The 72,089-nt window shown below is 36.2% G+C and overlaps 3 protein-coding genes, 2 non-coding genes and 2 pseudogenes across 14 annotated transcripts; 1 reads left to right on the top strand and 6 right to left on the bottom strand.

The window, feature by feature from the left end:
* Positions 1-27,170: 27,170 nt before the first annotated feature.
* LOC112770388 (sugar carrier protein C-like) lies at positions 27,171-28,349 on the bottom strand (annotated as a pseudogene).
* Positions 28,350-29,225: 876 nt separating this feature from the next.
* Positions 29,226-30,050, bottom strand: LOC140181448 (sugar carrier protein C-like; annotated as a pseudogene).
* A 1,585-nt stretch (positions 30,051-31,635) lies between these two features.
* LOC140181447 (sugar carrier protein C-like) lies at positions 31,636-32,820 on the bottom strand. Its single transcript, XM_072225025.1, is given in 3 exon segments — positions 31,636-32,100; positions 32,102-32,213; positions 32,813-32,820. Coding segments are annotated over 3 exon segments (585 nt in total).
* LOC112772992 (E3 ubiquitin-protein ligase DIS1) lies at positions 32,554-36,620 on the top strand. 2 transcript variants are annotated; one of them, XM_025818028.3, is made up of 4 exons: positions 32,554-33,154; positions 34,509-34,741; positions 35,196-35,582; positions 36,067-36,620. In XM_025818028.3, the coding sequence occupies exons 2-4, from the start codon at positions 34,535-34,537 to the stop codon at positions 36,385-36,387; spliced, it is 915 nt and encodes a 304-aa protein (XP_025673813.1). In that variant the 5' UTR covers positions 32,554-33,154; positions 34,509-34,534; the 3' UTR covers positions 36,388-36,620. The 2 variants fall into 2 exon arrangements, with proteins under 2 accessions (XP_025673813.1, XP_025673812.1); XM_025818027.3 differs by having other exon boundaries at positions 32,554-33,709.
* A 793-nt stretch (positions 36,621-37,413) lies between these two features.
* LOC112772991 (uridine 5'-monophosphate synthase) lies at positions 37,414-41,466 on the bottom strand. Of its 9 annotated transcripts, none has more exons than XM_072224122.1 (9): positions 41,271-41,466; positions 40,888-40,994; positions 39,554-40,409; positions 39,185-39,268; positions 38,950-39,032; positions 38,766-38,853; positions 38,631-38,682; positions 38,428-38,546; positions 37,414-37,691 (listed from the first exon to the last, which is right to left on the bottom strand). In XM_072224122.1, exons 3-9 carry the CDS (start codon positions 40,319-40,321, stop codon positions 37,563-37,565), a joined length of 1,323 nt encoding a protein of 440 aa, XP_072080223.1. In that variant the 5' UTR covers positions 40,322-40,409; positions 40,888-40,994; positions 41,271-41,466; the 3' UTR covers positions 37,414-37,562. The 9 variants fall into 9 exon arrangements, with proteins under 9 accessions (XP_072080223.1, XP_072080224.1, XP_025673808.1 ...); XM_072224123.1 differs by having other exon boundaries at positions 38,428-38,682; positions 39,554-40,089; positions 40,365-40,409; positions 41,271-41,427; XM_025818023.3 differs by having other exon boundaries at positions 38,428-38,682.
* An 8,345-nt stretch (positions 41,467-49,811) lies between these two features.
* On the bottom strand, positions 49,812-49,915 carry LOC112774140 (small nucleolar RNA R71). The gene has a single exon (XR_003188642.1). It is a non-coding gene; the product is annotated as a small nucleolar RNA R71 (small nucleolar RNA).
* A 9,798-nt stretch (positions 49,916-59,713) lies between these two features.
* On the bottom strand, positions 59,714-59,821 carry LOC112773502 (small nucleolar RNA R71). Its single transcript, XR_003188049.1, has one exon. It is a non-coding gene; the product is annotated as a small nucleolar RNA R71 (small nucleolar RNA).
* Between the last annotated feature and the right edge of the window lie 12,268 nt (positions 59,822-72,089).

The following is a 72,089-nucleotide window of genomic DNA, read 5'->3' as shown; positions in this document are numbered from 1 at the left end:
AAGAGTGGGACTCACTCAACCTCACTTGTCTACACCATGGTTTCATCATGAAACCAAAAAAATACTTTGACACCTCTAATCACTCACTTCTTCGACTACAATAACTAAGGAGGTATTTATAACCTCTTATTAGATTAAACAAAGAAAATCCTAAAGTCCACAAACATAAAGCACAATCTAGTAACTAAATAAATAACAATCAAAATACATTAAAATAAAGTAATAACTTTTAAATAATATTTGATCTTTTTATATCACGAATATTTGAAACACATATCATATTGTCTACTCGAAATAGAGTTGATTGTTTGTTTAGGTTGGCCTTATTATGAACAGACATAATTGAACAGAAATTATGAAGAAGATAAAAATAATTTATTAACGATAACAGTAACATTTCATTTCATTTAAAAACATGTGTGATCTATAACAAGATTTTCTACAAGAAAATATAACAAGTGTTTTGGTAATGGCACTCTAAAACAACAATACAATGCTTTTCTATCACAACTCCAATTACAAATAACAGAATTACAAAACAAACTCTTATGAATCTATTATTGCTCACTCCCTTCCCATGTCCAGGAATTTTTAAATTTAGCTCTAGCCCAAATAGTCGTTCTTCAAGCTTCATCAATTTCTCTACCGTCACATAATTTTGGTTCTGATAGATCTCCCATGAACTCCATTTGGAGTAGTAACACTAGAATCTTGATAAATAAAGGAGACATATTCATCAAGCTGTGTGTAAAAACTGCAATGGGATAATGCAATCTGCAATAACAATAACCACACATCAGTAACACTGAAATAGAAATCGTTTAACAATAACCACACATCAGCAATATTGAGATAGAAATCGTTTAACAAATAATGAACCTCATGCTTAAGAGTACCTTAAATGGGCATCCAAAAAATAGTCTATCTGAATATTTCTCTGTTCCAGACATATACAAAATTGCACGAACTCCATATTTACATGTAGAGGCAACAAATCTTCTTCTGGTTCGATTACCTACACTTGAAGTAGATGCTTCTTTGCCATTCTAGCTCTGCCATCACCTCTATCTCCTTTAACTCCACCCTTGTTATTTTTTAGGGTTTTGTAATTTTCAAAGCAACAAATAAAAGAAGAAGAGTTTTCATACCAACAATCAATCCACTACAGCACTATTTTCAATTTAAGAGTTAGTGACAACTATATCCTTATCCAATTTCATCTGTGTATCATGTTAGTCCCCATCCAATTTGGGGTTGCCAGCTTACGAGATAACAGACACCTCATCCCTTTAACGCTTCACGTATTCATTCTCCGTTTTCTTTTAACGTTGGACTCGGTAGAAGGATCGCATTGTCCCAAATTTGTAAAAACAGGGATCGATATGAAATTTTTAAATTTTTAGGGATTGCATTGTCCTTCGAGGTAAAGGTCAAGGACTGGGGTGTTACTCTAATAAAATATCAACATAGAATATATTCTTCATTACCAAGAACATAGACAACTTAGATCATAAAAGTTTAGAAACAAAAATGAATTGGTTCTTATTGAGACAATAAAGTTTATAAGAATGTCAAAACGAGATATTGGTCAGTATTGCAATAACCAACAAATATTATCATTTTGGGTCAGTGCTTGGTCAGCAATAATTTTCACCCATATTTACAGGAGTTTGCATACAAAAAGTATATAGTTTGTACTTATATTTTTCAGAGTTTGCATACATAGTTAATACAGTTTGCACTCACATTTTTTAGAATTTTCACACATGAATTAGTAAAATATATTTGTTGAAGACAATTTAATATTTGTACTAGTTAAATAATGGTCAAAATTACTAAAAAAATGTTGGTCTCCAAGAATTTCTCATAGACATATTAGCAAGATTAAAGATCCACATGTGCATGTCCAATAGAATTTGGAAGAAGGATAGAAACAGTGACGAATTCAAAAAATTTTTATAGTAGAAAGATAAGTATGAATCTCCTTAAAAGGACTAAAGCTAAGCTAACAGTTGCAGTTCTGTCTGACTATTCAGAAGCTGATGCAACGAGGTAATCCTCTTAGATTTTTGTATAATTGTCAAAAGTGAGTGACTGTTAATCAAAAGAAAGGTAATTTAAATCCCTTAATTTATGAATGATTCTGTCTTTGAAGCTTTATTGTTGGTTTACCTTTCCATGGCAGCGTTAGTGGGAGTGAGTTGGATACTTCTGTGAACCACCAAGCAGCATAAGCGGGGTCAGGAAGGAGTTTGACTGTTGGGATGGGGTCGTATCCTACTCGAAGCACTCCACCACAAATAAGAAAGCTCCAAAAATCTACTTTGAATACCCACAGATCCGCTGGAAGTAGACACCTGAAGATGCCAACGGGCAATGCAAGCTCAAAAGTCTCAGAGCTTGACTATGATTGCCTCGAAGGAATGCAGAGATATCTTATAGTAGCCCTTTATGAAAGCTTCCCCTGGTAGACTATCGCAATCTACCGAGGCTGGTGCTGGTAAGAGACAGATATTCGCCCAGCTACAAATTTGGAAAAGGCAACAGAAAATCTAGAAGGAGTGTATTCGTTAGGTGTTTATGGAATTATGGCAGGTTGGTCTAGTAATTAGGGGGCGACCATTCGGTCGACTATGAGACTAGGACCCATAGGTCAAAAATGGGGTAAACAGGAGCAAGAAAGGGGTTGCCATTAGTTAGCTGCAAGGGATGAGAGAGATGTCAAAGGGGTTTTTTACTTCCTAAATAGATAGGCTGTGAATGTCCTCTTTTCTTTTCAGGAAATTTCCTTGCCTTCCTGCAGATAGTTAAACCTATAACCACTTAGCAAGAGACCAAACTCAGACGAAGAAGTTCGAAAGCTAATCATAGAAGGCTAATGTTGTCGATGCTAAAAAGCCCTCGTTCAGCCGCTTTTGCCTCTAAAAGCATCCTTCCTTCTCAATGCCTGGGCATCCATCCAATGATCTTATGGTAGCGAGTTTCGGTAAGTTCAGTAAGTGAAGTGACAAGCGAACGTGTATAAAGTCTATGACTCACACGCTTACCCACCCTCGTATGCCGATCTTATAATGAAGTGGCAGAAGAACCTATTTTACAATAATTTATCTGGAACTTCACTGGACATAGAATCAAAGGATGAGAAAAGGTCGATTGAGCCAAAGATCCCCCCACTGATCGGAGTACGCCGATTACCCCCGAGCCCCTTGGACCTTAGCCTCTTAAGGGTTGGGTTCTAGTGGCGGGCTCTTAGGTCGTCCTCCTTTCTGCCTGACTGGACTTCTCAGATGCATGCATTAAAGACTTGTAAATAGGAAAAATTCTAGTAGGGTGGCTCGATGTTACCAAGCAAATGCGAAAAAAAATTGCATTTCAAGTGAGATGTCCAAGAGAAAGGGTACGAGGGGAAGAAAATGTAGTACAACTGGAAACAATGCTCAAAGGGTCATGCATGAGAATGTGTGTATGTGTATTTAAAATTAGCCATAAAGCTAGACAAAGTCTCAAATCTACTGTTTTAAAGCAAGAGTCAGGGACATCAAAACTTGTACAAAAAATTGATTATCTCCTTAGTCAAATGACTATTCCTGAGATCCCTCAAACCACAGAGTCATCCACAAGAGTCATTAGGTAATCCGTAAAAACAGTCATCAATGTCATCCAAGAAGAGTCACAAGACTCTGAGAAAAGCTTATATTCACCAAAAGTCAATCCCATCATGACAACTTCCATTACAAAATGGAAAGGTCTTACTAAACCTTTTGCATAATCCCGCACTACTGTGTCGGATCTAGCTTTCGAAGATAGAGAACTAGGCTTCAACAGTTTCAATTCCAATAATGTCTATGTTATAGACGAAAAAACAGAGTATAATATCATAGATATGTTACAACATATGACCATGGTTTGTACAACTTATCAAACTGCCCATGATAGTTCTGAAGAATTAATAGTGAATGTCATTATTTTCGATTTCTCAGGACAGCTTAAAAGATGGTGGGATAATTATCTCACAGAAGATAAAAAATCTTCAATTCTTCAGCGATCAAAACAAATGATGATGCTGAACCCATTCTTAATGGTAACAGAAAAACTATCCCTGATGCAGTTAATACCCTAATCTTTAGCATAGCAAACCATTTTATTGGTGATCTGTCTTTATGGAAGGACTGATCTGCTAAACTTTTATCCAATCTAAAATGTAAAATTTTATCCAACTTTAGATAGTATAAAGATACCTTCTTAACAAGAGTCTATACAAGAAAAAATAGCCAACAACCTTTCTGAAAAAAAAAATCTTAGCTAGACTCCCAAAATTCCTAGGAGATAAAGTAAGGGATAAAATTCGTAGCTTGACTCTGGACGGAATTATTCCATATAACTCCTTAAGCTACGGATATTTAATTTTCTATGTCCAAAAGGTGGCCTTAAAAAGTTGTCTAAGATGACAAAATTCAAAGGCAATTAGCCCGCGAGAAGGCTCAAAACAAAAAAGATCTCGGTTCTTTCTGTGAGCAATTTGGTCTACCCGCATGCCACAAACAAAGAACTAAACCAACTTGTCATAACAAACAATGGCCTGATCATAACAAAAAATGCTGGAAACTAACAAAGAATTATAAGCCCCCTCCTAGACAAAGAAAAGATAACGAAAAACAACCTCACAAAAATCAAGTAGTATGTTACAACTGCAAAAACCCTAGCCATATCAGTAGATACTGTAGGCTCAAAAGAAAAATAAACAGTCTTAATTTGGATCCTCAAATCGAGGAACAAATTAGCAACCTCCTTATTGATAGCTCTAAAGAGGAATCGGACCATGAGTTCTCTGAGGATCTAAATAATATTCAAGAAGATGATGCTTCCTCATCAGAAGAAATCCATAAGATCAACGTCTTGACCAGGGAACAAGATCTTTTGTTTGAAGCTATCAATGCTATTTCTAACCCTGAAGAAAGGAAAAACTTTCTTCACAAGCTTAAACACTCTTTAGAGGTGAAAAAACAAATCTTAAGATCTAATAATAAAAAATAAATACGATATTAAACCAATCCTCAAACGTCTTGAAAAACAAACTACTAAACCTATAACTGTCCAGGATCTCCAAAATGAGATCAATAATTTCAAAAAAGAGATCCACCAAATTAGGCAACAACAACAACATCAACAGAATATTCTATCCTGCATCCTGGATGACGATTCTAGTGAAACTGAGGAAGAACCTCAAGATAATCAAATTATTCAAACTCTAACTGATAATTAAATTGTTCAACTCTCAAAAGAGAACCAAAATAATGAGATGATCGAAATTCCTAAATTAATTAACCAATTAACTGTTCAAAAATTTTATGTTAACCTTAGAGTTGTTATTTAAGACTTTGTGCTTGAAACAGTAGCTCTGTTTGATAAAGGGGTAGATTCAAATTATATTTTGGAAGGTCTAATCCCAACAAAATATTTTGAAAAACCCTCATAACGTCTTAGCGGCTAATGGCGAATGATTAAAAATCAATTACGAGTTACCTAAGGCTGTTATCGAAAATGAATTTTTTAAAGCCACAGACCTTTTTCTTTTAGTAAAAGATTTAAAAAAATAAAATTATTTTGGGAACACCTTTTATCTGGTCTCTATTTCCTTAATTTGCTGATGGATTTTACAGGGATCACAACTTATCTAGGAGGTTTTTTAACAACTTTCAAATTCATGGAAAAATCTTTCTAAAAAACTCAATTTTTTAGAATATAAAACAAATCAAATCAATTTTTTAAAAGAAGTCTCTTTCAAAACTCTAGAAACTCAGCCACAACAACCAGAAAATCAAAAGAAAATTCAATCTTTGTTACACCAAATTAAAATAACTATATGTTCTAACTTGCCTCATGCTTTCTGGAATAGAAAATAACATATTGTGGATCTTCCCTATGAAAAAGTCATATTCCTACAAAGGTAAGACTGATGAGCGGATAATTTATACCCTTTTTAGCATTGTTTTTATATAGTTTTTAGTATGTTTTAGTTACTTTTTATTATATTTTTATTAGTTTTTATTCAAAAATCACATTTCTGGACTTTACTATGATTTGTGTGTTTTTCTGTGATTTCAGATATTTTCTGACTGAAATTGAAGAACCTGAGCAAAAATCTGATTCAGAGGCTGAAAAAGGACTGCAGATGTTGTTGGATTCTGACCCTCCTACACTCGAAGTGTATTTTCTGGAGCTAAAGAAGCCCAATTGGCGCGTTCTTAATTGTGTTGGAAAGTAGACATTCTGGGCTTTCCAGAAATATATAATAGTCCATACTTTGCCCGAGATTTGATGGCTCAAACTGGCGTCCAAAGCCAGCCTAAAACATCTTGGCGTAAAACGCCCAAACTGGCACCAAAGCTGGCGTTTAACTCCAGGAACAGCCTATGTACGTATAAAGCTCAATGCTCAGCCCAAGCACACACCAAGTGGGCCCTAAAAGTAGATTTCTGCACTATCTGTACTTAGTTACTCATTTTCTGTAACCCTAGGCTACTAGTTTAGTATAAAAACTACTTTTAGAGATTTATTTTATATCTTTTGGTTACTTTTAAGCTATCATAGACCATTGTTCACGTTTGGGGGCTGGCCTCACGGCCATTCCTAGACATTTTTCACTTATGTATTTTCTACGGTGGAGTTTCTACACCCCATAGATTAAGGTGTGGAGCTCTGCTGTTCTTCATGAATTAATGTAATTACTACTGTTTTCTGTTCAATTAACGCCTGCTTCTTCTCCAAGATATACTCTCGTACTTAATTCAGTTAAGTCAAAATGAATGGGTGACCCGTGACAATCACCCAATCTTCGTTACTCGCTTAGCCAAGATCCGCGTGCCTGACAACCACAAAGCGGTCTTCATGATGTTCAACGTAGTCATTGGACGACAGCCGGAGTATATTCTCTTGGATATCTAATACACGGACCGAGTCCGTGAGATTAGTATCTTCGTGGTATAGGCTAGAATTATTGGCAGCCATTCCTGGGATCCAGAAGGTCTAAACCTTGTCTGTGGTATTCCGAGTAGGATTCGGGAAGGGATGACTGTAACGAGCTTCAAACCTGCGAATGTTGGGCGCAAGTGACAATGTGAAAAAGGATCAATGGATTCTATTCCGACGCTAGTGGGAACCGACAGATGATTAGCCATGCGGTAACTGTACCTGGTATTTTTCATCCGAGACGAGAAATCCGACAGTTGATTAGCCGTGCAGAAACCGTAGAGGACCAATTTCACTGAGAGGATCTTACAGCTTGCCATGGAAGGAAGTAACGCATGGTTGGAGGAAGGCAATAGGAAAGCAGAGGTTCAGAAGCAACAAAGCATCTCCAGACGCTTATCTGAAATTCCCACCAGTGAATTACATAAGTAACTCTATCTTATTTTCTGTTTTATTTATATTTTAATTATCAAAATCTCATAACCATTTGAATCCGCCTGATTGAAATTTACAAGGATGACCGTAGCTTTCTTCAAGCCGACAATCTCTGTGGGATCGACCCTTACTCATGTAAGGTTTATTACTTGGACGACCCAGTGCACTTGCTGGTTAGTTGCGCGGAGTTATGAGAAAAGTGTGAGATCACGATTCCGCGTACCAAAGACCCATCCAAATGAATGAACAACTTCTTTAATATTGCCAAAAAAGATCACAGATCTCTTAAAAAAGGGCTTAATCAGACCTAGCAAGAGTTCTTGGTCGTGCTCGATATTCTATGTTAATAAACAACTTGAGCTCGAAAGAGGTACGCCAAGATTGGTAATTAACTATAAACCCTTAAATCAAGCTCTCCAATGGATTAGATATCCTATCCCAAATAAAAAGGATTTGCCAAATAGGCTAAATTCTGCTAATATCTTCTCAAAATTTGATATGAAATTTGGATACTAGCAAATCTAGATAAAAGAGTCTGACGGATATAAAACGGCATTCACTATTCCATTCAGACGATATGAATGGAATGTAATGACTTTTAAAAAATTCTCTTTCAAAATTCCAAAAAATTATGTACGACATTTTTAATCCTTACTCCAATTTTGTCATTATTTATATAGATGATGTGCTCATTTTTTCACAATCTCTACATGACCATTTCAAGCATGTCAAAACTTTTATGCATATAGTCAAACAAAATGGTTTAGCTGTGTCTAAACCAAAGATTACTCTGTTTGAAACTAAAATTTATTTCCTTGGACACATGATCCACCAAGGAACTATTACTCTCATAGAAAGAGTAATTTAGTTTAATGACAAATTTTCATATCAAATCATAAAAAAAATCAAAACTCCAAAGATTTTTTGGATGACTAAATTATGTAGCAGATTTCATTTCAAATTTAAGCACCATTATCAAACCTCTCCATAACCGACTAGGAAAAAAATCCTTCCATGGACGAATAACCATACAAACATTATTAAGCAACTCAAAATTTGTGTCAAGAAACTTTTTTGCCTTTACTTTCCGATTCCACAAGCTTTTAAAATTGTAAAAACTAATGCCTCCGATTTAGGATGTGGTGGCATATTAAAACAAACACTCAATAATCGAGAGTGCATAATTGCATTTACATCCAAATATTAGAATAATTTTCAACAGAATTATTCTACAATAAAAAAAGAGATTTTGGCAATAGTTTTATACATTACCAAATTTCAATATGATTTATTAAATAAAAATTTTTAGTTAGAGTAGACTGTAAATTAGCCAAAACTGTTTTACAAAAGGATGTAAAAAACTTAACATCCTAACATATTTTTTTCGATGGCAAGCAATTTTAAGTATTTTCGATTTGGAAATTGAATACATTCAAAGAATTTCAAATTCTCTCCCTTACTATCTTACACGTGTATTCTTGCAGGGACAAACTTCAAATGTCTGGATAGGCATCTATAGCCTTCTTGAGAGGCAGAGGCATCCGCCTAGCTCTAACAAGGTTAATTAAACGTTCGGGAACAAGTACCCCAACAGGGTCTTCTACCCACCAACCCACACCATCAACCTAACAACCAATTAGGTCATCTTTCTAACTCAAAGATATAGTTGAGTCATCAATTCAACAACAAACCACCCAAATAACAAAAAAAAATAGATTATGTTGTTTCAATCCAAACTTTATTAGCCCTACAAGATGCTAGACTGACAAAACTCCATCACAAGTCTTGGACTGATATATGTGACAGTTCAGATAAAGAAATTGATATCTCAAACTTAATAACCCAAACAGTAAACCAACAAATAATTTACCAAGACCCAAAAGGCAAAGCAGTCACGAAAACTAAACTACCCCAATCGCTCATCCAAACACAACCCCAAATATTCATCTTCAACTTCAAAAATTCAAACCACATACATTTGAAAAAATAAATTCTTATTTGTTCTCTTAATTGAACCGAAATTTTGGAAAAAAATACTCTATAAGGCAATTCGTAAAGTCTTCCCACCACAGTTTCACTTCAAACCAACAACCCTTAACAAAACAAGACAATTCTACGAATTTATACTCGTAGATTCTGATTTCATGTCAATAAAACATTACAAAGACCCCAAAAATTCCACAAATACAACCCATTCGATAACCCAATATGAAAAAAATCCAAACAACATTACAAAATTTTTTCAACCATTTGATCCAATGGGATACTCTTATTGGGATGCATGGACAAGGATTTTCAGGTTACAAAACAAACAAAATAGACACTCTTGGCTCATTTATTTCAAAAGAAATATCAATTATCACTTTTTAAACTGATTTTCTCAGTGGTGAGACTATTTTAGTCCACTACTTGAAATTTTACCCCCACCTGCTGATAAGGGGTTTAAAATTTTCAAAAACAAAAATTCAATCAGCAGGAATCTAGTGTTCCTGTTGACCTAAAATTCTTTTCTACATTTGCATTGGCATGAGTATTCTCATGGCAATACAAGTATGGTAAACAAGACCATCCCAAAGCACTACCAATGCTTTAAAAATAAATTCATACATCAAATGGTGGTCCCAATTCGATTCAACCATGGCTCATCCTGATGAGGTTAGAAAATGATTCAAAGAACACCCTAAATTTGTCAAGGCAATGGATCAAGAAACATCGATTTTTCTTAATTAGAAAGTCCAGATTGCAGCATTTCTCATAGGGTCCCAATCCAAAGAATTATTTACCAAAAATTTGCAGCAAATCCTGCAGTTGCTCCAAGTTGAAAACCAAGAAAGAATACAAGATCCAAATTCCTCAACAGCCTCTTCAAGTGACTACAATCAAAATAAAGATGATTGTATATTTCGAAATTAATCTACAAGAAGATTAAGAGTTACTCACAATGTAAATTAATTATAAATTCAAAAATTTGTACTAAATTTGTCAACGGGTACTGTAGCTATAGTCTAGACTAACATTACTTGTATTGTAGAAACAGTAGATTTTTAGGACTATAAAAGCATGCTTTAGCATCATTCTGAGGTAGAGTTTTTAGATACAACAACTTAGAGAGAAGTTAGAGAGACAGACTCTGAGATTCTCTATAAGCTTTTCTTTCTTTGTTCTTCAAAATTTTCTTCAATAAACATTTTTTCGTTTTTGCATTTCTGTACATCTTTTAAGCATCTCCATCTACATATGTGTGCAGACTACCGCCGCATCTAACTTCATATTTACTTTCTGTCTTAGCATCTACATTTATAATATCTAACATTTATTGAACATATCTTCCTTCTTTTTTCTTATCCCTCCTAGATCCACTTCGAGTACATCTAGTATCATATATATATATATATATATATATAAATTTATTTTTAATGTTTATTTTATATTCCAATATGAAATTAATTTGATAGCAGATTTTTTGTATACATGTAGTATGGTTGCCAATCTATAAACATAATATGAAAATAACTATTATAATTATGTTTTGTTATTCTAAAATCGTATTAATCTTCAAATTAGTTAATAACAAATTAAAATATTAAAATAGTAATTTAAATAATAATATATGATTTAAAATTTTATTCTCTAGTTAGATTTCATATTTTAAACAAATTGAATAATTTTTTTATTGTTAGTACAATCAAATATCTCTCTTTTTATATAAGTTACTAAATAATTATTTAAAAATTCATCTTCGATATGATTATAAAGCCAACTCTTTATGATATTTATAGCTGAAAAAGTTATTTCAACTAATACAGTTGCTACTGACAAAATTTAAACTAATTTCTGAAAAAAACACCAAGAAATAAACAATATCCTTTTGAATCTCAACTAATTTTATAATAATTTAATACAATGGGATCAAATTTAATTATTAATGGGGCAAATAAATATTATCTTTATGTAGTATTCAAGTATTTTTCAAATTGTAGTCCAACTAAAAATGGGTTATTATTAGCTGGTACCCTAGTTAGATATTGGTCAAATAGTTTACTCACTCTGTCAAAGTTATTTCAAATTGTAAAATATTTGATTCTAGCTGTGTCGCCAAGGCAAATTTGTGCTCTGTTAGGACTTTTTGTAGACTCCTAATTTGTGAACTCCTGTTCCATACTATGTCATATTGAGTATTAATGTGGTATTCATTCTGCAGTGAAAACAACAAAAAAATGTGAGAGATCAATCATTTTTCAAACACAAACAGTTTTCTACTAATTATCCAATAGTATTAGAGGAGGTTAGGGGGACACAGAATCCAGATTTACTCGAATCAGAGGAATAGGAGATCATATGCCTAGAGGAGATCATATGCCTAAAGGAGAATGATATGCAGGCTAAAATTGAGAATTGCTCAAGGAGCCTAATAGAAAGACTTATGGCAAATTGAAGTTTTAGTGGGGGTACAATGAAACTGACATTATGTGCGATTTGGAACAAATCTGATGGATTAATAGTCAAGGCTCATGGAGATAATGTGTTTCAGTTTTTCTTGCCAATGAAACAGATGTTATAAGGATAGAGAGAGGATCTCCCTGACTCTTTTAACCGTTGGAATGCGGATGTCAAAATAAAAGAGGAAGATTTCACACGTATTCTAATCTAGGTACAAATGTGGGGACATTAGAGTATTGCAAAATAAAAGAGGCAATAGAGAAAAAAGACTATGTGAGATCATTGATGCTGACACATTTTCTATGAAAGCAAAAAAAGACTGAATCATGAAGGTGAGAGTGAATTTAGATGTCTCTAAAATTTTGAGGTAGACTATCAAAATATCTGGCCCTGACAAATCCATATCCGAAATCAATCTAAAATATGAGAAGATTGGATTATACTGTTGTTATTGTGGTTTCATAGGACATGAGAGCAGAAACTGTACTCTTTTTTTAGAAAAATCAGCAACAGATCAAGGTGTAAAAAAAAGTATGAAATTCAGAATTGAGAGCTACGTACATAGAATAGAGAGTAAATGATCAAAAGAAAAATTCAAACCCAAATCCTACTAAACCTGAAATCAATCCAAACAAATCAACCATAAAAGTAACACTAGTAAACCTTCTCAAGAGCTTTTCAAAACTGTTCACCAATAAACCAAATAAATCTACATCCCAACAACCCAAAATCAATTACCCTCTCACACATGGAAATTCTTTTCAAATCAGTCCACGTCTTTTCATGCACACCATTAACCAGATCATAACGTAAAAAGATTTATAAATAAATTTTGTTGGATTAAGATTAATTTGTATGAATTTATTTGTTAAAAATATTTATTTATTTTTAAGTAGAAAGAGCTCAACACAACTAGGTGGAACGTAAAAACATAAAAACACAATACCAGCTTACAACTTAAAGTGCGTAACAACCCCTAGTCATCTTCGGCATTGCCATCAACAACCAAAGGAGTCACCTCTAGACCAGTCATCGAAAAAACTAAAAGACCTGTCCATAATATCCTCCACACTTGAGGCTTCATGTTTAAAGATTCTGTCATTTTTTTCCTGCCAAATTGTCCAAATAACATCAAAGAAACCAATGAACCACCGCTTTTTCTTAGCCTTTCTCACTTGAGCAGACGTCCAGCTTTTAAAGTGTTGCTTTAGTATTCCTGGTATAGTCCAGCTCCTCCCAAGAGCAAACAGTCAAGTGCCCCACACAGATAAACCACTAATTTATGGTTTATCTTGTGCTCATTTGAGTGGTTTTTATCAAGTCCTTACCCACTTATTCATATGATTTCCATGATTTTACAATTCCTTCCTAGTGTTATTCTATGGATGAAAACTTGCTTCCCAAGCCTTTAAATTACCACATATTAATTCTCCCTTTACACCATTCGATGCCTTGATATGTGTGTTAAGTGATTACAGGCTTTATAGGGCAGGAATGGCTTAGAAGATGGAAAGAAAGCATGCAAAAGTGGAAGGAATACAAGAAGTTGAAGAAATTGCTAAGTTGTCCAGCCTGACCTCTTCGCACTCAAATGGTCATAACTTGAGCTACAGAGGTCCAAATGATGCAATTCTAGTTGCGTTAGAAAGCTAACGTCCGGGGATTCGAAATGATATATAATTTACTATAGTGGCCGTACAGAAAAATGACGCGCACGCGTGAATCATGCGGATGCGTCGTTCTGCAGAAAAACCAGCGTGGCAGATTTTGACCGCAGCGATTTCTAGGCTGTTTCTGACCCAGTTTTTGGCCCAGAAAACACATATTAGAGGCTATAAAGTGGGGGAGTCCATTCATTCAAAAACACAACTTTCATTCATATAATTTTAGGTTTTTAGATGTAACTTTTAGAGAGAGAGGCTCTCTCCTCTCTCTAGGAATTAGGATTCCTACTTTTATGCTGTTGAGTTGGATATTACTACCTCCGTGAAGTCTTTATTATTCTAGTTTGTTTCCTATTTCATTACTCCTTTAATTTTCATTTATCTTATTTAGTTTGTTTTCTTATTCCCTTACTCTTCCATATCCTTAATCTTTGTTCAGAGTTACAATTGGATTGTTTTTAGAATTTATTAATGCAAAGAGTATTTTTCTATTTACCTCATTATTTGTTTGATTATCTTCAAGTATTTATTTAGTCATTTAGTATGTCTTCTTTCTACCCCTTGAATATGTATGTGAAATTGGCATGCAAGATTGCAGAGTAGACTCCCAACTTGACTTGGGGGTTGATTAAAAGGAGACACTTGAGTTGGAATGCTCAAGTGATTAGTTAAATTAGAAGTTGTTGGCTAATTCTGTATTTACTAACGCTAGACCTTCCCAAGGGAGAAGACTAGGATTTGCGACTAAGAGTTAGCTCAATCGCTTGGCTTTCCTTTATTTAGTAAGGGTTAACTAAGTGAAAACAATAACCTTTTGATACTACACTTGAGAAAATCCAACAAGGATAGAACTTCCAATTAATCATTCTCTCAGTTAAGGCTTTTTATTTTAATTATATAAAACCTCTTGTTAATTTTTATTACTTTAATTTATAATTATTTATTTTCTGTGCCTATCGCCCAAACTCCAAATTTTCCAGAAAACTCATAACCAATAATAAATACACCTCCCTGCAATTCTTTGAGAGACGACCCGAGGTTTGAATACTTCGGTTATAAATTTTATTGGGTTTTGTTACTTGTGACAACCAAAGTTTTTTGTACGAAAGGATTTTCTGTCAGTTTAGAAACTATACCTACAACGCAATTATTTTTATAAAATTCTTTATCGGCAGAAATTCGATCGTCAAAATGGCGCCGTTGCCGGGGAATTGCAAACGTGTGCCTTATTATTAGTTATTGTAAATATTTACTTTTTTGTTTCCTTTTTTTAGTGTTTCTAGTTTTAGGAGTTTATTTTCATTAATTTTTATTAATTTTTGTCTTTAATTGCTACTATGAATTCTCACCCCTCTGGTTTCAAGTTTGGTTCCAATGTTGTTGTAAGGAATGGAAACTATAATGAAAATAGGCATCAAGGTTGGAAGAATCAAAGATGGGAGGAGCCACAAGGATTTGATCAACCCTCTTGGCAACACCCCCCTTTGATGCGCTATAACCAACAACCATTCTGTAATGCATACCAAGACAATAGTTATGGTGGACCCTTTCGTGACAAACCACCTCCACCAAATTACTATGATCAAGAGCCATTCCAGGGAGCGTACCAAGATGATGAATATGGTGGACCCCCTTGTAGTTACCAACAAGCCCCACCATATGCTTATGAACCACCTCTCCAACATACCTTTGAACCACCAAACTCACAAGCCCCTTTACACCATTCACCTCCATATGACCCTAATCCTTATCCACCACACCAACCACCACATGAACCACACCCAGAACCACCACCTCAATATTCACCATCTCTATATCCTTATCAAAAAGAACCACCTCCGCATTATGAGCCCTTTCTCCCAACAAATGAACCCTCCCATCCACCCCAACCTCCATTGGATAACAACACACTCATCTCTAATATTATTGGTCTCGCCTCTACACTCCAAAATCTTATATCCCGCATGGACCAACCCTCTACCTCCAATATTCAACCCTCAAGCTTCAGTGTGCTTCCTTTTCAACCACATAATAATCTTCCCATCCCATCACCACCCTCCATGGAAGAGCACCCACATCCATCAATCCAAGAGCAAGATGATCACAGTTATGCTATTGATATGGAACAAAAAATAAGGAATCATCTTCGCGAATCCATACTTCATAAGAAGCTAGAGGAGGCCCTACAGATGAAGGTAGTGGAGACCCTTGAAGTCGAAGGAGTGGTTGAAGAATTAGTGAAGGAAGACATCAAGGAGGAGTCTAATTTTGTCTTAGAGCAGGAGGAGGCCCAAAATGTGGAGATAGAAGAGACCCTTGAAGATGAAGGAATAGTTGAAAGGAGTTATCATGGAAAGAAAATCATCAAGGATGAGTACGATTTTATACTAAAACAACTGGATAAAGCAGTAATTATTGAAGAGGGTGTACAACTGGATAAAATCATCATGGTTGAAGACTTAGGAGATGCTGAACCTCCATGGGAAAGTCCAGTCATAGAACCTCCTTCCAAGACGTCTGAATTTGATGTTGAAGAGGGTGTACAACCTCCAAGGCATATCATGGCTAAAGACTTTGAAGAGGTTGATCAAGAGATGGAGATTAAAGAAGAAGAAGCACAACCTCCCATGCCCTTGGTGAGTAATGAAGAAGATATTGAATTGGAAGAAAGCTACCAAGAGGAAGAGGTTGAAATTGAAGAAGCTTGCAAAGAGGTGGAAGTTATCAAGGAAGAGCACCAGGGAATGGAGCTTAAAATCACCTTGCCAAAGTTGTTGGAGACCTCTCCCCCAAAGCCATTACCATCCAATACAACATTCAAGTGGGTAAAATACTTATCCTTTACCTTTACCTTTCCGCTTGAATATGGGTTACTTGAGACAGATGGTCAACTTCGAGCTCTTTGTGGCTTTACGAGTAAGAGGGAGATGGCTAGTGGTAGGAATTGTCATACAAGATTCAATATGGTGAAAGGATCAAAGTTTAAATGCAAAGGTTGGTGTAAAGCACAACTGAATGGGTCTAGGAGGCTGTTTGGATGCCTTAGTGAGAATTCTGATTGCTTACCACCCGGATGGAATCATGATGATCAACTTGAAGACGGGTGTAGGATCAAGATTTGGGATCCGGAAATATATGAGGATCAATTTTGGGAGCTCAAAGCTTGTGAAGAACTCCATCAAATCTTGAGAAATTTACTTGGTATTGATAGAGCTTATTGGAAGTCCAAGCATTGGTGGAAGTTTCAAGACGAGTTCAAGCACAAGCCACCATGACAAGGAGCTTACCAAATGTCCAACTTAAGGACTTTAACTAAAAGTGCTAGGTGGGAGACAACCCACTATGGTATGATCGTTCTTTTTTAGTCTTAGTTTTATTTTGTTTTGTTTTATTCTTAGTTTTATCTTATTCTATTTTTTTAGTGTTCATTCCTAATGTCTGCATCAGCATCTGCATTTTTGCATTCTGCATATTGCATAAAAAAATGCATGCGACGCGTAAGCATCAAACGCGTCCGCATCATTAGTGCATTATAGACAAGGAAGAAAAGAAGTAGAGAGTCACGCGAGAGCGTGGCTGGAGGCATGCCTTAGGCACAACCATTCCCACGCGACCGCGTCAATGACGCATCCACGTCATTCTGAAAAAGAGCCTCCCACGTGACCGCGTCACCCACGCGAACGCGTGGCCCTGCAAAATCGACGTAAAGAGGTGTATGGCAGAGATTTATGATAGAGCTGGGCTGGAATGATGCTAGAAGCACAAGCCCTATCACACGAACGCGTGCCCCATGCGTCCGCGTCATTTTCAAAATATGGCCATTCACGCGATCGCGTCACCAACGCGAACGCGTCACCCAGATTTTTGGCAAAATGCATTTAAAACAGGGAGTTGTGCGTACGTGAGGCTGCACTCGCGCTAGTAGCACAAATCAGGCCACGCAATTGCGTGACCCACGCGTCCGCGTCACCTGAAAATTATCACACACCATGCTATCGCGTGACCCACGCGTCTGCGTCACATGCGACACACAGCTTATACAGATCAGCGCCAAATATCTTATCTTTTCTTCCCCAAATCAAAATCTTTTCTTTTCCTTCTTATTTCTTTCTTCTTTCTTCTTCCTTCTTTATTCTTTCTCACTTTTTACTTTCTTCCTTCCTTATTTTTCACATCCAATTATCAAGGTTCTTTTCTTTCTTTCCTTACTTTTTACTTTTCTCTTACTATTTTTATTAATGTTTTCTTCTTTTTCTTTTTATTCCTATAATTGGTGTTAGAAATTTATTTGGGTGATTATTTTCTTCTATATTTTGCTTGTGGATTATTGTGGAATTGTTTGACAATTACATATTACCTTTTAAAGGGTTGCTTGCATATTCAATTTAATATTTTTCATAACATATTTACCATGCATGCTAAGTGTTTGTGAAAAAATCTGTATGGCATCATGCATTACTTTTATGTCATTCTACTACTCTAATGCCTGTTTTTCACAAAATTCCTTTTATATTTTATTGATTAAATATAATTGTCAATACAAACAGGTTGTTAGTTTGAAAGAGTTGATAATCTAACTTGGACATTTAATGCTTGATCTATGCTACTCATGCCTTTGCCAGTATGCCAATAAATATCTTGCATTTAATTGTTATCACATGTACTTCCTATATTTCCATTGATGAATTTTTCACATGTAGTCATGACCATGTGTTAACGACATCCTTCTTTACCGTGCATTGATTATCACTTGTACCATCCCCTTCCTTGCTCTAACCCTTAGCTTTAAAAGTTATTTTTTTTCCCCTTTTCAGGATGGCCACCAAGAAGGGTAAAGAGAAAGCTACTCCCAAACCACCGGCAAGGAAAGGAACAAAAAGAGCACTAGCTGCGAAGCCACCTGTCCACTTGTACATCTCTGCATGCACCGAGGATGGTGCAATCTTTAAGTGTGGGGAGGTCGATACCGATCTCCATGGGTTAGTTATTTTTCTTCTCAACACCAATATTTTACTTTATTTGTTAGTTCATTATTGCATTTGCATGTTTGATTACATATTTGTTTGATTTTATGCATTTAGCTACTACTTGGTTAAAATAATGAGTTTCTTTTCAAGACTCTATTTTATAATATTTCACTAAATTAAATTGAAAAATTTTTGTGCTAAAACTTGTTTGAAGATTGTAAATTGGAACATGAATTATAGCTAAAGAACACACAACCTGTGAGATTTGAGCTTAATTACATGGTTACATTATTTAACCATAATATTTTAATTCTTGTGTATTTCCTTCTCTATGATTGCAATCTTTACTTTGTTCCATTCTATATGTCCACTATTTAGTGTATTTACATGCTTGCATATGATTGAGGCCATTACTTGTTTTTGCTCACTTATCCCAAACAACCTACCCTTTTATGTCACCTTTGTTAGCCACTTTGAGCCTTTTTATCCTCCTTGTTCTATATTTTACCACGACACTAGCCTTAAGTAGAAAAACAAATTAGATACCCCAATTGAATCTTTGGTTAGCTTAAGATAGTGTGTTAATTAAGTGTGGAGAACTATGGAAACTTGGGTTGATGAAAGTGTACAGTGTTTTAAATGATAAAATATTAGAAATTTGGGTACCTACTCATGGGAAACCAAAAAAATCAAATATCCATGTGCATTGATATATTATGGTTTGCTTTTATAAAAAAATAAAAAAATAAAAAAAAAGTATATATATATATATATATCCAGCATAAATAAATAAATAAGTAATTAAATAAGGGGACAAAATTACTCCAATGTTAAGGTAATGAAAAATCAATGCATATGTGATAAAATTAAAGAAACGTTGATACATGAGTATGATATGCAAAAATGGAAATTTTGGGTAGCTAGGCATGATTTTAGAAGTACATAGAGTGTGTGTATAGGTGAAGAGCTTAGGTTAATTAAAGATTCATATTATAGCTCACTTGGCCATACATATATCCTCACCCTTACCTTAGCCCCATTACAACCCTGAAAAGACCTCATGATGTTTGCATAGGTACATTAATTTTTGTTGATTGGTTAGATGAAGAACACAGTTTAGAAAGCATGATTAGAGAAGAGTAGAGTGAATTAACCCTAGACACTTGAGAGATTAGAATGCACATACACTACCAGTGAGGATTCAATGCTTGATTCTATGTTCCCTGCTTTCATGAGCTATCTTCTTACAAGTTTATTTGTCTCTTTGTGTGATTTGAATTAGTGGAATCTGATTTATGTTTGTCTTGAAAAATTTGTTTACTTTTAACCAAGTAGGAAAAAGCATTCTGCATGTAGTTGCATTCATATAGATAGGTTGCATTTCATACATTCTACCATTCCTCTTCACTCTCTTATAGCTTCTCTTGAGTTTAGCATGAGGACATGCTAATGTTTAAGTGTGGGAGGTTGATAAACCCCTATTTTATGGTTTATCTTGTGCTCATTTGAGTGGTTTTTATCAAGTCCTTACCCACTTATTCATATGATTTGCATGATTTTACAATTCCTTCCTAGTGTTATTCTGTGGATAAAAACTTGCTTCCCAAGCCTTTAAATTACCAAATATTAATTCTCCCTTTACACCATTTGATGCCTTGATACCTGTGTTAAGTGATTTCAAGCTTTATAGGACAGGAATGACTTAGAAGATGGAAAGGAAGCATGCAAAAGTGGAAGGAATATAAGAAGTTGAAGAAATTGCTAAGCTATCCAGCCTGACCTCTTCGCACTCAAACGGTCATAACTTGAGCTATAAAGGTCCAAATGATGCGGTTCTAGTTGCGTTAGAAAGATAACATCCGGGGATTCGAAATGATATATAATTTGCTATAGTGGCCGTACAGAAAAAAGACGCGCACGCGTGATTTACGCATATGCGTCGTTCTGCAGAAAAACCAGCGTGGCAGATTTCGACCCCAGCGATTTCTGGGCTGTTTCTGACCCAGTTTTCTGCCCAGAAAACACATATTAGAGGCTATAAAGTGGAGGAGTCCATTCATTCAAAAACACAACTTTCATTCACATAATTTTAGATTTTTAGATGTAGCTTTTAGAGAGAGAGGCTCTCTCCTCTCTCTAGGAATTAGAATTCCTACTTTTATGTTGTTGAGTTGGATATTACTACCTCCGTGAAGTCTTTATTATTCTAGTTTGTTTCCTATTTCCTTACTCCTTTAATTTTCTTTTATCTTATTTAGTTTGTTTTCTTATTCCCTTACTCTTCCATATCCTTAATCTTTGTTCAGAGTTACAATTGGATTGTTTTTAGAATTTATTAATGCAAAGAGTATTTTTCTATTTACCTCATTATTTGTTTGATTATCTTCAAGTATTTATTTAGTCATTTAGTATGTCTTCTTTCTATCCCTTGAATATGTATGTGAAATTGGCAAGCAAGATTGCAGAGTAGACTCCCAACTTGACTTGGGGGTTGATTAAAAGGAGACACTTGAGTTGGAATGCTCAAGTGATTAGTTAAATTGGAAGTTGTTGGCTAATTCTGTATTTACTAACGCTAGACCTTCCCAAGGGAGAGGACTAGGATTTGCGAATAAGAGTTAGCTCAATCGCTTGACTTTCCTTTATTTAGTAAGGGTTAACTAAGTGAAAACAACCTTTTGATACTACACTTGAGAAAATCCAACAAGGATAGAACTTCCAATTAATCATTCTCCCAGTCAAGGCTTTTTATTTTAATTACATAAAACCCCTTGTTAATTTTCATTACTTTAATTCATAATTATTTATTTTCTGTGCCTATCGCCCAAACTCCAAATTTCCCAGAAAACTCATAACCAATAATAAATACACCTCTCTGCAATTCCTTGAGAGACGACCCGAGGTTTGAATACTTCAGTTATAAATTTTATTGGGTTTTGTTACTTGTGACAACCAAAGTTTTTTGTACGAAAGGATTTTTTGTCAGTTTAGAAACTATACCTACAACGCAATTATTTTTATAAAATTCTTTACCGGCAGAAATCCGATCGTCACACACCTGCCAAGTTAGCTCACAGCCAATAAACAAATGAAAGGCAGACTCTACAGACTTATTACATAACACACACATGTTATCATGATGGCCGATAACACCTAACCTACACAGTCTATCCTTAGTATTCACCCTGCCCACAAACACAAACCAAGAAAACAACTCAATTCTTGGTGGAACAATGCCCCTCCAAATAGTACTAGTGAAGCTATAACTTGTGATTTTCTCTGGGAGAATTTCCGCTTGCAGCACCTACACAAAAGAGTTAGTTGAAAAAATACCTATTCTATCAAATTTTCAGACCACTCTATCCTCTCTTTCATTTGTAAGCTTAACTGATTGTAGTCTCTCATGTAGTTGGTTTACGAGCTCCAACTCCCATTGAAATAACTCTCTCCTCCATTGGAAACTCCAAATCCACTCTAACCCATCCCAGAACCCACAGTCCCCTAAGGTTTGAGACCGAGAACAGTCTTAGAAACACATCTTTCAACACCCCACTAGGTAACCAGCTATCCTCCTAGAATCGGGTTGTTCTGTCATTCCCTACCTCCATAGACAGGCCTCTAATAATCATCTCCCTCACATGTGGCTTCATGATCTGTAATTGACAAATATCCTTCCAAGGACTCACTCTTGTCGATATAGGTTATCCACTCAACATCTCAGAAGGATTCAGGTTATTATAGTAACAAACAACTTTCTTCCATAATGGACAATCCTCTTTTGAGAACTGCCACCACCACTTAAACAGTAGAGCTGTATTCTGAACCACTACATCGCCAACTCCCAAGCCACCTGCCTTTTTTGGCGCCATAACCAGTTCCCATTTCACTAACGGCACTCCGTATCTCCCATCCTCTTTACTCCACAAGAATCGTCTTTGTAGGAAAATCAGCTTCTCCGCCACTGCCTTTGGCAACTTGTATAAACTGAGATAGTAGATGGGCAGGCTATTGAGAACAGACTTAATGAGCACCAGCTTACCCGCCTTACTGAGGGTCTTTGTTTCCACAGACTCAGCTTTTCTTCCACATTGTCAATCACTGGTTTTCATGTCCTAACCAACCTCGGATTGGCTCCCAAAGAAATGCCCAGGTATCTGACTGGTAATGATGCCTCCGCACAGCCCAATAAAAGACACATCTTCCGCGTCCAGCGCCGCTCACAATTAATCAGAATAAAGCTGGACTTCTCAAAGTTAATACTCAACCCAGACATCAACTCAAAACATCACAGCAGCCGTTTGTAGTTCCTGATGGCCTTCTCCTTAGTAGGACAGAACAGGATAGTATCATCTGCAAACTGCAAGTGTGACAACTCAATGTTATCCCGACCTACCAAAAGCAGAGATATACGTCCATTCCTCACCACCTCCCCGATCATTCTGTGAAGAACATCCACAACCAACACAAACAGAAAGGGGACAGCGGGTCGCCTTGTCTAATCCCCCTTTCCATGTTGAAGGCCTTAGAGGGGGATCCATTTATGAGCACCGACATGGAAGCAGAGCAAACACACTCTTTGATCCAGTTCCTCCACCTGAAGCTAAATCCCATCTTGTGTAACACAATATCCACAAACCACCACTTCACCCTGTCATAAGCCTTTTGAAAGTCTAGCTTAATAATCGCTAAGCTCTTCCTTCTTGACTTCAACCAATGCACAATTTCACAAGCAATCAGCGCCCTATCATGTATTTTCCTATCCTTCACAAAAGCACTCTGAGTCTCTCCTACTAATCCTGGCATGACTTTCCGCATCCTTCGAACCAACACCTTAGATATGACCTTGTACACACATCCCACCATACTAATCGGTCGAAGATCTTTTATTTCTTTTGCCCCAACAAGCTTCTGCGCTAACGCCACCCAAGTGACATTAGAATCCTTAGGTAGCGTAGATGACTGGAAAAAACTCATTACAGTTGCAGTAAAATCCCTTCCCACTTCTTCCCAACACCTCTTGATGAAATTCATATTGTACCCATCGCTACCCGGTGCCTTAGTTGATTCGCAGTCCCAAACAGCGTCCTTTATTTCTTCAACTGAAGGCATTACCTCTAGCTCCGCTGCCTCTACCTCACTTAACTATTTTACCAGTCCATCTCGGAACCCTATATCAGGCGAGGTCTCCTGATGGTACAAGTCCTTATAGAAGTCTCGTATAGCAACCTTAATCCTGGCTTGATTCCTTACTAACCTTCCATTTATAAGTAAGGCATCAATCTGATTGTTCCTTCGTCGAGCTGAAGCTAAATTGTGAAAGTCTCGAGTATTTTTGTCCATCTCCTTTGCATGCCTAGACCGTGACATCTGCTTCTAGTGTAGCTCCTTTCTAATATACCATTTCTTGCAAGAACTCACAAGTGCCTTTCTTCTTGCTTCTAGAGTCCCATCATATATGCCATTACTCACCAAATCGTTGACCTTCTTGATCTCGTCCTCGAACTGATTAATCCTCAAATCCATGTTCCCAAACTTCTCCCTATGCCATCTGCCCAGCGGAGCCGTCAAAACCTTTAACTTGTCCATGAATTGTATCCCACCTAAGCTCCTCCACTCCTCCTTTACCATTCTCAAGAACCCCTCGTGAGTAAACCAGGAATCCAGGCTCCGAAAAGATCTCAGCACCCCTCTTCCCCTTGTGACATCCACAATTAGTGGACAATGGTCTGACAAACCTCTAGGCCCTCCCCTTAGCCTAGATTCTGGAAACTCCTCCACCCACTCCAAACTAACCAAAACTCTATCAATGCGACTGCACGACTGGCCCCTGAACCATGTGAATATACGATCAGTTAGTGCTAGGTCCACTAACTCCATATCCTGAATCCATGATTTAAACTCTACTGTAGACCCTGGCAAGGAAGTAGCTCCTTTTCTTTCCTCCACCTGAGTAATCTCGTTGGAATCCCCCAGATAACAAACCAGAACTTGACATAACCCAGACAAGAAGCTTAACGCTTTTCTTCCCTTGTGTGCGCACCATAAACCAGACAAAAAGCACAACATAAATTATTTTTTAACAGTATACCATCCACACACAAGTATCTATCCCCTTTGTAGCAGTTGTTTATCTTAAAAACCGTTTCATCCCACATCAACAGGAGTCTGCCTGATGCACCTTTCGCCCCTACAAACTCCCAGCCAACTGCATCATTTTTCCAGAGTTGCACTACATCAAATTTAGACAATACCACTTTTTTTGTCTCTACCAAGCGTAGCATATTCAGTTTAAAAATTCTTCTAAAATTCTTCACCATACTCAATTTTCTAACCCCCGCCAACCCCCTAACATTCCATGAACTAAAAATCATTTTAACGCTTTTATACACACCTTTTTTCAAATTTTTGGGCGACTTCTTCTAGCATTCTCCTTCTGCTTAGCTTATTTTTTCTTCTATGCTAGTACCTCATTCTGTGCTTGGAGTATGGTCATAATTTCGTCCTTCTCATTGTACTGCACCGCTCTAGACTCCACTGCAAGCTCCCACGCCTCCCTATTTTCTTGCATATTATATGCCCACTTATTTTCCGACGTTCCAGATCCAGCTTCACTTCCATCATCACAGGTCGCATTACCTAGACCTTGTGAAGTCCTCCCAATGTCATCATTACCTAGGTCCAAATCTACGGGAATGGATCCTCTCAATTGTTGAAAAAAATTGAGGGAGAAAAGTGTGATTTATAACCCTTCAATACACTCTCTCTCATGTTTTCTCTTGGTCCCACTTATAACAATTAATGGTAAGAGATTACACTTTACTCTCTCAATCTACTTAATATACTAAAACTGGATTTTCCCCCCAACTAATAAAAGTGAGGTGTCGATTCCTCGTGAATCCATTTTCCTGCCAAAATGAATGCACATTTTTTCTTCTAAGTTTATTTTATAAAAATATCTTTATTATACTTATACTATAATTAGCATTTAAGTAATAATGCATAATTATACTAATTTAGGAAAATATCTTTATTATAGTTATATAAAATTAATATTTAATGCATTATTAAACTACTTATCAATTATCAATCGAAAATATTTTTAATTATTATTGGGATAAGTATTGTTTTGGTCCCTAACGTTGAGAGTCAAAATCGAAACCGTCCCCAACGTAATTTTTGATTTAGAATCTTCCTTAACATTTTTTTCGTATTAAAATCATCCAATGTAACAATAATCTTTTGTTTTGGTATTTTTGTTAGAGACAAATACTCAGGCAAAGACGTTTAAAACGTGGGGTTTGATCTCATTCGTTGAATAGATTATAATATATTAGATTTTTGACACGTGACATAGATTAAATGAGTTATATTCTTAAAATTATTAATTTGACCCTGATACTAATTTTTTAATTTGTTTACAATTTAAATTTTTAATGAAATTTTATTAGATATTATTGTTTTTTATAAATTTTATAATACTATTTTTTTGTTTTTATTTAATTATCATTTTGATATTTTATTCGATCTTATCACGTACATGGCATGTGCATGGCACAGGTAATTACACTTGTTATTTCTCTAATTTTTACTTTTAGATCAATTTGATCTATCAATTTTAAGGCTAATAAAATTTGTTCTTTTAGTGTTATCTAAATAAAAAAGATATTTACACTCTAATAGTTTAAAAAAATATTTTTTATTTTTATTTTGGATATTTTTTCTTTCAAATTTCAGAAAAAAATATAAAAGTTTACATTTTATTTTTCTATGTATACTTTTTCTATTACAAAATTTAAAATAAAAAATAGAAACCAAATTTGGTTATACTAGGAATCAAACCAACCAAAGGGGACTATTACTCCATTTGTTCGAAAGTCTTCCTCATCAACAAGAAAAATAACATAACGTGGATCACTTTACAAAAAATTTATTTAAAATTGGCAAAGTTTGTAACGAACGAATAATAATTTTGAAAAAGAAGAAAAAAAGAAAATGATAACCATAAGAATAATAAAAAATAATATAAAAATTTAGCTATTAATTGATTTTCTAGTTATTAACTCATTTTTGTAAGTTCCTCACTTTTTTGTTAATTTAAGTAACGTAAAAGTGTCTATCATCACTTTAATTTTCTAAGCATATCTACTTAATATACTAAAATTGGGTTTTTCCCCAACTAATAAAAGTGAGGTGTCGATTCCTTATGAATCCATTTTCCCACCAAAATGAATGCACATTTTCTCTTCTAAGTTTATTTAATGAAAATATCTTTATTATACTTATACTATAATTAGCATTTAAGTAATAATGCATAATTATACTAATTTAGAAAAATATCTTTATTATAGTTATATAAAATCAATATTTAATGTATCATTAAACTACTTATCAATTATCAATCAAAAATATTTTTAATAATAATAATAATAATAATAATAATAATAATAATAATTATTATTATTATTATTATTATTATAGGGATAAGTATTGTTTTGTCCCTAATGTTGAAGGTTAAAATCGAAACCGTTCTCAACGTAATTTTTTATTTAGAATCTTCCTTAACGTTTTTTTCGTATTAAAATCGTCTAATGTAACAATAATTTTTTGTTTTGGTATTTTTGCCAGAGACAAATACTCAGGCAAAAACGTTTAAAACGTGGGGTTTGATCTCATTCGTTGAATAGATTATAATATATTAGACATAGATGCAAATAAACATCATCACCACAATAGCATACCACACTGGTAAATCACCGCGGTTTTCATCAACTCCGAACTTGGCTCCAATAGCAGCAGCTACTACGGCCTGACATATGATCATTTAGGTTCCGCCTTCTAGAAAAAGGGCTTTCCTACCTCACTTGTCAACCCCATAGATAGACACAACGGTGGCAGCCACATTTACGACGCCGGTGATGACGGCTGACATGAGAGCAGAGTTGTCCTTGAAGCCAATGGAGCGGAACAACACAGGCGCATAAAACATGATGACACTAATGCCCGTGAATTGCTGGAGGAATGGAATCATGATTGCCATGGTGAGGTGAGGCATGTACTTGCGCTGCAGCAGGTTCCTCCAAGGGTGTTCCACCTTCTTCGATTCCTCACTTGTGGCAATAAGATCGTTGAACTCTTCATCAATGTCTTCCACGCCGTGAACCTTCCTCAGTTGTTGCCTGGCCTTTTCGTACTCTCCACGCTCGATCATGGAGTTGGGTGTGTCTGGAAGGACTAATGATCCGATTGTGATGATGAGTGCAGAGACCATTGCCCCACCCAAGCTAAGCCTCCATCTTTGATATTTTCGAAGAAGTAGTTGAGCACATTCACTACTAGGATCCCAACTGTGATGGACAATTGGAACCCAATGTTTAAAGCTCCTCTGATTCCAATTTTTTAATTTATTTACAATTTAAATTTTTAATGAAAATTTTATTAGGGGTTTTCTTTATTTATTATTTTTTTTATAAATTTTATAATACTATTTTTCTGTTTTTATTTAATTATCATTTTGATATTTTATTCGATCTTATCACGTGCATGGCACGCGCATCGCACGTACATCGCACGGGTAATTACACTTATAATTTCTCTAATTTTTTTTTGATCAATTTGATCTATCAATTTTAAGCCTAATAAAATTTGTCCTTTTATTGTTATCTAAATAGAAAAGATACTAACACTCTAATAGTTTAAAAAATATTTTTTATTTTTATTTTGGATATTTTTTCTTTCAAATTTTAGAAAAAAATATAAAAATTTACTTTTTATTTTTCTATGTATACTTTTTCAATTACAAAATTTAAAATAAAAAATAGAAACCAAATTTAGTTATACTAGGAATCAAACCAACCAAAGGGGACCATTACTCCATTTGTTCGAAATCCTTTCTCATCAACAAGAAAAATAAAATAACGTGGATCACTTTACAAAAAAATTATTTAAAATTGGCAAAGTTCGTATTGAACGAATAATAATTTTGAAAAAGAAGGAAAAAAAATGATAACCATAAGAATAATAAAAAATAATATAAAAATTTAGCTATTAGTTGATTTTCTAGTTATTAACTGATTTTTGTAAGTTCCTCACTTTTTTGTTAATTTAAGTAACTTAAAGGTGTCTATCATCACTTTAATTATCTAAGCATATCTATCTACTTAATATACTAAAACTGAGTTTTTCCCCAACTAATAAAAGTGAGGTGTCGATTCCTCAAGAATCCATTTTCCCGCCAAAATGAGTCCACATTTTCTCTTTTAAGTTTATTTAATAAAAATATCTTTATTATACTTATACTATAATTAGTATTTAAATAATAATACATAATTATACTACTTTAAGAATATATCTTTATTATAGTTATATAAAATCAATATTTAATATATTATTAAACTACTTATCAATTATCAATCGAAAATATTTTTAATAATAATAATAATATTATTATTATTATTATTATTATTATTATTATTATTATTATTATTATTATAGGGATAAGTATTGTTTTGTCCCTAATGTTGAAGGTCAAAATCGAAACCGTCCCCAACGTAATTTTTTATTTAGAATCTTTCTTAACGTTTTTTCCGTATTAAAATCGTCCAATGTAACAATAATTTTTTGTTTTGGAATTTTTGCTAGAGACAAATACTCAGGCAAAAATGTTTAAAATGTGGAATTTGATCTCATTCGTTGAATAGATTATAAGAAATTAGACATAGATGCAAATAAACATCATCACCACAATAGCATACTACACTGGCAAATCACCGAGGTTTTCATCAATTCTGAACTTGGCTCCAATAGCAGCAGCTACTACGGCCTGACATATGATCATTTAGTTTCTGCCTTCTAGAAAAAGGGCTCTCCTACCCCACTTGTCAACTCCATAGATAGACACAACGGTGGCAGCCACATTTACGACACCGGTGATGACGGCTGACATGAGAACAGAGTTGTCCTTGAAGCAAATGGAGCCGAACAACACAGGCGCATAAAACATGATGACAATAATGCCCGTGAATTGCTGGAGGAATGGAATCATGATTGCCATGGTGACGTGAGGCATGTACTTGCGCTGCAGCAGGTTTCTCCAAGGGTGTTCTATCTTCTTCGATTCCTCACTTGCGGCAATAAGATCGTTGAACTCTTCATCAATGTTGCCTGGCCTTTTCGTGCTCTCCACGCTTGATCATGGAGTTGGGTGTGTCTGGAAAGACTAATGATCCGATTGTGATGATGAGTGCAGAGACCATTGTACCACCCAAGCTAAGCCTCCATCCCCATCCACCTTTGATATTTGCGAAGAAGTAGTTGAGCACATTCGCCACTAGGATCCCAACTGTGATGGACAATTGGAACTCAATGTTCAAAGCTCCTCTGATTCCAATTTTTTAATTTGTTTACAATTTAAATTTTTAATGAAAATTTTATTAGAGGTTTTCTTTATTTATTATTGTTTTTTATAAATTTTATAATACTATTTTTCTGTTTTTATTTAATTATCATTTTGATATTTTATTCAATCTTATTACGTGCATGACACGCGCATGGCACGCGTATCGCACGTGCATCGCATTGGTAATTACACTTGTTATTCCTCTAATTTTTACTTTTTGATCAATTTAATCTATCAATTTTAATGTTAATAAAATTTGTCCTTTTATTGTTATCTAAATAGAAAAGATACTAAATTACTAACACTCTAATAGTTAAAAAAAATATTTTTTATTTTTATTTTGGGTATTTTTTCTTTTAAATTTAAGAAAAAAATATAAAAATTTACTTTTTATTTTTCTATGTATACTTTTTCTGTTACAAAATTTAAAATAAAATACACAAACTAAATTTGGTTATACTAGGAATCAAATCAACCAAAGGGTCCATTACTCAATTTGTTCGAAAATCTTTCTCATCATAAAAAAAAATAACGTGGATCACTTTATAAAAAAATTATTTAAAATTGGCAAAGTTTGTAATGAAAGAATAATAATTTTTAAAAAGAAGGAAAAAAGAAAATGATAACTATAAGAATAATAAAAAATATTAGGGTAAAGTATATTTTTTGTCCCTGAAGTTTGATAAAAGTTTCAAAAATATCCCTAAGTTTTACTTTGTTTCAATTTTGTTCCAAAAGTTTTCGATTTGCATTAAATATATCCTTGACAGCTAATTTTTCAAAAAATTTAAGATCAATTCAACAACAATATCATAAGAACAACTCTCAACACAAGCAAATCAAACATAATTTTCATATATTATTGTTAGATTAGTCTTAAATTTTTTGAAAATTTAGCAGTTTAGGGTATATTTGATGCAAATAGAAAACTTTTGGGACAAAATTGAAACAAAATAAAACTTAGGGATATTTTTAAAACTTTTGCCAAATTTTAAGGACAAAAAATATACTTTACCCAAAATATTATAAAAATTTAGCTATTAGTTGATTTTCTAGTTATTAACTCGTCTTTGTAAGTTCCTCACATTTTTGTTAATTTGAGTAACTTAAAGGTGTCTATCATCACTTTAATTACCTAAACATATCTATCTACTTAATATACTAAAACTGGATTTTCCCCAACTAATAAAAGTGAGGTGTCGATTCCTCATGAATCCATTTTCTTGCCAAAATGAATGCACATTTTCTCTTCTAAGTTTATTTTATAAAAATATCTTTATTATACTTATACTATAATTAGCATTTAAGTAATAATGCATAATTATACTAATTTAGAAAAATTTCTTTATTATAGTTATATAAAATCAATATTTAATGCATTATTAAACTACTTATCAATTATCAATCGAAAATATTTTAATAATAATAATAATAATAATAATAATAATAATAATAATAATAATAATAATAATAATAATATGATAATTATAGGGATAAGTATTGTTTTGTCCCTAACGTTGAAGGTTAAAATCGAAACCGTCCCCAACATAATTTTTAATTTATAATTTTCCTTAACGTTTTTTTTTCATATTAAAATCGTCCAATGTAACAATAATTTTTTGTTTTGGTATTTTTGCTAGAGACAAATACTCAGGCAAAAACGTTTAAAATGTGGGGTCTGATCTCATTCGTTGAATAGATTATAATATATTAGAAATATATGCAAATAAACATCATCACCACAATAGCATACCACACGGGCAAATCACCGGTTTCCGCCTTCTAGAAAAAGGGCTCTCCTACCCCACTTGTCAACCCCATAGATAGACACAACGGTGGCAGCCACATTTACGACGTCCGTGATGACGGCTGATACGAGAGCAGAGTTGTCCTTGAAGCCAATGAAGCCGAACAACAAAGGCGCATAAAACATGATGACAATAATGCCCGTGAATTGCTGGAGGAATGGAATCATGATTGCCATTGTGAGGTGAGACCTGTACTTGAGCTGCAGCAGGTTTCTCCAAGGGTGTTCCACCTTCTTCGATTCCTCACTTGCGGCAATAAGATCGTTGAACTCTTCATCAATGTCTTTCACGTCGTGAACCTTCCTCAGTTGTTGCCTGGCCTTTTCGTGTTCTCCACGCTTGATCATGGAGTTGGGTGTGTCTGGAAGGACTAATGATCCGATTATGATGATGAGTGCAGAGACATTGCACCACCCAAGCTAAGCTTTCATCCCATCCACCTTTGATATTTGCGAAGAAGTAGTTGAGTATATTTGCCACTAAGATCCCAACTGTGATGGACAATTGGAATGCAATGTTCAAAGCTCCTCTGATTCTAATTTTTTTATTTGTTTACAATTTAAATTTTTAATGAAAATTTTATTAGAGATCTTTTTTATTTATTATTGTTTTTTATAAATTTTATAATACTATTTTTCTGTTTTTATTTAATTATCATTTTGATATTTTATTCAATCTTATCACGTACATAGCACATATATCGCACGAATAATTACACTTGTTGTTAAAAAAAAAAATTGAGAGGATATATTTTCCAAATCTACCACCCGTTCCTGAATCTCAACTGCACGTCTACACCTGAGACCTCGCCTTCCCTGCTCTTTGTCAAGCTTGTTAAAAAAATTTATATATATAACAAGACTGTTTTTTCAATTAATTTTGGTTGAGTTGATTCTATGACTAATCCAATAATCTAATAATTTGACCAAATCAATTTTATTGTCTATGATCTTGACTCGTAAACATACGACGACCAAAATGATTCACCGAACAATAATCGAACATTAAGCCGAGTATGAATGGTTGTTGGAGTTTGTTCATAAAATAAATTTTATTTATTTATGAAATAAATAAATTGAATATGGCCATTAAGGCATTAATTGAGTGTGTTAGACGAGGAAGTATGTGATGCACCTTGCCATCTAAGGTGCATGATACAGATCAACTCAGTTTGAATCCCTTTGCCATTTCCATCGAATCGAGAACTCTCTCTCTCTCTCTTCCTCTATACGCTCCTCTCACTCTCTCTCATTCCCTTTAATTTGAAAATTCTTGTTGCATCTGCATACGCGCACTCGTGACTCCTTTTCATTTATTAGTTTGTTGTGTGAACCCTCTCCCCCCTCACCCACCCGTAACAATAACATCATTCTTTCCCTTTTTGTTTTCGGTAAATTAAACCCTCTTTCTTATTTTGAATTTTCCATTCCTTTTATTCCTCTCTGTAATGAGCTTCTGATCATTCAGTCATTTCAGGTATTCCTTTCTTCATCTCTGTTTTTCCGTTAAGTTTTGTTGTTAGGCCGTTCCTGTTGACACGTTTTGATTAAGATTAGGGATTCCTGTTATTCTTGTTGGGGTTCTTTTTTAAGTGTTTGTTGTAGATCTGTGGAAGGTTTTGCCTTGAATCAATTGTGCTTTTATTTATTGTTTTCAAGGTTTAGGGTTTTAATTGTGTGGCATTTGGAAATGTATGGAACAGTTTGTTCTTTTCAAGGTTTGAAATGTGATCTCTGCTTTTTCAGCAGCGAAGCCCTTTTCTTCCAACTAGGTGGGATTGGTAGAATGAATCAAACCATGTGATAATGTTTCATAATAACTCAGATTGCATTTGTTTCTTTGGTCTATCTCCATGCCTATCTTGAATCATAGTAGTAGACAGATTGGAGAAAACACAGAGAACTAGTAGTGTTTGATCCATGCATCCATCCCTAATATCTCGCAGGGGCTGGAAAAGGCTTTTGTTGTGGCCGCTGTTGTTTATCTACTTGATAAGCAAACGTAGAAACCGAGGCTGGGAATATAGGTTGAGTAAGTGGAGGAATCCCTTTTGGCCGGAACTGAGATTAAGGCCTTAACTTTTTAGTTTTTGAAATGTCAATGATCAATCATCTTCATGTCTTTTTATGGTTGAAAGTGTCCTTATCTCTCATTATAAGTCGAACAGTTGATTACCTTTTGTTGGAAAAGAACTAAGCATTCCTGTTGGTCAATATAAAATTGGATTTTAGAATCAAATCATTGAAATGTTTGAATGACAAATGCTCATGCTTTTGGATGTTTGTTGTAATTTGTTTTCTTTCATAAACTTAGCTATCAAACATTTGTAATTTGTTAAGCATACAATGACTGTGTGCTATGTAAATTGGTTTTAAAATCAAATTAGATGAACACCATGCATATTTGATACTCTCAAGTCTCAATGTAGGAACATTTGCCATATAAAGGCAGAATTCATTCTTTGACTAGAGAGGTGTAATTAGAGTAAACACCCAAAATTGGTTCCCAATGAATTTCAGATCAAATACTTTGGTCCCCAACAAACTTTCATTACTGTGGAAGTCCCTAACAAATTCTGAGGGACTTCTAGAGTAATAAAAATTTGTTATGGAGCAAAGTGTCCATTTTGGAAATTTTTGGGGCAATATGAGTGTTTACTTGTATAATTCATTGGTTGTAATTGAGGAGATGTGCATAAGGTATGCATGTAATACCTAATTAATTATGTTCAACTGTGGTGAAAAAAAGGAAAATCAGTTATGTATTGAATTTGGTTACTCCCTTCCTGGTTGGTTCTAAAATTTTTCTCTTTTTGAATTACTACTCACAGGGCTGTTGCAGATTGCTTTTAATAGCATGGCATCAAGTAATCCATTCTTTGACGATATAAGGACCAAAACTGAAGTTGATCCCCCTCAAAATGAGGAGGCAACAGATGTTAGTGAATTAGTAAATGATCCTGCCCTAACTTCTCTCAAACCTAATGGGACTGTTTCAAGCAGTGTTCGTGAGCTTTTAGAGTGTCCTGTATGCCTGAATGCAATGTACCCTCCAATCCATCAGGTTGTTTATGTATTTGTGATGTTTTATTGTTGTTCTCTGGGTTGATGAGAAAGCAAGTGATAGTATTATAAAAAGTTGTGGGAGTCATTGTGCAATCTGGCAATTAAGTAGGAAATAATGGTGTTGCTGCTAATCAATAAGATTGCATTAAGAAAAAACAAAGAAAAACTTGGGATTCTTACACTTGTTAGGTATGTCACAAGGAAAAGCTAAGTGTTGAGGTGCTAGTTTTCTTATTCAAGATCAATATTAATTCTGTGATCTTGCGTATATGATCCAATTTTCAGAAGATTTGATATTTCTCCTAGCAAGAACACTATACCGTTGCTATATATAACTTGTTTAGTTTATTTATTTGTTGGCTTTACCGAAGATTTAAATTGAATATCGTCTTATATAGCAAAGTATTTTCAATTCAGAAATTAGGAAACTTATATTCATACTATTGTTGCAGTGTTCAAATGGCCACACGATATGCTCAGGTTGCAAACCAAGGGTCCACAATCGGTGCCCTACTTGTAGGCATGAACTTGGCAATATCAGATGTTTAGCACTAGAGAAGGTGGCTGCATCTTTGGAACTTCCTTGTAAATATCAAGGTTTTGGGTGTATTGGTATCTATCCATATTATAGCAAGCTGAAACACGAATCCCAGTGTGCATATAGACCATATAACTGTCCATATGCTGGTTCAGAATGCTCAGCTATGGGTGATATACCCTACTTAGTGGCCCATTTGAAAGATGATCACAAAGTGGACATGCACAATGGTAGCACTTTTAACCATCGTTATGTCAAATCAAATCCACAAGAGGTTGAAAATGCCACATGGATGCTCACGGTATTGTTTTGCCGAACTACCTTCTTATTTTCTCAGGAAATTCACTAGACAGTAGATTGTGTTATTTAAGTGCATGTTTGAAATTTGAATGGATGCGTGTTTGAATTTACGTTATTTTTTGTGAAAAAATCTTATAATAGATATATTTCATGGAGCATTTTTGCAATGATAAAAAATTAAATTCCTCCTATAATTAAGCAGAACCAAACATGCTAATTTTCGTTACAGCAAAGAAATTATGGAAATATAGAATTTATGCAAACTGATTAGGCTTTTATTTAATTAATAACAAAAATGTTTTCACTAGACTTCTCAATAATGAAACATTTCAAAAGCTGAATTGTATTTTTAAAGCTGTAATCAACAATTAGTGTGCAAGTTGCAAATGTTGCCGCAGTCTGTACAAGGGCCAGTTATGCACTTAATTGTGGCATTCGTCAAATTTGGGGTTTAGCTGATTCATAGATTTCACATTGGTTTATAGGTTTTCAGCTGCTTTGGTCAGTATTTTTGTCTACACTTTGAAGCTTTTCAGCTAGGAATGGCTCCTGTCTACATAGCCTTTTTGCGATTTATGGGTGATGATAATGAGGCAAAGAATTATAGCTACAGTCTAGAAGTGGGTGGAAATGGGAGGAAGATGATTTGGCAGGGTGTTCCTAGAAGCATTAGGGACAGCCATCGCAAGGTTCGTGACAGTTTTGACGGTCTCATAATTCAGCGGAATATGGCTCTATTCTTCTCCGGCGGCGACAGGAAAGAATTAAAGCTAAGGGTTACCGGTAGGATCTGGAAAGAACAGTGACTGATTAGAGAGATTGTGTCCTAGCAGCAATGGTATTAGAGTGAAGTAGTTTGTAGCGCAGCGTATTTCTTATAGTGATGAATATTCTGGTCATGTATTTTGTTTTGTCATGTCATTTTGGGGGCAAACACTCTTTTGCTAATCCTTGTATCAAATACATGAACAAGAAGTAATGGTGTAATGTACGATCACTATGATAATTGCCAATAGAGATGTAGAACCTTAGCCTGCTCTGTCTATGTTTTTTTTTTCATCTATAGTAGTCAATGGTTAAGAGAAGCTGAACAAACGTTCTTGTTAGGCATATTGATTGCTTGATTGGATTCAACTGTTTCTAGTTAAAACAATCTCTTTTTGTAATTATCAATGCTTGGTTGTGTGCTCTAAAACTAAACATGTCATTTTTTAGTTTTGTTGTTTGATAATAACATGAGATACTATAACGAAGTACTTAGCCACCATTAGATAGTTGGGTCTTGAGATTTGAATAGCTAAACTAAAGAGGGTGAATATATTTTCCTAGTCCTGTTTCACTAGTAAGAAAAAGATAAAATAATGTGTTGCAGAAATAAAGATGTTGAGATGGATGAGTGGTCATATACGATTGGATAAAATAAGGAACGAAGATATAAGACAGAGAGTTGGAGTAGCACCTATTGTAGAAAAATGGTTGAATTGCGTTTCAGGTGGTTTAGACATATAAGAAAAAAATCGACAGAATACCCAGTCAAGAGAATAGATGAGATGGAAGATGGACAATGGGTGAAAGGCAGAGAAAGACTTAAGAAGACCATCCATGAGGTGGTCAAACGAGATCTACATATAAACGGTCTCTCTGTAGACATGATACATGACAGAGCTCAATAGCGTCGTTTGATTCATGTAGCTGACCCCACCTAGAAAGACAAGGCTTTGTTGTTGTTGTTGAATGTGCTGCAGAACCACAAATGTAACGTCTCTATCAAAGAAACAGAAAACAAAGCCACTCCCCCCAAGTGCTGCTTCTACTTTTTTAACATTTATACAGAATGAAAACCTCATTTTTTATTCCGAGAGTATTTTATGAAAGCCTTTTATTTGTTTCTCATCAATGGAAGTCTTATTTCCTAGAATGTATCCTAATTGTTGGCCAAAAATAGCGTGCAGAAACAAAATTTCCTCATAATATAGGGTCCTCAGCTGCACTTGGCCAAATATGCATTCCATCCTTGAAGTCGGTAGTTGCGAGCCGTTTCAGCTGGATTACCTGACTTGATTATCCCGCGGCCCACTATGATAATGTCACTACCCCTGTCATGGACAACCTGAAATTCCATATGGAGAATTTTCAATTGCAGTAAGCTCAAATATGCAGAAGTGAAAAGCACAAGATTGAATCAGAAAAAGAAATATTGCATAGAGGCGTTTTCATCACAATATTAGAAGGAGCAAAATATGATATTAAAATCAACTCAGAACAAATAATACTTTAAACGAAAATAAAGATGGTTTGAAACTCAAACAAACAAGTTTGAGCAAATAAACAAAAGAAAAAAGAAACCCAAGTTATGGCAGGATAAGGCTACGTTGTTTATTTTCTTTGTTGTTGTATATGATATCTGCCACTTTCCAAGGGAAGTAAACGAAGATGTTTGCATTATTGCCCTTTATTTTCCATCATAAAGGTAATAACTAGATATTAGCATTGGATATAAATAATTCTTTCAAGTTTGACCATTTATTCCAAACTGAATTCGATGATGTCTAGTTACCAATACTATATTTAAACAACACAGGTCAATTGAGTTCAATATAGTATAGGTTGGAGCAACTTGGAGTACAATCCTAACTACTTGTAAGTGTGACAAGTATTTAGTATTCACCCTCCCCCTCCTTTCTTTCCTATTTATATTTATGGGTCTATTTGGTTTGTGAAGACGTTTTCTGTTTTCAAGATTTTGTAAAGAAAATAGTGAAAATAGAAAACGTCTTCACAAACAAGACAGGCACCAAGTTTTCATTCACGGCTATTTTCTGCTATAGCAAGATGCAGAAACTCACAGAATATGGAGTGTTATATTGCTGCCCTAAAGCATCACCACCAGTCACCATTTGAACTCCAGGAGTTGCATGAATGAAAGAGGGATTTATTGGTGCACCAGGCCATGATGCTGGATCAACTGATATGAAGCCGATAACAAAGTCAGAATGATCCTCAGCAATTTTAACTGCAAAAGTGGTATAATCTCCCTTAGCAAGGTTACCAGCTGAACTCATCTCGGCAAGCAGCAACAGACCCCTTCCACGAGGCAAACCCTTATTATGGTTCAAGAGGCATGTTAGTCAAGCAATTTAGGTCCAGCTACATTCAAGATAATGTCACAACTAGTATTATAGACCTTTAATTTCAGTCCATCCACGATTCCAGGACCAGAGATGATGTGTGCATTTACTATATCGGCCCAATCCAGTATCCGAAAGATCCCTCTGTAGAAAGCAGAGCCGAAACATGTCAAACTAAAGAAGAAATGGATGAAAGGAAACTTGAAAGAATAAAAAATAGGTGGGAGCATAAAGTCTTACCCTTCATACTGCATTGTCACTGTGTTACCAATGTCAGCAAATTTACGGTCCTCGAAGATTAAGAAGTTATGCTTTTCTGCAATCTTCGACAGCAAAAAGCATAGTTAGAGACAATTAGACCAGAAATGTAAAAGATTCTATTGAACATGATGCCTACAATCATGTAAGAAGAATGATGGTGCAAAAGTTTCTGCTATACTGAAGGGAAATCTTAGCTTATGTAGTAGTACTATACCGTGCGAAGTTTAGAACCGAAATCAGGAGTAAAATCAGGTAATATATCCACATGAGTTTTCAGCAAGCATATCTCAGGCCCAACCTGATGTGAACAAAATAAATAAAGAAAAATGAACACAGCCAAACAGGGTATCATATTTTATTTATCAAGGGCAAACTTCTCACTATAATCTGACTAATCATAGTAATACAAAGACCGAACATTTGTGTTGTATATAAGAGATGAAATTAATTGTCATGGACTAATTAAAAATATATTTTTTCTTTTTAAATAAAAGGAATCTGAAAGCTAATGACCTAAGCAAATGAAACCTTCCATAATGTAAAAATTGGTGGGGTGGCTTTTGCAGATGAAAGAAGTTTTCACCTTTTCAGCAATTTCAAGCAATTCAGCTGTAGTTCCAACATCAGCAGCCAAACACAGATTACTCTCTTTCTCAGCCATTATCTCGAACAACCTCTTTCCTGTTGGATTTTTCGACAACTTAGCCCTCTCCAAAAATGACAACTTCTTTAGCTTAGCTTGAGTTGTCAAAGCAGCAACATTCTGATTCTCCTCTAAGAACCTCATAACAATCCTTACCATTTCTTTGTCAAGCTTCCCCTTTTCGCTCAAAATCTTCACCATTTCTGTCAATTTAATAATTGAATGCAGCTTGATTCCATTGCTTTCCAAATTCGCTCTCCCACCTTGCTCTCTATCAATCAATACAACAGCATCACTGACCTTCAACCCTGCAGCACGCAGTGGTGCAGCAGTTTCCAAAACCGAAGTGCCACTAGTAACTAAATCCTCAACTATCAAGCAACTATGGCCGGGTGTAAAATCACCTTCGATGGCTTTAGAAGTTCCATAGTCTTTGATTTCCTTGCGGCGCATGACCATAGGGATATTTTGAGTTACTGATACACAAGTGGCAATAGGAAGAGCAGTGTAAGGAACACCACAGACAAAGTCAAATGAAGTAGAAGAGACTGAGGAAACCAAGGTCTGAGAAATTTGCCGGAGGACAGAAGGGTAAGATATAACAAGACGGAGATCTATGTAGATTGGTGACGAGATGCCAGATTTGAGTTTGAAGTTGCCAAATTTTACAGCTGAGATTTCATGGAGTCGAAGAACCAAAGACTCCATTAATAGCAGGGTTGACAATAATATTCCCTAACAGATAATGTACCTTTTAGCGTGTTCTTCAACAATCGTGTAAGACCCTAGGGAGAACCTGTGACAAGGTAAGCGACATAATTAATTGAAATGGAAGTTATAGAAATAAGGATGACAAAAACTGGCACAAAAAGTATCACAATATTCTTGCCTCATGACGAGTTAGAAATGGATAGATATCATTTCTTATATAAAAAGCATTAGAACTATAAACAAAGGCTTTCAAAATGATCACAATTAGATGACCTAATATAGCGGGGGTAAGATTTAGTTGTTATTGAACATAGTGGACACAAATAAATTTACAAATTGCTAAATAGAATGTGCCAAAACAAAACAAAACCAAGATTTGCAGCCCTTGCAATTTATGAAAGGTGCTTTGAAAGATTTTCAACTCAGAAACATAAACTACCTTTTTTGGTACAATGGTAAACAACCTTTATATTACAGTGAAACTTAAAAAAGCATAGAAAAGGGCATAAAAGAGCTAACAAATATAACAGAAATTAAAGTGACAAAATCAGCACCCAAATTACATAGATTCAAACAATCGATGCAGTTCCGATAATATTTAAGAAAAAAAATAATTGGCTGTTTCATCATCAGAAACAAATTTCAGCCACAATGAAGCAATCCAGAAAACCTATGAAAATGAAATAAAAAGTATTAATCAATACTGAAAAAAATAATCACAATAAATGACATGCAAAATGATCACGAGGTTTGACCAGTGAAACAAGTTCTCTTCTTTTCTTTTTTCTTTTTGGATAAACTACAATAAAATTAGCTCATAAACAAAACATAACCCAATGCTGTAACTCATATTATATATGTAAATAATTCAAGACTATCCGAAGCAAATTGAAAATTAAAGGGATTACACAAAGAAAGAAACGAATATTAGAGGTAAAAAAACAACCTTAGTCAAGAGCTTCAGCTAGAAAGAGAGAGAAGAGAAGAGAGATGCCTGTGAGTCTGTGACTGTGAGGGTTTCTAGATGCTCTGTGTTGAGTTGGTGAGCGGTGTCCCCAGAATTGAGACAGAGGCGGGTTCACAACTGAAATACGAGAATACCCATTCCGGTATTTTTAAAAAAGAGTAAATACCCATTTTCAAATTTTTTTTAACGGAAGGAAAAACTTTTCCCGGAGTCAAACGAGGCTAAATTTTTTCGATATGAAAGGTTTGTACATGTCTTTTCCAGATATGGAATATTGGAGTATTAGACTAATATGTGGGACAGCTTTTTTGTGAGTGTTAGGTTGAAGAACTCGGACCGTGCGAGTTCTTTGAATTTAAGTTTGGCTCAACAAATCGTAGGGTCCGATTTGAAATTGGTGAGATTTTGAATTTTTAGAAGATGGAAATCGGACCCTCTGTGTAGTTAGTAATGTGTAATTTTTTTGTGAAATGGGTTATGAAATCGCAGGGTGCGATTTGAATAATTTATAATTTTTTTTGAATGAACTAAACCTAATCGCAGGGTCTGAGTTGTTTGTGACTTTATATAAAAGTGTGTGAATGCTGGATCAGAGCAACCCGCATCTTCTTCTCCTTCTTCAATGACTTCTTTCTTCTAATTTTTTGTTTCTCTCTTTCTTCCATGCTTGGTATGATAGCTAAAAATTAGTACTCAAGCTTATGATCTAGTACTCAAATTTTTTTAATATCTAAAATTATAATTTGTAATATTAATTATTTATTTACTATTATTAAATTCAATTATTCACAACAACAATAATATTTAATTTCCTAACAATTATAACTAAAAATTTTAAAAAAATTTCAAAAAAAAAACGTTGTATAAAAAAAATAATAATTCATTTTACATTTTAAAATTTATTTTCTAAATATTAATAATTCACTTCCTAACAATAATAATTCAGGGTACCCTTTGGGAAGTGGCCTCTGCGTGACAAGTGTCCAACACTATACAAAACGGACCGTTCGTTTTGGTTGCTAGTACTCGGACCGTCCGTGTAGGTATTGAGATCTCGCACGGTCCGATTTCCATTACTGCCTGACACCACATTCATGTGAAGCCCCTCTCCTTCTCATAACCGAGTCTAGCACCAACTTAACTTCCATATACAAATTAAAAAGCGGTCAAACGACACACCCCGATTAAAAGAAGTACAAGATTTATATTTTTTAAAAAAATATTCTCTATAAAGAATTATAAATTGTTAAGAGACATAATATTTGATTAACATAATATTTGTGTACCATACCAATATCTTAGGCTAACAAAAGTAACAATCGAGAACGAGTCAAAATCTCCAAACAAATACTCTACGTACGTCGAGAATCTCGTACCACTCAAGCACGTAAACTGATCCTTATTCGCAATTCCTAAAAAATCGAGCACCACTCGAATGTTTAGTTAACGAATATTCCCTAGCACGCTATCTATTTAAATGGGCGAGTAAACCTCGTCAGGGGAGAGGAGAAAAATACAACTTAAGAGATTCCCGATCAAACAAAGCAATAACAGTCTCGTCTCTGTGATACTTTCTTTTATTTTTGCTCTTACATTTAATGCACACCTTACTGACTTGAGTATCGGAGTTCCTTTTGCAGGTTCCACGCCGAGGTCAACGGTTCCAGGAAGAACGCTTTCGAGCTGCTGATTCATCATCACTCGAGCTATACCTCGGAAGTATATTCCGCACGGAACATTTGGCGCCCACCGTGGGTCCCACCTCATTTTTAACTTTCATATCCGCCTTGTACTCTCTCTATTTCTTTCAAAAGTTGAAGCATGACGGACTAGTCAGATACTCAACAACCCCATCGAACCAATGCCGACCTCATGGCCGTCAACGCTGTTCTGCTTGCAGAAAATCAGGGGATGGCCGAGCTGTTAGCCACGCTGCAGGACAATGGCGAGAGGAAGAATGTCAACAAGAAGATGAATGCTGATCAACACGAGGAACATCAGTCAGAGTCTAATGCAAAGACAGGGAAAACACCCCCCAAAAACAGGGGACGACGAACTAATCCTTTCTCTGAAGAAATAATGAGTTTCAAAATGCCTAAAAATTTTACACTCCCTATGACTTTGGCACCATACAAAAGGATCGGAGATCCTAAAGTTCATGTCACAAAATTTGACTCTATGATGTTCTTTAATAGCGACTCCGATCCCATTTTGTGCCGATCCTTCCCAACCTTTTTAGATAGAGCTGCCCTATTATGGTTTTCTAATTTGCCTGCAGGTTCCTTAACCAGTTTCGATGAGTTTGCCAAACTATTCATCAATCATTTTGTAGCATCTAAAATCTATGTGCGAGACTCAGATTATCTCAGCACGATAAAGCAAGGGCAGCACGAGAGCTTGAAAGACTATATGACACGCTTCACAACAGTGGCCATGGAGATCCCTGACCTCAATCCAGAGGTGCAATTGCATGCCATCAAGATATAGAGTGGCCTCCGACTTGGGAAATTCCAGGAAGCTATCGCTGTTGCAAAATCGATGACATTGGAAGAGTTCTGGGACAAAGCAACCGGACAGATCGAAATAGAAGAACTACGCGAAACTCGGAGGAATGAAAGACAACCATTCAGAAAGGAAGAAGACAAGCCTTATAACAAGGATTCTAAAAAACCCTTCAAGCTAACTCTGAAGTTCGATTCATACACTAGGTTCAATACCAAAAGAGAAGACATCATTAAGGAGATATTACACAACAAGCTAATAAAGCCGCCGAGCAGAGCCGGTTTATACCAAGACCAGAGGCACGTCGACAAGTCGAAACACTGCGCCTTCCACCAAAAGTACAGTCACACAACCGATGAATGCGTGATCGCCAAAGATCTACTAGAAAGATTGGCCAGACAAGGACACCTGGACAAGTACATATGTGGCAGGATAAGGCCAACTACGCAGAACACGAACGACCTTCAACAAGAAAAAACCCCGAATATCTCAGAGAAAACCAGATTTCAACCTCCACCGACAAGAGGAATTATTAATAGCATCTCTAGGGGGTTCGCGAGTGGTGGACAAACAAATTCGGCAAGAAAACAAAATTATCGAGCAATGCTAATGGTCTACAGGACAGGCGAGGCTACCGCCTGCGCACCATAGACACCCCACATATCTTTCAAACAGTCCGACTACTAAGCAAGAACCGCCAACTTAGACTATCCAGGCAGGAAATCTCCTGGTGAAGAAAGTCCTACTCGACCCCGGCAGCAGTGCAAACGTCCTTTTCTACTCTACTTTCAAGAAAATGAAACTCAGTGAGCAAACAATGCTACCATCCTTGGGAGAACTTGTGGGATTCTCAGGGGAGCGAGTATTTATCCTCGGCAGTATATGGTTGAAAATAACCATGGGCAACCACCCCTTAAGTAAAACAAAAGACGTACAATTCCTAGTGGTTGACTGCACTAGCCCTTACAATATCATCCTTGGTAGACCTTTTCTAAATTCTTTTGGCGCTATTGTATCCACTGTTCATCTATGTGTCAAGTTTCAGGTACAAGACAACCAGATAGCTACTATACATTCTGACCAGATCGAAGCTCGACAATGCTACAATGAGAGCCTGGAGATAAGATCAGAAACCGACCAGAAGACAAAACCTCAAAAGGAAACCTACAATGTGGCAAATGTCTCGAATGCGGCTGAGCTTGATCCAAGAGGAGATCTCCAAGACAGGCCCGCCCCAACAGATGACCTAGAGAAGGTAACAATAGACGATAATAACAATCATTGCACTTACATAAGTCGTTCTCTCTTTTCAAGAGCTAAACAACGAATCATCAACCTACTCAGAAACAATGCCGACCTTTTCACATGGACGGCAGCAGACATGCCCGGCATTGACCCGAGCCTTATATGCTACAAACTACAAATTGACCTTAAAGTTCGACCTGTATCACAAAAGAAACGAAACATGGGGGATGAGAAAAGAGTAGCATGCCTCGAAGAGACCCAAAAGCTCCTACAAGCAGGATTCATAAAGGAATTGCGATTTACAACTTGGCTCTTCAATGTGGTTATGGTAAGGAAAGCCTTAGGTAAATGGCGAATGTGTGTAGATTTCACTAACTTAAACAAAGCGTGTCCCAAAGACGCTTATCCCCTCCCGTGCATAGACAAACTGGTGGATAATGCATCAGGATACGATATTCTAAGGTTTCTCGATGCATACTCTGGATATAACCAAATTCTAATGCATCCTGAAGACGAGGATAAAACAACTTTTATCACTGAACTCGAAAATTATTGCTATAAGGTTATGCCTTTTGGATTTAAGAACGCAGGTGCCACATATCAACGACTGATGGACAAGGTCTTCAATAAGAAAATCGGAAGGAACCTCGAGGTCTATGTTGATGACATGGTCGTCAAGTCAAAACAAGTCCACAACCACGAGGCCGACTTGGAGGAAATATTCAAACAAGTAAGGCAGTACAATATGAGGCTCAATCCCGAGAAATGCGCTTTTGGGGTGAAAGGAGGCAAATTCCTTGGCTTCATGCTCATCTCCAGAGGCATCAAAGCCAACCCCGAGAAATGTGAAGCAATTATCAACATGAGGAGTCCTCGGACAACTAAGGAGGTCCAACAACTGAACGGCAGACTAGCCGCATTATCTCGGTTCTTACCAGCAATATCCACACATTCACAATACTTTTTCAACATTCTCAAGAAGCAACAAAAGTTAAAATGGAACCCAGAGTGCGAAACAGCTTTTCAGAAGTTGAAAACAATTCTATCCTCTCCCCCGATCTGACAGAAACCAAGCTTAGGTAAACTTTTTGATGAGCGGATAATTTATACGCTTTTTGGCACTATTTTTACATAGTTTTTAGTATGTTTTAGTTAGTTTTTAGTATATTTTTATTACTTTTTATGCAAAATTCATATTTCTGGACTTTACTATGAGTTTGTGTATTTTTCTATGATTTCAGGTATTTTCTGGCTGAAATTGAGGGACCTGAGCAAAAATCTGATTCAGAGGCTGAAAAAGGACTGCAGATGTTGTTGGATTCTGACCCTCCTGCACTCGAAATGAATTTTATTGAGATACAGAAGCCCAATTGGTGCGCTCTCAATTGCGTTGGAAAGTAGACATCTTGGGTTTTCCAGCAATATATAATAGTCCATACTTTTCCTGAGTTTTGATAACGCAAACTGGCGTTTAAACGCCAACTTTCTACCCTTTTCTGGCGTTAAACGCCAGAACTGGCATAAAAGCTGGAGTTAAATGCCCAAACTGGCACCAGAGCTAGCGTTTAACTCCAAGAAAAGCCTATGCACGTGAAAGGTTCAATGCTCAGCCCAAGCACACACCAAGTGGGCCCCGAAAATGGATTTCTGCATCATTTACTTATTTTTGTAAATCCTAGGTTACTAGTTCATTATAAATAGGACCTTTTACTAGTGTATTTTCATCTGGGATCTATCTTTGATCTTTGGAACTTGTATGTTCACATTTGGAGGTTGGCCATTTGGCCATGCCTAGACCTTGTTTTTATGTATTTTCTACGGTGGAGTTTCTACACCCCATAGATTAAGGTGTGGAGTTCTGCTGTTCTTCAAGAATTAATACAAGTACTATTGTTTTTCTCTTCAATTCATGCCTACTTCTTCTCTAAGATATCCACTCGCACTTCAACTTGATGAATGTGATGATCTGTGACACTCATCATCATTCTCACCTATGAGCGCGTGCCTGACAACCACGTCCGTTCTATCTGCAATAGCTTGAGTGCGTATCTCTTGGGTTTCTAATCTAAGATTAGAACCTTCGTGGTATAGGCTAGAATTATTGGCAGCCATTCCTGGGATCTGGAAAGTCTAAACCTTGTCTGTGGTATTCCGAGTAGGATCCAGGAAGGGATGACTGTGACGAGTTTCAAACCTGCGAATGTGGGGCACAAGTGACAGTATGCAAAAAGACAATGGTCTTATTCCGACGCTAGCGGGAACCGACAGATGATTAGCCGTGTGGTGACAGCGCATATGGATTTGTTTTCATCCGAGAGGATCATACAGCTTGCCATGGAAGGAGGTAACACATGGTTGGAAGAAGGCAGTAGGAAAGTAGAAGTTTAGAAGCAACAAAGCACCTCCAGACGCTTATCTAAAATTTCCACCAATGAATTACATAAGTATCTCTATTTTATTTTATATTTTATTTATATTTTAATTATCAAAACCTCATAACCATTTGAATTTGCCTGACTAAGATTTACAAGGATGACCATAGCTTGCTTCAAGCTAACAATCTCCGTGGGATCGACCCTTACTCACGTAAGGTATTACTTGGACGACCCAGTGCATTTGCTGGTTAGTTGTGCGAAGTTGTGAAAAAGAGTTGAGATTACAATTGTGCGTACCAAGTTGTTGGCGCCATTGAGATCACAATTTCGTGCACCAAGTTTTTGGCGCCGTTGCCGGGGATTGTTCGAGTTTGGACAACTGACGGTTCATCTTGTTGCTCAGATTAGGTAATTTTATTTTAATTTTAAGCTTTTTATTTTCGAAAAAAAAAATTTCAAAAAAATAAATTATTTTATGTTCTTCAGAATTTTTAAGAATGAATTCTAGAGTTTCAGATGATGCTTTTATCATCACAGGAGCTAATTGATTCCCATCAATTTGGCTGTTGTATGTAATGTCTTGCTAAAGCTTGGCTAGCCATGTCTAATCTTTTTAGACTGAAGCTTTAGACTAACATTGCATGATTCCTAGTATTCTTATTAAAAATTTTGAATTTCTTTTATTTTCTTTTCCTAATTCATTTTTGAAAAATACAAAAAATTTCATAAAATCATAAAAACCAAAAATTTTGTGCTTCTTGTTTGAGTCTAGTGTCAAATTTTAAGTTTGGTGTCAATTGTATAACTTTAAATTATCTTAAAAATTTTTGAAAAAAAAATATATGCATTATGTTCTTCATTGATCTTTAAGTTGTTCTTGATGATTTTCTTGGGTCTGATCTTTAAATTCTCTTGTTTTGTGTCTATTGTTGTTTCTCATATACATTCTCAATTTGTTAGTGTCTCTAATATGAAAATTTCTAAGTTTGGTGTCTTGCATGTCTTTCTTTTCTTAAAAATATATGTTGATGTTTATCTTGACATTCAACGTGTTCTTGCATGCATTGTTTATTTGATCTTAGTTTTTTATAATTAGTTTCATTTTGTTATTTTTCCCTCTCATTATTAAAAATTCAAAAAAAAAATTTCAAAATTATGTCTTTTCAAGTCAATAATACAAAGAATTGAATATTCAGAACATACAGCAGAGAAATTACAGAGAAAAAGCTGGGCGTTCAAAACGCCCAGTGAGGAAGGAAAACTGGCGTTTAAATGCCAGCCAGGGTACCTGGCTGGGCGTTAAACGCCCAAAAGAGGTAAGTTAGTTTTTAATTCAAATCTTTTTCACATCTTCATAATTTTTCAAAATCAAATCATTTTCAAATCATATCTTTTTCAAATCATATCTTTTTCAAAATCAAATCTTTTTAAATTATTTTTCAATCATATCTTCTCAATCATATCTTCTCAATCACATCTTTTTCAAATTAATTTTCAATCATATCTTGCTGACTGCTAATTTCAAAATCTTTTTCAAAATAACCTAACCTCTTTCTCACTCTTAATCTTCGAAAAACCATCAACCACTTTTTCAAAATCCTTTTTAATTATTTTAAAATTTTTAGTTTTATTTAAAAAAAAATTGTTTTCGAAAAATTTTCCCCTTCTCACCCCTTTCTATTTAAGGACTAACACTCCTCTTCAATTAGCAATTCGAACTCTCTCTCTCTCTTCATATGTTCGAATTCTTATCTACCTACCTCATCCTTCTATTCTTGTTTTTCTCTGACACCTTAAGGAATCTCTATACTGTGATATAGAGGATTCCATACTTTCTTGTTCTCTTCTCTTTTATATGAGCAGGAACAAGGATAAAGGCATTCTTGTTGAAGCTGATCCTGAACCTGAAAGGACCTTGAAGAGGAAGCTAAAAGAAGCTAAAGCACAACTCTCTGGAGAGGACCTAACAGAAATTTTTGAAAAAGAAGAAGACATGGCAGCCGAAAATAACAACAATGCCAACAATGCAAGGAAGATGCTTGGTGACTTTATTGCACCCTCTTCTGACTTCTGTGGAAGAAGCATCTCAATTCCTGCAATTGAAGTAAACAATTTTGAGGTTAAGCCTCAATTAGTTTCTCTAATGCAGCGGAATTGCAAGTATCATGGACTTCTATTGGAAGATCCTCATCAGTTTTTAGCTGAATTCTTACAAATCTGTGACACTGTTAAGACTAATGGGGTTGACCCTGAGGTCTACAGACTTATGCTCTTCCCTTTTGCTGTAAGAGACAGAGCTAGGACATGGTTGGACTCACAACCTAAAGAAAGCCTGAACTCTTGGGAAAAACTGGTCAATGCCTTCTTGGCAAAGTTCTTTCCACCTCAAAAATTGAGTAAGCTTAGAGTGGAAGTCCAGACCTTCAGACAGAAGGAAGGCGAATCCCTCTATGAAGCTTGGGAAAGATACAAGTAGTTGATCAGAAGGTGTCCTTTTGGCATGCTTTCAGAATGGAGTATCATATGCATATTCTATGATGATCTGTCTGAACTGTCCAAGATGTCATTGGACAACTCTGCTGGAGGATCTCTTCATCTGAAAAAGATGCCTGAAGAAGCCCAGGAACTCATTGAAATGGTTGCAAATAACCAATTCATGTACACTTATGAAAGAAATCCTGTGAATAATGGGACAACTCAGAAGAAAGGAGTTTTGGAGATTGATACTCTGAATGCCATACTGGCTCAGAATAAAATATTGACTCAGCAAGTCAATATGATTTCTCAGAGTCTGTCTGGAATGCAAGCTGCATCAGGCAATACTAAAGAGGCTTCTTCTGAAGAAGAAGCCTATGACCCTGAGAATCCTGCAATGGCAGAGGTGAATTACATGGGAGAATCCTATGGAAACACCTACAATCCTTCATGGAGGAATCATCCTAATCTCTCATGGAAGGATCAACAGAAGCCTAATCAAGGCTTCAATAATAATAATGGTGGAAGAAACAGGTTTGGCAATAGCAAACCTTTTCCATCATCTCCTCAGCAACAGACAGAGAATTCTAAGCAGAGCCACTCTGACTTAGCAACTATAGTCTCTGATCTATCTAAGACCACTTTCAGTTTCATGATTGAAATAAGATCCTCTATTAGAAATTTGGAGGCACAAGTGGGTCAGCTGAGTAAGAAAATTACTGAAACTCCTCCTAGCACTCTCCCAAGCAATACAGAAGAAAATCCCAAGAGAGAGTGCAAGGCCAAAACCATGACTAACATGGCCGAACCTGGAGAAAGTAAGGACGATGTGATTCCCGGTGAGAAAAACCTCATGGGATGTCCTCTGAATGAAAAGAAATTCTCCTTTGAGGAACCAAAGGAATCTGAGGCTCATATAGAGACCATAGAGATTCCACTGAACTTACTGTTGCCATTCATGAGCTCTGATGAGTATTCTTCCTCTGACGAGGATGAAGACATTGTTGAAGAGCAAGTTGCTCAGTATCTAGGAGCAATCATGAAGCTGAATGCCAAGTTATTTGGTAATGAGACTTGGGAGGATGAACCACCACTGCTCATCAATGAACTAAATGATCTGGTTCAACTGAAATTACCTCAGAAGAAACAGGATCCTGGAAAGTTCTCAATACCTTGTACCATAGGCACCATGACCTTTAAGAAGGCTCTATGTGACCTTGGGTCAAGTATAAACCTCATGCCCCTCTCTGTAATGGAGAAACTAGGGATCCTTGAGGTGCAAGCTGCAAGAATCTCACTAGAGATGGCAGACAATTCAAGAAAACAGGCTTATGGACTTGTAGAGGATGTCTTGGTAAAGGTTGAAGGCCTTTACATCCCTGCTGACTTCATAATCCTGGACACTGGGAAGAATAAGGATGAATCCATCATCCTTGGCAGACCCTTCCTAGCCACAGCAAAAGCTGTGATTGATGTTGACAGAGGAGAGTTGGTTTTTCAAGTGAATGAGGAATACCTTGTGTTTTAAGCTAAAGAATTTCCTTGTGTACATATGGAGATGAAGCATGATAAGCTTCTCTCAATGCAGAGTCAAACAGAGCCCCCACATTCAAACTAAGTTTGGTGTTGGGAGGCCATCATCATGCTCTGAGTATCTGTGAGGCTCCATGAGAGCCCACTGTCAAGCTATTGACATTAAAGAAGCGCTTGTTGGGAGGCAACCCAATTTTTACTTATCTATGTTAAATCTCTATTGTTATTTTATGTTTTCTTTAGGATGATGATCATGTGGAGTCACAAAAATAAAAGCTAAAATAAAAAACAGCATTGAAAACAGCACACCCTGGAGGATGAGCTTACTGGCATTTAAACGCTAGTAAGGGTAGCAGAATGGGCGTTAAACGCCCAGTCTGGCACCATTATGGGCATTCAACGCCAGAAAAGGGCACCAGACTGGCGTTTAACGACAGGATTGGCACTCCAAGGGGTGTTTACACACCAAAATGGTGCAGGGATGAGAAATCCTTGACACCTCAGGATCTGTGGACCCCACAGGATCCCCACCTACCTCAACTCTCTCTCTCTCTCTTCTTCACACCTTCCCATAACACCCTTCCCCAAATACCCCTCATCCCTCCTTCATTTCCACACATCATAAACACACCTCTCCATCTCTTCCATTTTCTTCTTCTTCTACTTCCCTCTTTCTTCTTTTGCTCGAGGACAAGCAAACCTTCTAAGTTTGGTGTGATAAAAGTATTACTTTTTGTTTTTCCATAACCATTTATAGCACCTAAGGCCGGAGAAATCTCTAGAAAGAGGAAAGGGAAGGCAATTGCTTCCACCTCCGAGTCATGGGAGATGGAGAGATTCATCTCAAAAGCCCATCACTAAGAATAGAATGGAGCAAACAAGAAAGCCCACTCATGGACCTCAACAAGAGCATGAGAAAATTTCTCATCATGAAATCCCTGAGATGCCTCAAAGGATGCATTTTTCTCCACAAAACTATTGGGAGCAAATCAACACCTCCCTAGGAGAATTGAGCTCCAACCTGGGACAACTGAGGATGGAGCACCAAGAATATTCCATCCTCCTCCATGAAATTAGAGAAGACCAAAGAGCCATGAGGAAAGAGCAACAAAGGCAAGGAAGAGACATAGAGGAGCTCAAGCGTTCCATTGGATCTTCAAAAGGATGAACTAGCCGCCATCACTAAGGTGGACCCGTTCTTTAATTTCCTTGTTCTTATTTTTTCTGTTTTTCAAAAATTATGCCTTATGTTTTGTCTATGTTTGTGTATTTATTATATGATCATTAGTGTCTAGTATCTATGCCTTAAAGCTATGAATGTCCTATGAATCCATCACATTTCTTAAATAAAAAATATTTTTAATTGTAAAAGAAAGATAAGTACATGAATTTCGAATTTTAAAATAGTTTAATTATTTTGATGTGGTGGCAATACTTTTTGTTTTTCTGAATGAATGCTTGAACAGTGCATATTTTTGAATTTGTTTTTTATGAATGTTAAAATTGTTGGCTCTTGAAAGAATAATAAAAAAGGAGAAATGTTATTGATAATCTGAAAAAATCATAAAATTGATTCTTGAAGCAAGAAAAAGTAGTGAATAGAAAAAAAATTTTATGCGAAAAAAAACAAGCAGAAAAAGCCAATAGCTCTTTAAACCAAAAGGTAAGGGTAAAAAGGATCCAAGGCTTTGAGCATTAATGGATAGGAGGGCCCACAAGAATAAAATCCTGGCCTAAGCGGCTAAACCAAGCTGTCCCTAACCATGTGCTTGTGGCGTGAAGGTGTCAAGTGAAAAGCTTGAGACTGAGCGGTTAAAGTCGTGATCCAAAGCAAAAAGAGTGTGCTTAAGAGCTCTGGACACCTCTAATTGGGGACTCTAGTAAAGCTGAGTCACAATCTGAAAAGGTTCACCCAGTTATGTGTCTGTGGCATTTATGTATTCGGTGGTAATACTGGAAAACAAAGTGCTTAGGGCCACGGCCAAGACTCATAAAGTAGCTGTGTTCAAGAATCAACATACTAAACTAGGAGAATCAATAACACTATCTGAATTCTGAGTTCCTATAGATGCCAATCATTCTGAACTTCAAAGGATAAAGCGAGATGCCAAAACTGTTCAGAAGCAAAAAGCTAATAGCCCCGCTCATCTAATTAAGACTGATCTTCATGGATGTTTTTGGAATTCATTATATATTCTCTTCTTTTTATCCTATTTTGTTTTTAGTTGCTTGGGGACAAGCAACAATTTAAGTTTGGTGTTGTGATGAGCGGATAATTTATACGCTTTTTGGCACTATTTTTACATAGTTTTTAGTATATTTTTATTAGTTTTTATGCAAAATTCACATTTCTGGACTTTACTATGAGTTTGTGTATTTTTCTTTGATTTCAGGTATTTTCTAGCTAAAATTGAGGGACCTGAGCAAAAATCTGATTCAGAGGCTGAAAAAGGACTGCAGATACTGTTGGATTCTGACCCTCCTGCACTCGAAATAGATTTTCTCGGGTTACAGAAGCCCAATTGGCGCGCTCTCAATTTCATTGGAAAGTAGACATCTTGGGCTTTCTAGCAATATATAATAATCCATACTTTTCCCGAGTTTTGATAACGCAAATTGGCGTTTAAACGCTAACTTTCTACCCTTTTCTGGCGTTAAACGCCAGAACTAGCATAAAAGCTGGAGTGAAACGCCCAAACTGGTATCAGAGCTGGCGTTTAACTCCAAGAAAAGCATATGCATTTGAAAGCTTCAATGCTCAGCCCAAGCACACACCAAGTGGGCCCCAGAAGTAGATTTCTGCATCATTTACTTATTTTTGTAAACCCTAGGTTACTAGTTCATTATAAATAGGACCTTTTACTAGTGTATTTTCATCTGGGATCTATCTTTGATCTTTGGAACTTGTATGTTCACGTTTGGAGGCTAGCCATTCGGCGATGCCTAGACCTTGTTCTTATGTATTTTCTACGGTGGAGTTTCTACACCCCATAGATTAAGGTGTGGAGCTCTGCTGTTCTTCATGAATTAATACAAGTACTATTGTTTTTCTCTTCAATTCATGCCTACTTCTTCTCTAAGATATCCACTCGTAATCACGTCCGTTCTATCTGCAATAGCTTGAGTGCGTATCTCTTGGGTTTCTAATATAAGATTAGAACCTTCGTGGTATAGGCTAGAATTATTGGCAGCCATTCCTGGGATCCAGAAAGTCTAAACCTTGTCTGTGGTATTCCGAGTAGGATCCGGGAAGGGATGACTGTGACGAGCTTCAAACCTGCGAATGTGGGGCACAAGTGACAGTGTGCAAAAAGACAATGGTCTTATTCCGACACTAGCGGGAGCCGACAGATGATTAGCCGTGCGGTGACCGCGCATATGGATTTGTTTTCATTCGAGAGGATCATACAGCTTGCCATGGAAGGAGGTAACGCATGGTTGGAAGAAGGCAGTAGGAAAGCAGAAGTTCAGAAGCAACAAAGCACCTCCAGACGCTTATCTGAAATTCTCTCCAATGAATTACATAAGTATCTCTATTTTATTTTATATTTTATTTATATTTTAATTATCAAAACCTCATAATCATTTGAATCTGCCTGACTGAGATTTATAAGGATGACCATAGCTTGCTTCAAGCCAACAATCTCCGTGGGATCGACCCAGTGTACTTGCTGGTTAGTTGTGCGAAGTTGTGAAAAAGAGTTGAGATTACAATTGTGCGTACCAAGTTGTTGGCGCCATTGAGATCACAATTTGACAGATCCTAACAGCAAGGAGATTAAGATATTACTTTCAAAATAACAAAATCATAGTCAAAACAAGCCAACATCTACGGCAGATCCTCACAAGGCCCGAGGTTTCGGGAAGGCTCATCAAATGGTCGATAGAACTATCCAAATTTGACATAGCCTATGAACCAAGAACAACTATCAAGGCTCAATTCTTAGCAGATTTCTTAGCCAAACTAACGGACCATCCAGAGCAACAATATACCTGGGAACTCTACGTCAACGGGGCCTCAAACGCAGATGAATCAGGAGCAGGTGTCTTGCTCACCAACAAACAAGACCTACAAACTGAACAGTCGATCAGATTCACATTCCAAACAAGTAACAATCAAGCCAAGTATGAAGCATTGCTCGTCGGATTAAGGCTAGCTCAGTCACTAAACATAATAGACCTGCAGCTATATTGCGATTCATAGCTCGTCGTACAGCAAGTAACAAGACATTTTCAGGTAAAAGATCAACTGTTAGAAAAGTATCATGCGATGGTAAGAGATCTTATTCCTCAATTTCATTCATTACAAATTACACACATAGCCCAGGAAAAAAATACCCGAGCAGATGCGTGATAAGCGGATAATTTATACGCTTTTTGACATTGTTTTTAGGTAGTTTTTAGTATAATTTAGTTAGTTTTTACCATGTTTTTATTAGTTTTTATCCAAAATTTATATTTCTGGACTTTACTATGAGTTTGTGTGTTTTTCTGTGATTTTAGGTATTTTCTAGCTGAAATTGAGGGACCTGAGCAAAAATCTAATTCAGAGGCTGAAAAAGGACTGCAGATGCTGTTGGATTCTGACCTCCCTACACTCGAAGTGGATTTTCTGGAGTTACAGAAACCCAATTGGTGCGATCTCAATTGTGCTGAAAAGTAGACATCCAGGTCTTTCCAGAAATATATAATATTCCATACTTTACTCAAGTTTTGATGACGCAAACTGGCGTTCAAACGCCAACTTCCTGCCCTATTCTGAAGTTAAACGCCAGAAACAGGTTACAAACTAGAGTTAATCGCCACAAACAGGCTGCAACCTGGCGTTTAACTCCAAGAGAAGTCTCTACACGTGTAAAGCTCAATGCTCAGCCCAAGCACACACCAAGTGGGCCCCGGAAGTGGATTTCTGCATCATTTACTCATTTCTGTAAACCCTAGTTACTAGTTTAGTATAAAAACTACTTTTAGTGATTTATTTCACATCTTTTGATCGATCTTTTGATCATCTTTGAGACTATCTTTGTATCACTTTTGATCTCTTGATCACGTTTAGGGGGCTGGCCATTCGGCCATGCTTGGACCTTCATCACTTATGTATTTTCAACGGTGGAGTTTCTACACCCCATAGATTAAGGTGTGGAGCTCTGCTGTTCTTCATGAATTAATGCAAAGTACTATTGTTTTTCTATTCAATTCAAGCTTATTCTTATTCCAAGATATTCACTCGCACTTCAACCTGATGAATGTGATGATCCGTGACACTCATCATCATGCACCTATGAACGCGTGCCTGACAACCACTTCCGTTCTATCTGCAATAGCTTGAGTGTGTATCTCTTAGCCTCCTGGTTCACGATCAGAGTCTTCGTGGTATAGGCTAGAATTATTGGCGGCCATTCCTGAGATCCGAAAAGTCTAAACCTTGTCTGTGGTATTCTGAGTAGGATCTGGGAAGGGATGACTGCAACGAGCTTTAAACTCGCGAGTGTTGGGCGTAGTGACAGACGCAAAAGGATCAATGGATCCTATTCCAACATGATCGAGAACCGACAGATGATTAGCCATGCGGTGACAGCGTATTTGGACCATTTTCACTAAGAGGACGGACGGTAGCCATTGACAACGGTGACCCCCCAACATAAAGCTTGCCATGGAAAGGAGTATGAATGATTGAATGAAGGCAGTAGGAAAGCAGAGATTCAGAAGGAGCAAAGCATCTCCATACGCTTATCTGAAATTCTCACCAATGAATTATATAAGTATTTCTATCTTATTTTATATTTTAATTATATTTTAATTATCAAAATCCCATAACCATTTGAATCCACCTAACTGAGATTTACAAGGATGACCATAGCTTGCTTCAAGCCAAAAATCTCTGTGAGATCGACCCTTACTCACGTAAGGTTTATTACTTGGACGACCCAGTGCACTTGCTGGTTAGTTGTGCGGAGTTGTGAAAAAGAATTGAGATTATGAACGTGCGTACCAAGTTTTTGACGCCATTGAGATCACAATTTCGTGCACCAAGTTTTTGGCGCCGTTGCCAGAGAACAAACAATCCCCGTGCAACCAAGTTTTTGGCGCCGTTGCCGGAGATTGTTCGAGTTTGGACAACTGACGGTTCATCTTGTTGCTCAGATTAGGTAATTTTATTTTTATTTTAAGCTTTTTGTTTTATTATTTTTATTTTCGAAAAAATTTTCAAAAAAATAAATTATTCTATGTTCTTCAGAACTTTTAAGAATGAATTCTAGAGTTTCATGAGATATGTTGAATCCTAGCTGGCTGTTAAGCCATGTCTAATCTTTTGGACCGAGGTTTCAACTATCCTTAGAAGAGCTTCTTTGTCTTTCTCAGCAAATTAGTTGTTGTATGTAATGATCTGCTAAAGTTTGGCAGGTCATTGGCCATGTCTAGTGTTTTGGACCGGAGCTTTCACTGAAAGCTTGGCTGGCTAGTAAGCCATGTCTAATTCCTGGACCGGAGTTTTAGCCTGACATTGCATGATTCCTAGAATTCTCATTAAAAATTTTGAAATCCTTATTTTTTTTTCCAAATAATTTTCGAAAAATACAAAAAAAAAGTTAATAAAATCATAAAACCAAAAAAATAATTTTGTGTTTCTTGTTTGAGTCTAGTGCCAAATTGTAAGTTTGGTGTCAATTGCATCCTTTTAATTTCTTGAAAATTTTCGAAAACTCAGGCATGGTGTTCTTGATGATCTTCAAGTTGTTCTTGATGATCTTCTTTGTTTGATCTTTGCATTTTCATGTTTTGTGTCTTTTCTTGTTTTTCATATGCATTTTCAATTTGTAAGTGTCTAAAGTTTAAAAATTTTTAAGTTTGGTGTCTTGCATGTTTTTCTTTTCTTAAAATTTTTCAAAAATAAGTTTTGGTGTTCATCTTGACATTCAAAGTGTTCTTGGTGTTCATCTTGACATTCAAAGTATTCTTGCATGCATTAGTTGTTTTGATTCATAATTTTTATGTTTTGTTTCAATTTGGTGTTTTTCTCTCTCCTTACTAAAAATCCAAAAATAAAAAAATATATCTTTCCTTATTTTACTCATCAATTTCAATTTCAAAATTCTATCTTTTCAAATCTTTTTCAAAAATCAAATCTTTTTCATTTATTTTTTACATATTTTTCGAAATTTTTTTATTGATTTTCAAAATCTTTTTCTTATTCTTACTTCATATTTTCAAAAATCTCACTAACATTTAATATTTTGATTAAAAAATTTCCAAGTTGTTACTTGTCTATTAAGAAAGGTTCAATCTTTAAACTCTAGAATCATATCTTTTTAGTTTCTTGTTAGTCAAGTAATCAACTTTAATTTCAAAAATCAAATCTTTTAAATTGATTTTCAAATCTTTTTCAATTAACTACTTGACTTTTTGGTTTGATTTTAAAAGTTTTCTATTTCAATCATATCTTTTTCAAAACTACCTAACTAATTTTCTCTCTCTAATTTTCGAAAACTCCTACCCACTTTTTCAAAATTCTTTTTAATTAACTAATTGTTTCAAATTTTAATTTTATTTTTATTTTTCTTTTTAATTTTCAAATTCTAACTAATAATTAAAATAAAAACAAAAATATTTTCCTTTTATTCTTTTTAAAATTCGAAATTCTCTCTCTCTCTCTTCTCCTTCTTCTATTCTTCTCTTCTTCTACTTACATAAAGGAATATCTATACTGTAACATAGAGGATTCCTATTCTTTTTTGTTCTCTTCTTTTTCATTTGAGCAGGAACAGGGACAAAGATATTCTTATTGAAGCTGATCCTGAACCTGAAAGGACTCTTAAGAGGAAACTAAGAGAAGCTAAAGCACAACCCTCTGGAGAGGACCTGACAAAAATTTTTGAAAAAGAAGGAGACATGGCCGAACCCAATAACAATGGTGGAGATGCAAGGAAGATGCTTGGTGACTTTATTGCACCCTCTTCTAACTTCTATGGAAGAAGCATCTCAATTCCTGCCATTGGAGCAAGCAACTTTGAGCTTAAGCCTCAACTAGTTTCTCTAATGCAACAGAATTGCAAGTTTTATGGACTTCCATTGGAAGATCCTCATCAGTTCTTAGCTTAATTCTTGCAAATTTGTGATACTGTCAAGACCAATGGAGTTAATCCCGAGGTCTATAGGCTTATGCTTTTCCCCTTTGATGTAAGAGACAGAGCTAGAACATGGTTAGATTCACAACCTAAGGAAAGCCTGAACTCTTGAAAAAAGCTGGTCAGTGCTTTCCTGGCCAAATTTTTTCCACCTCAAAAGATGAGCAAGCTTAGAGTGGAAATCCAAATCTTCAGACAGAAGGAAGGTGAGTCCCTCTATGAAGCTTGGGAAAGATATAAGCAATTGATCAAAAGGTGTCCTACTGACATGCTTCCAGAATGGAGCATCATATGTATATTCTATGATGGTCTGTCTGAGTTGTCAAAAATGTCATTGGACCATTCTGCAGGAGGATCTCTTCATCTGAAAACCCCTACAGAAGCTCAGGAACTCATTGAAATGGTTACAAATAACTAGTTCATGTACACCTCTGAGAGGAGTCCTGTGAATAATGGGATGCCTCAGAAGAACGGAGTTCTTGAAATTGATTCTCTGAATGCCATATTGGCTCAGAACAAAATATTGACTCAGCAAGTCAATATGATTTCTCAGAGTCTGAATGGATTGCAAGCTGCATCCAGCAGTACTAAAGAAGCATCTTTTGAAGAAGAAGCTTATGATCCTGAGAACCCTGCAATGGCAGAGGTGAATTACATGGGAGAACCCTATGGAAACACCTATAATCCTTCATGGAGAAATCATCCAAATTTCTCATGGAAGGACCAACAGAAGCCTCAACAAGGCTTCAACAATAATGGTGGAAGAAATAGGTTTAGCAATAGCAAGCCTTTTCCATCATCTTCTCAGCAACAGACGGAGAATTCTGAACAGAGCCATTACACTAAGTTTTATGAATGAAACAAGATCTTTCATTAGAAATTTGGAGGCACAGGTGGGTCAGCTGAGTAAGAAGATTACTGAAACTCCTCCCACTACTCTCCCAAGCAATCCAGAAGAAAATCCTAAGAGAGAGTGCAAGGCCATAATCATGATCAATATGGCCGAACCTGGAGAGAGTGAGGAGGACGTGAGTCCCAGTGAGAAAAGCCTCATGGGACGTCCTCTGGATAGAAAGGAGTTTCTCTTTGAGGAACCAAAGGAATCTGAGGCTCATACAGAGACCATAGAGATTCCATTGAACTTCCTTCTACCATTCATGAACTCTGATGAATATTCTTCCTCTGAAGAGGATGAAGATATCACTGAAGAGCAAGTTACCAAGTATCTAGGAGCAATCATGAAGCTGAATGCCAAGTTGTTTGGTAATAAGACTTGGGAGGATGAACCCCCTTGTTCACCAATGAACTGAATGCATTAATGAGGCAGACATTACCTCAGAAGAAATCGGATCCAAGAAAATTCTTCATACCTTGTACCATAGGCACCATGACTTTTGAGAAGGTTCTGTGTGACCTGGGGTCAGGGATAAACCTCATGCCACTCTCTGTAATGGAGAAACTGGGAATCTTTGAGGTACAAGCTGCAAGAATCTCACTAGAGATGGCAGACAAATCAATGAAATAGGCTTATGGACTAGTAGAGGACGTGCTAGTGAAGGTTGAAGGCCTTTACACCCCTCCTGATTTCATAATCCTAGACACTGGGAAGGATGAAGATGAATCCATCATCTTTGGCAGACCCTTCCTAGCCACAGCAAAAGCTGTGATTGATGTTGACAGAGGAGAGTTGGTCCTTCAGTTAAATGAGGACTACCTTGTATTTAAGACTCAAGGTTCTCCTTCTGTAACCATGGAGAGGAAGCATGAAAAGCTTCTCTCAATACAAAGTCAAATAAAACTCCCACATTCAAACTCTAAGTTTGGTGTTGGGAGGCCACAACCAAACTCTAAGTTTGGTGTTGAGAGGCTCCAACCCTGCTCTGATTATCTGTGAGGCTCCATGAGAGCTCACTGTCAAACTATTGACATTAAAGAAGCGCTTATTGGGAGGCAACCCAATGTTATTTAATTATATCTATTTATTTTTCATTGCTATTTTGTGTTTCCTGTAGGTTGATGATCATGTGAAGTCACAAAAACAACTAAAAAATAAAAAACAGAATGAAAACCAGCATTAAAAATAGCACACCCTGGAGGATAAGCTTACTGGCATTTAAACGCCAGTAAGAAGCATCAGACTGGCATTTAACGCTGGAAAGAAGCATCAAGTCTAGCATTTAACGCCAGAAACAAGCACCAACTTGGCGTTAAACACCTATAAAGGGAGAAAAGCTGGCGTTTAACGCCAGAAACAAGCAGCAGTCTGGCCGAACCACTACTCTCTTTTTCACACATTACAACCACTACTTCTACCCCTTGGCCGAACCACATATCTCCCTCCATCTCCTCTATTTTCTTCTTCTTCTACTACTTTCTTTCTTCTTTTGCTCGAGGATGAGCAAACCTTTTAAGTTTGGTGTGGTAAAAGCATTGCTTTTTGTTTTTCCATAACCATTTATGGCACCTAAGGTCAGAGAAACCTCTAGAAAGAGGAAAGGGAAGGCAAAAGCTTCCACCTCCGAATCATGGGAGATGGAAAGATTCATCTCAAAGGTCCATCAAGACTACTTCTATGAAGTTGTGGCCAAGAAGAAGGTGATCCCTGAGGTCCCTTTCAAGCTCAATGCAAACAAGAGATCCCACTCATGGACTTCAACAAGAGCATGAGGAAATTCCTCATCATGAAATCCCTGAGATGCCTCAAGGGATGCACTTTCCTCCACAAAACTATTGGGAGCAAATTAACACCTCCCTAGGAGAATTAAGTTCCAACATGGGATAACTAAGGGTGGGGCACCAAGAGCACTCCATCATTCTCCATGAGATTAGAGATGATCAAAGAGCTATGAGGGAGGAGCAACAAAGGCAAGGAAGAGACATAGAGGAGCTCAAGAGCACCATTGGTTCTTCAAGAGGAGGAAGACGCCACCCTCACTAAGGTGGACCCATTTCTTAATCTCCTTGTCTATTTTTTTTTCTGTTTTCATTCTCTATGCTTTATGTTTATTTATGTTTGTGTCTTTATTACATGATCATTAGTGTTTAAGTGTCTATGCCCTAAAGCTATGAATGTCCTATGAATCCATCACCTTTCTTGAATGAAAAATATTTTAACCACAAAAGAACAAGAAGTACATGATTTCGAATTAATCCTTGAAATTAGTTTAATTATTTTGATGTGGTGACAATAAATTTTTGTTTTCTGAATGAATGCTTGAACAGTGCATATGTCTTTTGAATTTGTTGTTTATGAATGTTAAAACTGTTGGCTCTTGAAAGAATGATGGAAAAGGAGAAATGTTATTGATAATCTGAAAAATCATAAAATTGATTCTTGAAGCAAGAAAAAGCAGTGAAAAAGCAAGGCTTGCGAAAAAAATTATATGAAAAAAATGGCGAAAATAAAATAAAAATAAAAGAAAAAGAAAAAGCAAGTAGAAAAAGCCAGTAACCCTTTAAACCAAAAGGCAAGGGAAAAATAAAAAGGATCCAAGGCTTTGAGCATTAATGGATAGGAGGGCCCACAGGAATAAAATTCTGGCCTAAGCGGCTAAACCAAGCTGTTCCTAACCATGTGCTTGTGGTGTGAAGGTGTCAAGTGAAAAGCTTGAGACTGAGCGGTTAAAGTCGTGATCCAAAGCAAAAAGAGTGTGGTTAAGAACCCTGGACACCTCTAATTGGGGACTCTAGCAAAGCTGAGTCACAATCTGAAAAGGTTCACCCAGTTATGTGTCTGTGGCATTTATATATCCGGTGGTAATACTGGAAAACAAAGTGCTTAGGGCCACGGCCAAGACTCATAAAGTAGATGTGTTCAAGAATCAACATACTGAATCAAGAGAATCAATAACACTATCTAAATTCTGAGTTCCTATAGATGCCAATCATTCTGAACTTCAAAGGATAAAGTGAGATGCCAAAACTGTTCAGAGGCAAAAAGCTACTAGTCCCGCTCATCTAATTGGAGCTAAGTTTCATTGATATTTTGGAATTTATAGTATATTCTCTTCTTTTCATCCTATTTGATTTTCAGTTGCTTGGGGATAAGCAACAGTTTAAGTTTGGTGTTGTGATGAGCGGATAATTTATACGCGTTTTGGCATTGTTTTTAGGTAGTTTTTAGTATAATTTAGTTAGTTTTTACCATGTTTTTATTAGTTTTTATGCAAAATTTATATTTCTGAACTTTACTATGATTTTATGTGTTTTTCTGTGATTTCAGATATTTTCTGGCTGAAATTGAGGGACCTGAGCAAAAATCCGATTCAGAGGCTGAAAAAGGACTGCAGATGTTGTTGGATTCTGACCTCCCTGCACTCGAAGTGGATTTTCTGGAGCTACAAAAACCCAATTGGCGCACTCTTAATTGCGTTGGAAAGTACACATCAAGGGCTTTCCAGAAATATATAATAGTCCATATTTTACCCATGTTTTGATGACGCAAACTGGCGTTCAAACGCCAACTTCCTGCCCTATTCTGAAGTTAAACGCCAAAAACAGGTTACAAACCAGCGTTAAACGTCACAAACAGGCTGCAACCTGGCGTTTAACTCCAAGAGAAGTCTCTACATGTATAAAGCTCAATGCTCAGCCTAAGCACACACCAAGTGGGCCCCGAAAGTGGATTTCTGCATCATTTACTCATTTCTGTAAACCCTAGTTACTAGTTTAGTATAAAAACTACTTTTAGTGATTTATTTCACATCTTTTGATCGATCTTTTGATCATCTTTGAGACTATCTTTGTATCACTTTTGATCTCTTGATCACGTTTAGGGGGCTGGCCATTCGGCCATGCCTGGACCTTCATCACTTATGTATTTTCAACGGTGGAGTTTCTACACCCCATAGATTAAGGTATGGAGCTCTGCTGTTCTTCATGAATTAATGCAAAGTACTATTGTTTTTCTATTCAATTCAAACTTATTCTTATTCCAAGATATTCACTCGCACTTCAACCTGATGAATGTGATGATCCGTGACACTCATCATCATTCACCTATAAACACGTGCCTGACAACCACTTCCGTTCTATCTGCAATAGCTTGAGTGTGTATCTCTTAGCCTCCTGGTTCACGATCAGAGTCTTCATGGTATAGGCTAAAATTATTGGCGGCCATTCCTGAGATCCGAAAAGTCTAAACCTTGTCTGTGGTATTCCGAGTAGGATCTGGGAAGGGATGACTGCGACGAACTTCAAACTCGCGAGTGTTGGGCGTAGTGACAGACGCAAAAGGATCAATGGATCCTATTCCAACATGATCAAGAACTGACAGATGATTAGCCGTGCGGTGACAGCGCATTTGGACCATTTTCACTGAGAGGACGGACGGTAGCCATTGACAACGGTGACCCCCCAACATAAAGCTTGCCATGGAAAGGAGTATGAATGATTGAATGAAGGCAGTAGGAAAGCAGAGATTCAGAAGGAGCAAAACATCTCCATACGCTTATCTGAAATTCTCACCAATGAATTACATAAGTATTTCTATCTTATTTTATATTTTAATTATATTTTAATTATCAAAATCCCATAACCATTTGAATCCACCTGAGTGAGATTTACAAGGATGACCATAGCTTGCTTCAAGCCGACAATCTCCGTGGGATCAACCCTTACTCACGTAAAGTTTATTACTTGGACGACCTAGTGTACTTGCTGGTTAGTTGTGCGGAGTTGCGAAAAACAATTGAGATTATGAACGTCGTACCAAGTTTTCGGCGCCGTTGAGATCACAATTTCGTGTACCAATGTGTTATCCAAATTAGCAACAACTAGGAAGAACATGAATGTATCTATTATATCTCAATTAACCCTTGCTGAACCAAGCTTCAGCAACAAAGCTATCTTACCCATATCGCAGGATCAGGATCCATACAAATAGTACATAAAAACTGGGGATGTACCAACAACAGTCGTAGATCCTAAAGTATTCAAGAAGCGTGCCACATACTTCACATTAATCGGGGCAGACCTATACAAAAGAGGTTTCTCCCAGCCACTATTACGCTGTCTAGGCAAAGACGAAGCTAAAGTTGTCATGGATGATGTCCATGAGGGAGTATGTGGGAACCACATAGGTGGAATGAGCTTAGCAACAAAGATAGCCCGAGCAGGATATTATTGGTTAACAATAAAGAAAGACTGCATTGAAAAAGTAAGAAGATGCGATAGTTGCCAGAAACAATCCCCACTAATACACAACCCAGACGAACTCTTGCACACCTCGGAGGTAAGCTGGCCATTCTACAAATGGGGGCTCGACATCCTCGGTCCATTCCCTAGAGCCCCCGGGCAGGTAAAATATTTACTTGTAGTAATTGACTATTTCTCAAAATGGATTGAAGCTATACCCTTAGCAAAAATAGGGGCCGATAAGGTTAGATCATTTATTTGGAAACATATTATTTGCCGTTTCAGACTGCCTCATGCTATCATTACTGACAATGGTTGGCAATTCACTGACCAAAGCCTGGCAGAATTTTTACAGGGATTTCAGATTAAGCACCATTTCTCATCAGTGGAACACCCACAAACAAATAGACTCGCCAATGCTGCTAATAAAGTCATTCTTAATGCACTAAAGAAGAAGCTCTGCGACGCTAAAGGAGAATGGGCCGATCTTATCCCTGAAATATTGTGGAGCTACAATACCACAAAACAAAAAACAACACAAGAAACACCTTTCTGACTTGTTTACGGGGCAGAGGCCATGATTCCGGTAGAGATCGCCATGACATCCAGACGAGCCGAACTCACATCAACAGCCGAAAATAACAGCATAAGGCAAATAGAGCTGGATAAAATAGATGAAGACAGAAGCAATGCAGAATTAAGACATAAAGCAATGCAGGTTATAGTACGAAGGAAATACAACAAAAATGTCAAGCCAAGATCGTTTGCCGAACAAGACCTTATCCTCTGACGAACAGAAGAAGCAAGGAAACCACAAGCCCATGGAAAGCTAGCCGCGGTATGGGAAGGCCCTTACCGAATCTCGAGAATCGTCAGAAAAGGAGCATACAAGCTCCAAATAGTACAAGGGACAGACGTCCCTAGCATCTGGAATGTGTCATCTTTAAAAGGTTATTTACTATAAAATGATACAGGCAAGGGAGGCGCTCTTTTTTCTACTCACAAGGTTTTTCCCACCTTGAGTTTTTCTTGAAGAGGTTTTAATGAGGTCCCCCAACCTATATCATTTTCATGTATACAAATCTACAAATAATAATACAAATATTATCATTTCTATTCGCGAAAGCCAAGTTAGCCAATAACAAAAAGTCAATAACGCTTAAGTCGTTCACATAAGTTCTATGGAACAGAGTCAAACAAACTACAACTATGATTCAAAAAAGTCCAAAACACAAACATATAGTCTAATCTACCTTCTTCTACACCGATACACTTTCATCCTGGTTCTCGGCCAATGTTTCATCATCCATGAGCCGTCCATCACTAACAATCTTCGTAACATCTAGGTGGCTAACATCGACATTAGGGACGACAATACCAATCTGGGCAACAGCTCGATCAAAACCCATAGTAAAGGCTGCCAATACCTCTTCTTCTAATTCCGGAACTCTCACCTTCAAGCTTTCATTTTCAGCAATGCCAGCCTCCAAATCTCCTTTAAATTTACTATTCTCCACCTCCAAACTTTTAACCTTCTCCTTCAAACTCTTAATATCAACTCTAAGTCTTTCCAACTTAGAATCCCTATCTTGCAATGACTCTTTAAGCTTCTTAATAGCAGCAATGTTATCCCCTTCCAAGATGGCATCAAGCTCAGATGTACGACCTATAGACAACAAGCGGGTACCAATAACCTGCAACGCAGAAGCAACAATTAAAACCGCAAACAAACTCCTCTACCAAAAACAAAAACCAACCAACTTGCAGATACCGCGCGACACCTATCTTCCCCACCTCATGAATAATCTTCATGTCAGCATCAACTTGAGCAACCTCGTCCGCAACAGCCATAAAGGGATACCCGGCCGACCATATAGAGTTCCTCGGCCCATCTTTGTAACCATGCAAAATCACTTGGCTTTGATGAGCAGCCTTAATCTCCTCAGCTGTAAAGACAGCATCATCACCCTTCGGACTGGTTAAGTCAACAACCCTCGAGGATCCCCCACCCCTCTTCTTCTTCAACAGCACCTCCTGATCCACAGCACCTCCTCCCTCCTTCACCACATTAGTTGACGACCCCTCTTTCTCCTTCTTCTTAGCCTTAGAAACAAAGGCCTTCAAGTTTGTCATGGTCAGAGTCGACACTTTCTCACCTGAAAACAAGAAACTATAATCACAAATGAAACCCCAGTAAAACAACCAAACAGCATCATAGCAAAACAAGGATACCTAAATACTCCTCTAAAGCTTCCCTGTCCCCTTCAAGCTTCAACAAAACAGGAATAGACAACAACTTCGATGAAGACATAGCAGACATCAAGAACCCAATAACGTAATCTTCACTTTTTACCCTATCCTCACACTCCAATACCTGCCTCGGTTCAGAAGGCCAGAAAACAGGGAACCTCTCCTCCATCAAGGAATCAACGTAAAACGGATAAAAATTCTCACAAACCTGAACCTTTACAAACATCTCTTTAAAGTCCTTAAAAGAGGACTTATACAAGCTGAATACAGCTCGGCCAGGGTGACTACTCAAATTCACCCAATCTCCTTTCCACATACCATTCGCCTGGAATAAGGAAAAGAAAACACCCAAGGAAGGATAGCATCCTAAATACTCCATTAAGCATTCAAATGCATGAACAAAAGCCCACGAGTTAGGATGCAGTTGTGTTGGAGCACAGTTCAACAACGACAAAACACCACATTCAAAGTCAGTAAAAGAGAACCGAATCCCCAACTCTGTTAAAATACAGGTATACACATAGAAATAGGCCCAGTGATCTCTCCTCTCACACACTCTATCTTTCTTCCCACACGGTAAAAACCTAACTTCCAACCCCTCAGAACCCCTTACCCACCTAGCCTCATTCAATCGAGACAACATCTTTGTAGTACTAAAAATGGAAACCCGGGACCTAACATCACCATCAACCCAGCTGTATGGATCATTTTCATCCACAGCAACACCTTTCTTCCCCATAGGTAGAAAACGACAAAGACAAACAGAAGTAAAAACAAAAAACACACGAAAGTACTTACCTTTTTTACTCATTCTTTTCCTTAAAACAACAACTTCGAAGAAGCCTAACAGTCAGGAAACAGGGAGTTACTAGGACACACAACCCCATGAAGCCCCCCCCCACCTCCCCTTAACCACACAAATTTCGTAACTCCATTTTTTGCTAAAAAAAAAAAACTCAAACCCAGCACACAAAATACAGCCTAAACTATAAGGCCCGTGACACGAAAGCCCAGCAATAGAAACATGTTGAGCTTGGGGGCTCTCCAAATAACAAATCCACTCCAAAAACATCAAACTTCTAAGAGCCGAGGATATAGAAGCTCAACATGTTTCCCATGCCGAGCTTGGGGGGTGGTGTGTACCATACCAATATCTTCTGCTAACAAAAGTAACAATCGAGAATGAGTCAAACTCTCCAAACAAACACTCTACGTACGCCGAGAATCTCGTACCACTCAAGCACGTAAACTGATCCTTATCCGCAATCCCTAAAAAACCGAGCACTACTCGAACGTTTACTTTACGAATATTCCCTAGCACACCATCTATTTAAACGGACGAGTAAACCTTATCAGGGGAGAGGAGAAAAATACAACTTAAGAGATTCCCGATCAAACAAAGCAATAACAGCCTCGTCTCGGTGATACTTTCTTTTATTTTTGCTCTTACATTTAATACACACCTTACTGACTTGAGCGTTGGAGTCCCTTTTGCAGGTTCCACGCCGAGGTCAACGGCTCCAGGAAAAACGCTTTCGAGTTGCTGATTCATCATCACCCGAGCTATACCTCGGAAGTATATTCCGCATGGAACATAAATAATTCTGACTTTCTTTTATTTCTAAATTTGAAGTATTCAAATTCTGATCAAATGGGTTTTACTATTTTAAAATTTGAAGTATTAACTTTTTTATAAATGTTAAAAAATTTCTTGTTTATATTTATTTTATAATTTTTATCTAAAATTTGTTCAAACTAAGAATTTTTTTAAATTTATTGTTTCAATTTCAACATATTTTATTTTGAAATTGATATTGGACTATTATAAAATTATATAAAATAGTTAAAATAAGGGTAAAGTATTAAATTAGTCCCTTACGTTTGGACCTAATTATGTTTTAGTCCCTAAAGTTTAAAGTCCTATTTGAATCCAAAAAAGTTTCATTCAGTTTCAATGTAGTCCTACTATGAGTTCAAGATTAAATAATTAACAGAATGTCCTACATGACAGTAGTGCAAGAACAAGGTCGATAATTTGAAGAAGATGTACAAGCTCGAGAGGTACAGAACTAGCCGCGGATGCATCCCCGTGAGCCGCTAGCCTTGATTCAAGCACATGCAGAACATCGTCGGAAACTCACTTTCTGCAAAGAAGTTTGCCAGTAGCAACGAGGACAAGGCTATCGTCACCTCCACCGTGGGAACTTCCCTCGACAACCAAAGAGAGGTTGGTTATGAGTTTTTCAGATTTGAAAATTGAGTTTCGTTAATTATTTAACTTTGATACAGTAGAACTATATTAAAGTTAAATGAAATTTTTTTAGATTCAAATATGACATTTTATACCTTATAGACCAAAATAGGATTAAACCCAAACATAATGGACCAATTTAATACTTTACTTTTAAAATAACTGTAAAAAACAAGAATATATTTTTAGTATTAAGACTAATAAAATATTTTTAAGATTAAAATTATTTAATTGGAATAAAAAATTTGATTTAATTTTATAACAACTAAGATACATTTTAATTCATTTTAAAAGGATAAAAATATTATTTTACGATTAGACTTGTTTGATTGTTTTAATAAAATTAGAAACTTGGATTTGATCTAAAAAAAATAAAGATTATCCCTTTGAAGATTAATTTTAAAATTCTAAAATATTCATTTAAAAAGAAAAAAAAAATTAAAGACAAAATGACCCTTTTAGAATTAATGGTGTTTGGTTGTACTTATTTTCTTTTAGATATATGAACTATGAATTTGATAAGCAATGAATTATGTCATTGATTATATACATTTTTTATATATAATATTATTTTTGAAAAAGGAGTATATTTAGTTTGAAATTATAAAAAATTAGCAACATAATAAAAAATAATATTAACAATGTCTTGAAATTTCAAAATAATACTTTAAAAAATTGTGATGGATTACACCTGTTGTCAAATATAACATAAGAAACTGTAAATAAAACTAGTAATTTAGCGATAATTCGCTAAATATAATAAGAAAAATCAGATTAGCGATAACTTGGTACTTTTAAAATTGTCGTAAATTATTTAGTGATATTTTTACCAACAATTGTCTAAAAACCTTGTTAAATATACCAGCAATTATAAATTAGCAATAGTTTTTTTTATAACTATTGCGAACATTTTAACAATCATTAAACCTATTGCTAAGTAGTGTGAAAAAAATGTCAAAAGAATGTTGTTTTATTAAAGTGAGTAGTGATCTCTAATCTTGATGAAATCTAGGGTAAAATACTATTTGATCTCTAATATTTGAGCAAAATTTTAATTTGGTTCCTAACGTTTTAAATATTTTATTTCTATTCCAAAAAGTTTCAAACAGATTTAATATTGTCCAATAATTAAATTTAACATGAATAATTAACAAAATAATTTATATGAACATTAACAACATTATTATTAAGTCATATCTTCTTCTGTGTGTTAGAAAAAAATAACCAAAATTTTCTGTAACACTTTAATAAACCACTATTTTATGGTTTATTTTGTATTGAATTTAGTGGATTTTGTCAATTATTCCCACACTTATCCATATAAATTGCATGTTTTTAAGTTTTCTTCCTAATTTTGTGCTATGATTGAAAACATGCTTCTTTGGCCTTAAAATTGCTAATTTGTAATCTTCTCTTATTACCATTCGATACCGTGATATGTGTGTTAAGTGTTTTCAGGTTTTATAAGGCAGGAATGGCTTAGAGGATGGAAAGGAAGCATGCCAAAGTGGAAGGAACACAAGAAATTAAGGATTTGAGAAGCTGAAGCCGACGCGCACGCGTGGATGATGCGTACGCGTAGCCAGTTCAATATCCAGCGACGCGTACGCGTGGCTGAGGCATACGCGTGATAAGCGTCACGTGCCTCAGTTATGAGAAAACGCTGTGGGCGATTTTTGAGCTATTTTTGACCCAGTTTCAGACCCGAAAACTTAGACAAGAGGCTGCAGAGTGGAGCTGGAAGAAGGGATCATTCACTTTTCATTCATTCACATTTTTAGGTTTTAGATGTAAAATTCTAGAGAGAGGGTCTCTCTCATCTCTCTAGGTTTAAGGTTTCTTCTTTCAATTTCTCCTTAGGTTTAGGTTTCAGTCTTATTTTAATTTAGTTTTGTCTTACCTTTAT

This window comes from Arachis hypogaea, chromosome 18 (genome assembly GCF_003086295.3).
Source record: "Arachis hypogaea cultivar Tifrunner chromosome 18, arahy.Tifrunner.gnm2.J5K5, whole genome shotgun sequence".
Lineage (NCBI taxonomy): Eukaryota > Viridiplantae > Streptophyta > Magnoliopsida > Fabales > Fabaceae > Arachis > Arachis hypogaea.
This window is presented reverse-complemented; position numbering and strand designations above follow the sequence as displayed.

Bases quoted from the DNA above. Each gene is read 5' to 3' on its own strand.
- LOC112772992 (XM_025818027.3), top strand. From the start codon at position 33,598: ATGCATCCATCCCTAATATCTCGCAGGGGCTGGAAAAGGCTTTTGTTG. The intron at 34,742-35,195 runs GTTGTTTATGTA...CTATTGTTGCAG, and splicing joins TGTACCCTCCAATCCATCAG to TGTTCAAATGGCCACACGAT. The intron at 35,583-36,066 runs GTATTGTTTTGC...ATTGGTTTATAG, and splicing joins ATGCCACATGGATGCTCACG to GTTTTCAGCTGCTTTGGTCA.
- LOC112772991 (XM_025818023.3), bottom strand. From the start codon at position 40,321: ATGGAGTCTTTGGTTCTTCGACTCCATGAAATCTCAGCTGTAAAATTT. The intron at 39,033-39,184 runs GTATAGTACTAC...TTGCTGTCGAAG, and splicing joins TCGGTTCTAAACTTCGCACG to ATTGCAGAAAAGCATAACTT. The intron at 38,854-38,949 runs GTAAGACTTTAT...TGCTTTCTACAG, and splicing joins GTGACAATGCAGTATGAAGG to AGGGATCTTTCGGATACTGG.